Source organism: Salvelinus namaycush, chromosome 3 (genome assembly GCF_016432855.1).
Source record: "Salvelinus namaycush isolate Seneca chromosome 3, SaNama_1.0, whole genome shotgun sequence".
Classification (NCBI taxonomy): Eukaryota; Metazoa; Chordata; class Actinopteri; order Salmoniformes; family Salmonidae; genus Salvelinus; species Salvelinus namaycush.
In genome coordinates, this window is record NC_052309.1 from 33979278 (window position 1) to 34050881 (window position 71604).

Sequence of the window (71604 nt, forward strand, 5' to 3'; positions counted from 1 at the left end):
AATTCATGATTTCATTATTTGAGTTTCCACACAGTAGGTTCCAAGAACGTGAGTGAGGTGTTTAGCATGTAGGGGAGACCGGGGCACAGGGCATAAGTAACACAGGGCATGTGCATTGAACATTTTAGTCATTTAGCAGAGGCTCTTATTCAGAGTGACTTACAGTTAGTGCATTCATCTAAAGACAGCTAAGTGGGACAACCACATATCACAGTCACAGTAAGTACATTTTTACTCAATAAAGTAGCTATCAGCAAAGTCAGAGCTAGTAAGAGGTAAAAAATTAATTGCGAGTGTTAGTTCACAAAAGGCTGAACAAACACTCTGGCATGAGGACACAAAGTAACAACTAAATAACTAAAATTAGAAACCACTTAGATAGCTATTATTCAATATGCTAATGTTTGGTTAGTATATCTACTTGCATAGGAAGTTTTGCTTAAATCCATAGATATTTTTTTGTTTTATTGACCAACATTTTTTTCCCAGGCCAAATTCGAAATATTCTCTTTATTGATTATTGACCTATGAAACATTCCCCATGTATCTCAACATAAGTACCAGTGAAAAGTTTGGACACCTACTTATTCAAGGGTTTTTCATAATTTTTTACTATTTTCTACATTGTAGAATCATAGTGAAGACATAAAAACCATGAAATAACACATATGGAATCATGTAGTAACCAAAAAAGTGTTAAACAAGTAAAAAATATTTTATATTTGAGATTCTTCAAAGTAGCCACCCTTTGCCTTGATGACAGCAAAACACTAGTCTCAACGTCAACAGTGAAAAGGCAACTCCGGGATGCTGGCCTTCTAGGCAGAGTTGCAAAGAAAAAGCCATATCTCAGGCTGTCCAATAAAAAGATAAGATTAAGATCGGCAAAAGAACACAGACACTGAACAGAGGAACTCTGCCTAGAAGGCATCAATAGGCATCCCGGAGTCGCCTGTTCACTATTGATGTTGATACTGGTGTTTTGCGTGTACTATTTAATGAAGCTGCCAGTTGAGGACTTGTGAGGCTCTAATGTACTTGTCCTCTTGCTCAGTTGTGCACCGGAGCCTCCCACTCCTCTTTCTATTCTGGTTAGAGCCAGTTTGCGCTGTTCTGTGAAGGGAGTAATACACATCGTTGTATGTTATCTTCAGTTTCTTGGCAATTTCTCGCATGGAATAGCCTACATTTCTCAGAACAAGAATAGACTGTCGAGTTTCATAAGAAAGTCCTTTGTTTCTGGCCATTTTGAGCCTGTAATTGAACCCACAAACGCTGATGCTCCAGATACTCAACTAGTGTAAAGAAGGCCAGTTTTATTGCTTTTATCAGAACAATAGTTTTCAGCTGTGTTAACATAATTGCAAAAGGGTTTTCTAATGATCAATTAGCCTTTTAAAATTATAAACTTGGAATAGCTAACACAACGTGCCATTGGAACACAGGAGTGATGGTTGCTTATAATGGGCCTCTGTACGCCTATGTAGATATTCCATAACAAATCTGCAGTTTCCAGCTACAATAGTCATTTACAATATTATCAACGTCTACACTGTATTTCTGATCAATTTGATGTTATTTTAATGGACAAAAAATGTGCTTTTCTTTCTAAAACAACGACATTTCTAAGTCACCCCAAACGTTCGAGCGGTAGTGTAAATATTCAGACCCTTTGCTATGAGACTCGACATTGAGCTCAGATGCATCCTGTTTCCATTGATCATCAACTTGATTGGAGTCCACCTGTGGTAAATTCAACTGATTGGACATGATTTGGAAAGTCACACACCTGTCTATATTAGGTCCCACAGTTGACAGTGCATGTCAGAGCAAAAACCAAGCCATGAGGTCGAAGGAATTGTCCATAGAGCTCTGAGACAGGATTGTGTTGAGGCACTGATCTGGGGAAGGGTACCAAACAATTTCTGCAACATTGAAGGTCCCCAAGAACACAGTGGCCTCCATCATTCTTAAATGGATGAAATTTGGAACCATCGAGACTCTTGCTAGAGCTGGCCGCCCGGCCAAACTGAGCAATCAGGGGAGAAGGGCCTTGGTCAGAGAGGTGAACAAAAACCCGGTGGTCACTCTGACAGAGCTACAGAGTTCCTCTGTGGAGAAGGGAGAACCTTCCAGAAGGACAACCATCTCTGTAGCACTCAACCAATCAGGCCTTTATGGTTGAGTGGCCAGACGGAAGCGACTCCTCAGTTAAAGGCACATGACAGCCTGCTTGGAGATTGCCAAAAGAACTCTTAGACCATGAGAAACAAGATTCCCTGGTCTGATGAAACCAAGATTGAACTCTTCGGCCTGAAATCCAAGCTTCACGTCTGGAGGAAACAAGGCACCGCTCATCACCTGGCCAATACCATCCTTACGGTGAATCATGGTGGTGGCAGCATCATGCTGTGGCAGGGACTGGGAGACTTGTCAGGATCGAGAGAAACATAAACGGAGCAAAGTACAGAGTGATCCTTGATGAAAACCTGCTCCAGAGCGCTCAAGAACTCAGACTGGGGCAAAGGTTCACCTTCCAACAGGACAACAACCCTAAGCACACAGCCAAGACAACGCACGTCTCTGAATGTTCTTGAGTGGCCCAGCCAGAGCCCGGACTTGAGCCTGATCGAACATCTCTGGAGAGACCTGAAAATAGCTATGTAGCGACGCTCCCCATCCAACCTGACAGAGCTTGAGAGGATCTGCAGCGAAGAATGGGAGAAACTCTCCAAACAGAGCTGTGCTAAGCTTGTAGCGTCATACCCAAGAAAACTCCTGGCTGTAATTGCTGCCAAGGTTGCTTCAACAAAGTACTGAGTAAAGGGTCTGAATACTTATGTAAAAGTGATATTTCTGTTTTTTGTTTGAATAAATTTGCAAACATTTTAAAAACCTGTTTTGACTTTGTCCTTATGGGGTATTTAATCCATTTTAGAATGAGGCTGTAACACAACAAAATATGGAAAAAGTTAAGGCGTTTGAATACTTTCCGAATGCACTATGTTTGCATAAAAATATAATAAATCTAACTCAAATAATATTTTCACAAATAAGCTAAAGACTAAAAGTGGACTATTTCCTACTTTGTTCCCTGGTCTCCCCTAACTAACAATCTTTGTCTATGACAAAAGCATTTGAGGGGGACATTTTCATGGTACTGCATTTCAAGTTGTCTAGTCGAATACATGGCTTAATTTTCCTGATCCTCCTCTTCCTCCTCTCCATCGATGTCCTCTAGTATCCGGGACTGCATGGCCAGCCTCTGTGCCACTGCCGTTACCATGGCAGCTCCCTTCCCGCTGCCGTCGTCGGAGACGAGGTAAGTGATATCACACTTGGGGGCCAGGATGCGTACGGTCTCCTGGAGCTTCTCACTGAAGCTGGAGGGGAAAAGCAGGGGGGGGGGGGGGGGGGGGGGGGGGGGGCAGGGACCGTGTTGAGAGAGACAGGGGGGATAGTCAAATCAATGTATGGTTAAATACAATCTCACTTGACACTAAATAGCTTATTCCATTAAATACTTCCATCATGTGAAATTTCTGCATTTAGACAGAGTGGAAAGGTAGGGTGAAGGTTGAGAGGAATATAATTCACTTTTGGAAGGGAGGATAGTGGTAAGACAGATATTGAGATTCAGCCACTTGTGAATATACTAAGGAAAATAAGGCAGGACATCCACACAGTTATTATGGCAGCACAAGAGGATATCCTCCATTCAATCAAGTGACAAGAAAATAAAAGCAGGATTTAGTTGTATCTTTTCACTGAAATAACCCTGTGAAAAACGTCATATAATTTCTATTGGAGGTGAACATACTTGGGGTGTTTCTTGTATACTGTGCCGTCCACCCCCACTGTGGTGCTTAGATGGTCCAGTCCACGGTTGACACGGATACGGTTGGCAATGGTTGCCAAGGCAGTGGCACACAACTGGGCCGAGCGTGTGGAGAGAGAGTCGCACACCAGACGCACAATCTGACAGTCCACAGGCCCGACAGTCAGGTCCAGCTCTGACAGAATCTCCTGGGCCTTCTGCAGTCCTGTGTTCTCCCTGAGACAAGCAACACTAGTCAGTTGAGTCATCCATCAATATACTTTGGTGTGAATGCAAGCTGATATAAGTGACATAAATGGATTTCAAATAGATAGGTTGTTAAGGATTAAACTGACTGAGAAGGCCTATTGATGGTAAATGGTATAATATAGTTGTAAAGACAGCTCATTTTTCTCAATGCTACACAATGGAAGCTTCTGTATTATGTAGCCCATTCATATATAAAAATAACAGCTATATTTAGGATCTGTGTAAGTAGATATATGACACATAAGAGCATGGTGTGTCTGTCACTCACTCCTCTATCTCGGAGATGAATCTGGTCTCAAAGCTGTCCTGTGTGAGCAAGGCCACTGATAGATCTCCTCCAAACAGTAGCTTGTCCCGAGCCAGCTTCACCAACACCAGCCTGGCTATCTCTCCCAAGTACATCCCACTGATCATCTTCTCAAAGCTGGATACAGAGACAGACACACAGACATGGACAAACAACAGATAGTCAAGTATACAACAAGCATACAACAGAGAGTCGATAAATGGGCCAGGATGTAGTCAAGAGAGCCAAGCATAGAAGTCACAGTCATAGCTGTATTTGATGTATTTTAGATATGTACTTTCAACTGCTCATTAATTAAAAATACATACACATGCACGCCTGGGTTGAGTGAGTCTCCATCCACCACCAGGTCAAACTCAGTCTGGATGTCCTTTAGGGAGCCGTCGTCTCCAAATCCCCCCCACTCTGTGTTGATGCACATGCGTCCGTCTTCCCCCTCTACTCTCTTCACGTTTTTGATCTCCTCCATGTAACATGCATTCGTCCCCGTCCCTGGGGAGGCAAAGACAATGCAGTGTGAAAGTGCTAGAAACTACATGATGTGTTTCAAGATATATATATATATTATTTAACCTTTATTTAAGTAGGCAGGTCAGTTAAGAACAAATTCTTATTTACAATGGCGGCCTACCCCGGGGAAACCGTAACCCGGATGACGCTGGGCCAATTGTGCGCCGTCCTATAGGTCTCCTAATCACGGCCGGTAGTGACACAGCCTGGAATCGAAACAGGGTCTGTAGTGACGCCTCTAGCACTGAGATGCATGGTTATCCTTGACATCCCTAACTTACATGCATGTGGTTTTGTAATAACATGATACTATTACTGTTATATATGGTTACTACAGTCACCCTCTCCTTCACTTGCTAGGCTAAATGGGACACATCTCATCTTATGCTTTTATTTGTGCTATTTTCTCTAATTCAATGGTTGCAGTAGTGTGGCTGCAGGTGAGTTAGGCGCTACCTACCAATGATCATGCCAATTTCACAGCTCTGGTCCCTGTATCCACAGCTCATCATGGTCCCCACCGTGTCATTCACCATGGCAACGGAACCAATGTCATAATCCTAAGGGAGTAAGAGAAAGAGAGAGAGAGAGAGAGGAAGAGAAGTTTAAGGGTACCACTTCAAGCAAAAGTTACAAGTACCTATCTGTAAAATACACATTTGTGTGCCAATATTAACTATATAATACCGTAGTAATAACATTCAACGTTTTTCATTTAGTAAAACATTTTTAGGTGAGAAGTGGTGATAGTTGTATCTTGCAATAATGATGATAGTTGTTGTGGTTCAAAGAGGCTTATAGACTCACCCCCCTCCTGTGGATGGCTTCTCTCAGTAACCTCACAACGTCCTCTCCTACCACTCCGGAACAGTTAAAGCCTTTGGTCCAGTGGATCAGGATGCTCTGGAAGTTCAGGTCCCATTAGCTACAGTATTCTCACACAGTGTTACACAATTAAAATTGGAATTGACCACCACAACATAACTATCCTTGAATGACATTCTTGATGCTACTCGACTGTCTTTCCACTGGGGACCGGGTTGAAAAACGCCCTACTCATATTAGTCCTGACTGAATCCTCCCTCTAGTTTATGTTTTAATTGCTGTGCTGAAGCGTGCAGATGTCTCCTTTTTGAATGGATAGTTGTTGTATGTGTGTCTCTGGGGCAGTGTGACAGACCTTGTCGATATCTTTCTGCTCGCAGGGGAAGGAGAAGGTGAAGCCTAGAGGCAGAGTCTGATCCTTCAGCTCCAGAGACTCCAGGAACTCAGCCAGGCATGCAGCGATGTGGTCAAACAACTGGAGATAGAAAGAGAGAAATCCAAATGAGTCAAAATCTCACAGTGGCATTAGTGTTATTTAATAGCGTAATATTGATGGCAATATATCTTGGATGCTTGGAAAAAGGATACTGATTCATCCTGTCAAAAAGTGATGTTCCCTTTTAATTAATTAAGCAAGGTGTGCGGCTTGTCAGACGTAAGGTTCTCTCTAGAAACTGAGCATAGCTTTCATCCGTCAAAACCTGAGGAGACCTGGCAAAGTCACAACCCGTATGAGTCACCCATATGTATTCCCTTGAATATGATTTGATTTGATTTATTTTATTATAGTGTCATGCGTCTTCAGGATACCCAGCCCAGATTGGCTTATAAGACACTGTATTTGCTGTAGCCAAATAAATGATAATGTTTATATATATATACAGTTTGTACACACGTAAATACATACATACAGTACCAGTCAAAAGTTTGGACACACCTACTCATTCAAGGGTTTTCTTTATTTTTTTGCTATTTTCTACATTGTAGAATAATAGTGAAGACATCAAAACTATTAAATAACACATATGGAATCATGTAGTAAGCAAAAAAAGTTTTTATATTTGAGATTCTTCAAAGTAGCCATCCTTTGCCTTGATGACAGCTTTGCACACTTTTGGAATTCTCTAAGCCAGCTTCATGAGGTAGTCACATGAAATGTATTTAAATTAACAGGTGTGCCTTGTTAATAAAAGTTAATTTGGGGAATTTCTTTCCTTCTTAATGCATTTCCGTCAATCAGTTGTTGTGACAAGGTAGGGGTGGTATACAGAAGATAGCCCTATTTGGTTAAAGACCAGGTCCATATTATGGTAAGAACAGCTCAAATAAGCAAAGAGAAACGACAGTCCATCATTACTTTAAGACATTAAGGTCAGTCAATGCAGAACATTTCAAGAACTTTGAAATTTCCTTCAAGTGTAGTCGCAAAAACCATCAAGCGTTATGATGAAACTGGCTCTCATGAGGACCGCCACAGGAAAGGTAGACCCAAAGTTACCCCTGCTGCAGAGGATAAGTTCATTAGAGTTACCGGCCTCAGAAATTGCAGCCCAAATAAATGCAGACACATCTCAACATCAACTGTTCAGGGGAGACTGCGTGAATCAGGATTTCATGGTCGAATTGCTGCAAAGAAACCACTACTAAAGGACACCAATAATAAGAAGAGACTTGCTTCGGCCAAGAAACACGAGCAATGGACATTAGACTGATGGAAATCTGTCCTTTGGTCTGATGAGTCCAAATGTGAGATTTTTGGTTGCAACCGCCGTGTCGTTGTGAGACGCAGAGTAGCTAAAGGAGGATCTCTGAATATGTGGTTCCCACTGTGAAGCATGGAGGAGGAGGTGTGATGGTGCCTTGCTGGTGACACTGTCTGTGATTTATTTAGAATTCAAGGCACACTTAACCAGCATGGCTGCCACAGCATTCTGCAGTGATACGCCATCCCATCTGGTTTGCGCGTAGTGGGACAATCATTTGTTTTTCAACAGGGCAATGACCCAACACACCTCCAGGCTGTGTATGGGCTATTTGACCAAGAAGGAGAGTGATGCATAAGATGACCTGGCCTCCACAATCACTCGACCTCAACCCAATTGAGATGGTTTGGGATGAGTTGGACTGCAGAATGAAGGAAAAGCAGCCAACAAGTGCTCAGTATATGTGGGAACTCCTTCAAGACTGTTGGAAAAGCAATCCAGGTGAGGTTGAGAGAATTCCAAGAGTGTGCAAAGCTGTCATCAAGGCAAAGGGTGGCTACTTTGAAGAATCTCAAATATAAAATACATTTGAATTTGTTTAACACTTTTTTGTTTACTACATGATTCCGTATGTGTTATTTCATAGTTTAGATGTCTCCACTATTATTCTACAATGTAGAAATAGTAAAAATAAAGAAAAACCCTAGGTGTGTCCAAACTCTTGACTGGTACTGTACATATGTATATAAACAGTACATTTGCATTCCTAGTGATATAAAAAAACAATTGAAACACAAAACAAAAATCTCTCAATTATACAACTTCTCTTAACGCATCTTCCAAGATTTGAAAATAAAACCTGCAACCAGGAACCCTTATTAACTGAATAGCGTTCCAGTTAATCACTAATCCAGAATAGTTATGGTTTCTGTTATTGCATTTTATCAAACAAGGTTACTCTTTAAATCATCATAAAGTACAGTAAAATATAAAGTGGTTTATTCTCACATGAGTATGTCCATGTTAAATTCTCAGTTTAAGTGGGATTTTGTGGCTGACAGACAGCCGGTTTCCCAGCTAATGTTCAATATTTGTAGTTGAAGTTAGATTTAATGAACCATTGAAAGTTTATGTTTACAAAGTAAGAAAAAGTAAGAAACCCCGCCTGGGGTTAGAGAATGACCGCCCCATGGGAGGGGTGGGATGAGATCAACTGTACAAACATGTAAATCCCAAACACACACACCTGTTCTCCCGTCCCCAGCATGATCTCCTGGGGGATGGCACAGATCTTACTGTCCATCTTCAGGAGCTTCTGCATCTCCTCCACCACGCGGACACGCAGCACCCGGAAGTTAGTCCCGCCCAGGTCCAGAGCCAGGAAGTCCCCCTTCTCTGTGGGGACCAATCAATTCAAGGAAAATGTTACTGTTGGCCAATTTGCTCAGTCCAAAATCAATGATCAATAATCCATCATATCTACAGTGCAAGAGGACATTAAGAAGTGTGTTGGGGTTGTTGGGGTCTATAGATTCATTTCAGACTGGGCACCTTAGTCTGGGTGAGAGGCTGTCTGGTGAATGGTATACCTACAGTTTAATGAATTAGGTTACTAAAGTAAAGGCCTCAACAAAGGGCCATACCCTCGATCACTGGTGCATACTACGGAGAGTCTTTAAGGACTACAGATTACAGTACTGTACCTCTCCCATCAGGTATTGCCCTCACAAAGGTGGGCAGCATCTTGACGGGTGCCCGGCAGTGTGTGTGTTTGCCCAGCCCTCTGATCATGTCCTTCCTCAGGCGAGATGACACGTCCTGCAGCTTCTCCACAGAGAGACGGAAAGGCTGCAGGCACACTTCTACCTATGAGAGGGATTGATATCAGGGTTCAATTCCATTTCAATTCAGAAAGTTTAAACTAAAATTGCTTTTCAATAACGGAAATAGGAATTTGAATTTCAGTTTACTTTCTGAATTGACTAAATTGAAATGGAATTTACCCCAACCCAAATTGATATTTCAGGGGAAGGATAGCATTGTCAATGTCATCTATGGTAAAGATACTCCCCATAACCAGCGACATTATGGCGTGTAAATCAAGATGACCAATATAGACAGCACGAAGAAAGGCAGGTTTCCCCACAAGGTGGCAATGTTCATCAGCTGTCCACAACATAGCAATTCTCTGTCTGTAATATTACATTTCCAGTTGAAGAAATATATCATGTTAATGTTACTGGATGATTCACAAGATGATTTAATCCTCCTTGTATGTTCCCTTCATGAAATGTTGTACTGTAATCTTAAATAAATGTTGTAAAGCCGATTATGATGACACAGATATATTGTCTGGAGAAACCAGGGTACGACAGGTAGCCTAGCGGTTAGAGCATTGGGAGCTGACAAGGTGAACAAAAAAATCTGTCGATGTGCCCGTGAGCAAGGCACTTAAACCCAATTTGCTCCAGGAATGCCGTACTACTATGGCTGACCATGTAAAACAACACATTTCACTTTACCTATCCAGTGTATGTGACGATAAAACATAATTACTGGAAAAAGTGCACTATATTTACAATATATGTACATCTTAATTCATCCAGGTGGGCAATTTTATTTACCCATGTTAATTCAGGGCCCCCTAGCAAAAGAGATTTAATCTCAATGAGACTAACCTGGTCAAATAAAAATTATAATTGTAATGTCATTGACAACTTTCAGCACTGACTAATGTCTGATTTTATCAGTCAACAGGGGTGTAACCTGAACCAGAAAACGGGCAAAATAGGAAACGTTCCATTCCACAGGAAGAAAGCTGGTATTGTTTGGTCGAACGTAGTCTGTCATTAACACATTACAGACCTCTGAAGATATTAGACACAATTGCACGTCTACATGCTTCTCTTTTCCTCTTCCTTAAATGATTGGGGCCTTCCTCTCTTTCTCTCCCCCTGCCCCTCTCTCTCACTCCGGCTCAGTTTAAGGCTGTTGTGAAATATGCCCTGGCAGGGGTCAGCAAGGCTGAGGTAGAGATCATGCAGGTAGATCAGTGTCTCCTGTCTCTGCATGATAACAGCAGCCTCAGTTCCTCCATGACTATGACAATGTGGTTCATTTTGATTATTTGATGGGTTTAGACTTGATAGCACTATAATTGCAACCACTTTAAGAAATATGATTGAATTTTTCCCAAACACCTACTGTACAGTGGAATCATAACATCAAGAAAGATGCCATTGACTGGATAAAACACATAAACAAAGCCAGGAGAAAGACGCCAAACCAGAACAGACACACACGTCACACGTCACACGTCACATAAATTATCCTCTTGTACTTAATCAGTGTTCCCACACACCTTTTCAAAATGTGGACAAAAGCGATGAGGCATGATTATGGGTTACGCCGTGAGGGGACTAGCTACTAGAACCAGAGAGACAAAGAGGACTGTGATTATGTTCAAACTATGAGATATCAATACAAGTGCCTTGAGACATTAGACAGAGCACACTCAAATAAGTCCCCTCTACTGTGTATAAGACCTGGGTTCAAATACTGTTTAGGGTATTTCAATTACTTAGAAAAACATTCGAAAGTAAGCATTTAGATATTTTTATTTGAAAAAACACGTAGTTTAATATTGGAACGTATCTGGAAATACAAATGGAAAGTATTTGAAAATACTCAAATACACTCCCAGGTATTTGAAAATACTTTCGTTTATAAGAAACTATTCTATTCCAATAGAAGTAGTTGATTCGGGCCACATTATTAGAAAATACTAAAATACACAGAAAATGAGTATTTAAATAACAAATATTCAAATACATATATCTGAACCCAGGTCTAGTATAAGAGGAGAAAGATCAGAGGTTATGTGTGTCTCTATGGGACATCCCGTGGAGGCAGCAGGTGTACCTTACTGAGGGTGTCTGGGGGGATGGTGTCCAGGTTTGCGACGTCCCGGCTCAGTCTGGCCCCCTTGGGGACGGGGCCGTCGCTCTCGGCATTGGTATCTGTGGAACTCATCTGGACACACACATAGGGGACATGTTAGTAATCCTTAGCAGAGAAAACTATTTTCAATGTGTCACTTTTGCAATTACAGTACAGTACCATATTGACTATTCAATTAAGTATAGATACTAGGCTATAAAGGCAATAGATAATGAGTTCACAGTAATATCACAAATTCTTAATATTTAATCATTAATGATGCAAGATGATGTCAAATATAATATAGTTTTCCAGTTGACTCAAACTTTGAGATGTCTTGTCACCAGGTATCAAATGCAGATCCAATGACACCAGAGCAACATTGCAACGTCAATGTGATATATTTTATTTAACTTAAATAATGTATCTTGAGGCAACTACATGCAAAATAGACTTGGACTCAAAGTATGGCTTACATTGCCTGCAGTAAGAGTGAGTGACACATCTCTCAGTACATGTCACTTTTAAAAGGCTAAAGAAGTGCACTCTATCTCAAGACCCTATAATGTGTGTCAAATCAGTAGTCTTCACTTCTGTAGCCTTTTCAACTATTTTAGGATATGCGACAGAAAATTGTACAAAAGACCAATAATAACGACAATTAGTTTAAAGAATTAGACTAACCTTTAGTGGATTAAATCGACAAATCCGTGTCTTGACAGCAATGTTCAGACTTGCATCAACTTCCTGCAAAACAGTTGCACATGAGTTCGCCTTGTAACGGTGATGATGATACACCCACCTCCAGAACGGGTATGTAAATTACACAAAATGCCTTCACGTGATTACTGTATATAATCTTGTAGGCTACAATTAGTCAATTCATTGAGGTGGGGATAGTTGCACTTTGTGATTTACACATTCATTACACACATTGTATTTCATTCAAAAGGATATTTTGGTAATGATTTCCATTAACTTCTTCATGTAGCCGTACTTATTCATAAATTAATCACAGTGCATGTATTACACATACAGTATAAACACAAAATATGACATAAAGGCTAGAGAGCAAATTGAATACAATCCATAAAATGATGCAACTGACATGTCTCTCTAGAAAAGCCAGCATCATGTTGTGGGGGTGCTTTGCTGCAGGAGGGATTGGTGCACTTCACAAAATAGATGGCATCATGAGGCAGGAAAATTATGTGGATATATTGAAGCAACATCTCAAGACATCAGTCAGGAAGTTAAAGCTTGGTCGCAAATGGGTCTTCCAAATGGACATTGACCCCAAGCATACTTCCAAAATTGTGGCAAAATGGCTTAAGGACAACAAAGTCAAGGTATTGGAGTGGCCATCACAAAGCCATGACCTCAAGACTATAGAAAATTTGTGGACAGAACGGAAAAAGCGTGTGCGAGCAAGGAGGCCTACAAACATGACTCAGTCACACCAGCTCTGTCAGAGGAATGGGCCAAAATTCACCCAACTTATTGTGGGTAGCTTGTGGAAGGCTACCCGAAACGTTTGACCCAAGTTAAACAATTTAAAGGCAATGCTACCAAATACAGTGTATTTGAGTGAGTGTATGTAAACTTCTGACCCACTGGGAGTGTGATGAAAGAAATAAAAGCTGAAATAAATAATTCTCTAGTATTATTCTGACATTTCACATTCTTAAAATAAAGTGGTGATCCTAACTGACCTAAGACAGGGAAGTTTTATTAGGATTACATTTCAGGAATTGTGGAAGACTGAGTTTAAATGTATTTGGCAAAGGTGTATGTAAACTTCCGACTTCAAGTGTACATAAAGTGTACATAAAGCATATATATTTGCTCCATATACAGTGCATTCGGAAAGTATTCAGACCCCATGTCTTTTGCAATATTTTGTTTAAAAAATATTTTTTAAATGTCCCTCATCAATCTATACACAATACTCCATAATGACAAAGCAAAAACAGGTTTTTAGAAACTACTGCAAATGTATGTATAAATTATTTTTATTCAGACCCTTTACTCAGTATTTTGTTGAAGCACCTTTGGCAGCGATTACAGCCTCGAGTCTTGGCACATCTGTATTTGGGGAGTTTCTCCCATTCTCTGCAGATCCTCTCAAGCTCTGTCAGGTCCCTGCCACTGAAAAACATCTACACAGCATGATGCTGCCAACCCCGTGCTTCACGGTTGGGATGGTTTTCTTCGGATTGCAAGCCTCCCCCTTTTTCCTCCAAACATAACGATGGTCATTATGTCCAAACAGTTCTATTTTTGTTTCATTAGACCAGAGAACATTTCTGCAAAAAGTATGATCTTTGTCCCCATGTGCAGTTGCAAACCCTAGTCTGGCTTTTTTATGGCAATTTTGGAGCAGTGGCTTCTTCCTTGCTGAGCGGCCTTTCAGGTTATGTCGATATAGGACTTGTTTTACTGTGGATATAGATACTTTTGTACCTGTTTCCTCCAGCATCTCCACAAGGTCCTTTGCTGTTGTTCTGGGATTGATTTGCACTTTTCGCACCAAAGTACGTTCATCTCTAGGAGACAGAATGCGTCTCCTTCCTGAGTGGTATGACGGCTGCGTGGTCCCATGGTGTTTATACTTGCATATTATTGTTTGTACAGATGAACGTGGTACCTTTAGGCGTTTGGAAATTGCTCCCAAGGATGAACCAGACTTGTGGAGGTCTACAGTTTTTTTTCTGAGGTCTTGGCTGATTTCTTTTGATTTTCCCATGATGTCAAGCAAAGAGGCATGGAGTTTGAAGGTAGGCCTTGAAATACATCCACAGGTACACCTCCAATTGACTCAAATGACGTCAATTAGCCTATCAGAATCATCTAAAGCCTTGACATCATTTTCTGGAATTTTCCAAGTTAAAAGGCACAGTCAACTTAGTGTATGTAAACTTCTGACCCACTGGAATTGTGATACAGTGAATTATAAGTGAAATAATCTGTCTGTAAACAATTGTTGGAAAAAGGACTTGTGTCATGCACAAAGTATATGTCCTCACCGACTTGCCAAAACTATAGTTTGTTAACAAGACATTTGTGGAGTGGTTGAAAAACTAGTTTTAATGACTCCAACCTAAGTGTATGTACCTATCTAAATCATGTCCAATCAATTGAATTTACCATAGGTGGACTCCAATCAAATTGTAGATGTTTCTCAAGGATGAAACAGGATGCACCTGAGATACATTTAGAGTCTCATAGCAAAGGGTCTGAATACTTATGTAAATAAGGTATTTCTGTTTCTGCTTTTTATACATTTGCTCAAATTTCACAAAACCTGTTTTTTACTTTGCCATTACGAAGTATTGTGTGTAGATTGATGAAGAAAAACATTAATTTAATACATTTTAGAATAAGGCTGTAACGTAATAAAATGTGGAAAAAATCAAGGGGTCAGAATACCTTCTGAATGCATTGTATATACTGCCTTCAGAAAGCAGTCTGTTCATACTTCTTGATTTATTCCACATTTTGCTGAAAGGTGAATTCATCTGTCAGTGTCTGGTGGAAAGCAGACTGAACCAGGTTTTTCTCTAGGATTTCACCTGTGCTTAGCTTCATTCCGTTTCTTTTTTATCCTGAAAAACTCCCCAGTCCTTAATGATTACAAGCATACCCATAACATGATGCAGCCACCACTATGCTTGAAAATATGGTGAGAGGTTCTCAGTAATGTGTTGTATTGGATTTACCGCAAACATGACACTTTGTATTCAGGACAAAAAGTTAATTGCTCTGCCACATTTCTTGCAGTATTACTTTAGTGCCTTGTTGCAAACAGGATGCATGTTTTTGAATATTTTTATTTTGTACAGGCCTCCTTCTTTTCACTCTGTCAATTAGGTTAGTATTGTGGAGTAACTACAATGTTGATTAATCCTCAGTTTTCTCCTATCACAGCCATTAAACTCTGTAACTGTTTTAAAGTCACCATTGGGCTCATTGTGAAATATCTGAGCGGTTTCCTTCCTCTCCAGGAACTGTTAGAAAGGACGTCTGTATCTTTGTAGTTACTAGGTTTATTGACACACCATGCAAAGTGTAATTAATAAACACACTATGCTCAAAGGGATATTCAATGTCTTCTTTTTTTACCCATCTACCAATAGGTGCCCTCCTTTGTGAGGCATTGGTAAACCACCTCGGTCTGGTTGAATCTGTGTTTGAAATTCCCTGCTCAACTGATGGACTTTACAGATAATTGTATGTGGGGTACAGAGATGAGGTAGTCATTCAAAAATCATGTTAAACATGATTAGTGCACACAGAGTGAGTCCATGCAACTCATTATGTGACTTGTTATTTCTAACGTTTACTCCTGAACTTATTTAGGCTTGCCATAACAAAGGGGCTGAGTACTTATTTACTCAAGACATTTCAGCTTTTTATTTTTAATACATTTGTAAAAATGTATAAAAACATAATTCCACTTGGACATTGTTGGGTATTGTGTGTAGGCCAGTGACAAACATCTCAATTGAATCAATTTTAAATTCAGACTAACACAACAAAATGTGTAAAAAGTAAAGTGGTCAAATACTTTCTGAAGGCTCTATAATATACTGTATATAAATATACATAAAGCATTATAACGCTCTATAAGCTGACTGTTATTCTACCATATTCATCTTGTCCTTCTAATATGCATTCTGAATGTTAGATCTTTACCAGATATTTATCTAACATCCACTAACAATGCCTCACTCAACAGACCCAGTCTTTGGCAGAAACGTACAAAATAACAACATGCACAAAAGTTCAGAGAGCATTGCATCCAGTTCACATTGCATCCAGTTGCTTCAAATCACAGGAAAAGGAAACCTCAAAAGGGTACCAATCTTGTGGTCACCTCAGCGGCTGTTGGAGAGATTGCTACACTGTTTTACTACACAACCAATTGACCACCAGAATCCTATCTCAGATCTGTTTCCTTTAGAGCAGTGGTTCCCAAACTTTTTATAGTCTCGTACCCCTTCAAACATTCAACCTCCAGTTGCGTACCCCCTCTAGCACCAGGGTCAGCGCACTCTCAAATGTTTTTTGCCATCATTGTAAGCGTGCCACACACACACACACACACACACACACACACACACACACACAATATGATAAATTTGTTAAACATAAGAATGAGTGAGTGTTTTTGTCACAACCCGGCTCGTGGGAAATTATAAAGAGCTCTTATAGGACCAGGGCACAAATAATAATATAATAATCAATAATTTGGCTTTTTATTTCGCCATCTTACATGTAAAGCCTTATTTGTTCATCAAAAATAATTGTGAATAACTCACCACAGGTTAATGAGAAGGGTGTGCTTGAAAGGATGCACATAACTCTGCAATGTTGGATTGTATTGGAGAGAGTCTCAGTCTGTCACGATCGTTTAAGGTGGAAACAGTAGACCAAGGTGCAGCGTGGTGAGCGTACATACTTCTTTATTATAAGATGTCGCCAACAAAACAATAAACATCAAAATGAAAACGTGAAGCCAACGTAGTGCTCACAGGCAACTATACATGGACAACTACCCACAAATACAGGTGGGAAAAAGGCTACCTAAGTATGGTTCTCAATCAAAGACAGTGATAGAGAACCACACCCGGCCAAACACCAAGAAATACAAATCATAGAAAAAGGAACATAGAATGCCCACCCAAATCACACCCTGACCAAACCAAAATAGAGACTTAAAAAGCTCTCTACGGTCAGGGCGTGACACAGTCTTAAATCATTTTCCACACAGTCTGTGCCTATATTTAGTTTTCATGCTAGTGAGGGCTGAGAATCCACACTCACATAGGTAGTGGTTGCAAAGGGCATCAGTCTCTTTACAGCGCGATTTGCCAAGGCAGGATACTCTGAGCGCAGCCAAATCCAGAAATCAATGGCTTCTGATTAAATTCAAATTACGATGAGGCTCTCTTGTTCAGATATTGGTAAGTGGACTGGAGGCAGGGCATGAAAGGGATAACGAATCCAGTTTTTTGTGTCATCCGTTTCGGGAATGTACCTGCGTAATTGCGCACCCATCTCACTCAGGTGCGTCGCTATATCACATTTGACATTGTCCGTAAGCTTGAGTTAATTTGCACACCAAAAAATCATACAATGATGGAAAGACCTGTGTGTTGTCCTTCTTAATGCAGAGAGAAGAGCTTCTTCTTAATCATAGCCTCAATTTTGTCCCGCAGATTGAATATAGTTGCGAATAGTCCATGTAATCCTATATTCAGATCATTCAGGTGAGAAAAAACATCAACCAGATAGGTCTGTCGTGTGAGAAACAGGTCATCATGCAAGCGTTCAGACAAGTGAAAATTATAGTCAGTAAAGAAAATTTAAGCTCGTCTCTCAATTTTAAAAAACGTGTCAATACTTTGCCCCTTGATAACCAGCGCACTTCTGTATGTTGTAAAAGCGTTACATGGTCGCTACTCATATCATTGCATAGTGCAGAAAATACACGAGAGTTAAGGGGCCTTGCATTAACAAAGTTAACCATTTTCACTGTAGTGTCCAAAACGTCTTTCAAGCTGTCAGGCATTCCCTTGGCAACAAGAGCCTCTCGGTGGATGCCACAGTGTACCCAAGTGGCGTCGGGAGCAACTGCTTGCACGCGTGTTACCACTCCACTATGTCTCTCTGTCATGGCTTTTGCGCCATTCAGTACAGATACCAACCCATCTTGACCACAAGTCCATTTGATGTCACAAAGCTGTCCAGTACTTTAAAAATGTCCTCTCCTGTTGTCCGGGTAACCAGTGGTTTGCAGAAGAGGATGTCTTCCTTAATTTGCCCCCCATAAATGTAACGGACATATACCAGGAGCTGTGCCAGGCCCGCCACGTCTGTTGACTCATCCAGCTGTAACGCATAAAATTCACTGGCTTGTATGCGAAGCAGTAGTTGTTTCAAAACATCTCCTGCCATGCCACTGGTGCGTCGTGAAACAGTGTTGTTTAATGGAGGCATTGTCTGTATAGTTTTTTTGGTCTTTTCCCCCAGCATTGACCTAGCCATATCCGTCATCTTCATTCTCGCTCAAAAAAATTCTGTGGCTTATTTTTCAAATTGGCATGTTTTGTTTCTAAATGTATGCGCAAGAGTGACGGTTTCATCGAGTTGTGAGATAGTACTTTTGCACATATAACACAATGTGGCTGAGGAAAGCTATGAGGGCACAAGGCGAGACCCAAATGCAGACACAGGAGGCAGATGGTAGAGCTCCTATATTTATTATAACAAAGGGAGTAGGCAAAGGCAGGTCGGGGACAGGCGAGAGTTCATAAACCATGTCAGAGTCCAAACAGTACCAGAAATTGGGTCATTAGTAAAGACTGAAAAAAGTAAGGGGCCTAGACAGCTGCCATGGGGAATGCCTGATTCTACCTGGATTATGTTCGAGGATACCATTAAAGAACACCCTTATTAAATAACTCTCAATCCGCAGTGTACCAGGGAGTGTAAAACCATAACATATGTGTTTTTCCAACAGCATACTATGATTGATATGTCAAAAGACGCACTGAAGTCTAATAAAACAGCTCCTACAATCTTTTTATTATCAATTTCTCTCAGCCAATCATGAATTTGTGTAAGTGCCGTGCATGTTGAATGCCCTTCCCTATAAGCGTGCTGAAAGTCTGTTAATTTATTTACTGTGAAATAGCATTGTGTCTGGTCAAACATATTTTTTTCCAAAAGTTTACTAAGGGTTGGTAACAGGCTGATTGGTCAGTTATTTGAGCCAGTAAAGGGTGCTTTACTCTTCTTGGGTTAGCTTCCCTACAGGCCACTATCACGTTGGTATGAAGAGATTTGGGAGACAGATGCAGGAATCCATAATAGTTTTTTTTATTGTACCCAAATTACGGCGTGCCATGTAAAGGCACGGGGATGAAGACCAACCAAACACTAAACAAAACACAGGGTTGAAACCCAAACAAATAAGCGAGGAGTACCTCGAATAAATAACACGCACACAATGATTAACACCCGGGTTGAGACCCGTAATCATCTGCAATCCACAATGGCACGAAAGCAAAAACACACAGCACAGGTACTCACACGCACCAACGGAGATTGTAACAGTAATCGACCGCCCAATGGAAACCACAGGGCACATATATACAAATACAATCAGTGGGAATAGGGGCCAGGTGTGCGTAATGAAAGTTCTGGAGGGATCCGTGACAGCCTGAGGGCACACACGTTTTGGTAAGCTTAGATTGAAAAGATGGCAAATGGGAGTGGCAATATCGTCCGCTGTCATCCTCAGAAATGTTCCATCCAAGTTGGCAGACCCAGGTGGCTTGTCATTGTTGATAGACAACAATAATTTTTTCACCTCTTCCACACTCACTTTACGGAATTCAAAATTACAATGCTTGTATTTCATAATTTGATCAGTTATACTTGGATGTGTAGGTTCAGCATTTGTTGCTGGCATGTCATGCCAAAGTTTTCTCATCTTGGCAATAAAAAATTGGCAATTATCTTTGTTTCATACTGTAGTTTCTTCTTCTTTTTGTCTGTTTAGTCACATGATTTCTCAATTTGCAGTAGGTTTGTCAATTGGTTATGCAACCAGACTTATTTGCAATTCCTTTTGCCTCATCCCTCTCAACCATAACATTTTTCAATTCCTCATCAATCCACAGAAATTCAACAGTTTTTACAGTCATTTTACAGTCAAATCAAATAAAACTTTATTTGCCACATGCGCCGAATACAACAAGTGTAGACCTTAGCGTGAAATGCTTACTTACAAGCCCTTAACCAACAATGCAGTTAAAGAACAGTTAAGAAAATATTTCCAACAGTGATGAATGTTATCTGTCCAACTTTTTATAATTTTTTTATTCGATTTTATTTGGTAAATATTTTCTTAACTCTTTCTTGAACTGCATTGTTGGTTAAGGGCTTGTAAGTAAGCATTTCACAGTAAGGTCTACACATTTTGTATTTGGCACATGATTTGATTTGATTTGATTTCACACATAATATCCAGATACTGATTGTTAGCACTTGGTGGTCTATAGCAACTTCTTACAAGAATGGGCTTTAGGTGAGGCATGTAGCCATATGTAGCCATATTACTTCAACAGTTTAGACATGAGATCCCCTCTAAGCTTTACTGGAATGTGGCTTTGAATATAGACCACAACACCACCCCCGTTGGCATTTCTGTTTTTTCTGTAGATGTTCGAACAATGTATTGCTGCCACTATATCATCTAAGGTATTATCTAAGTGAGTTTCAGAAATAGTCCGTATATGAATGTTATCTGTTACTAGCAAGTTATCGATTTCATGAACCTTGTTTCTTAGGCTACACATGTTAATGTGGGCTATTTTTAGCACATTTCTGGGATGCTTGATAGTTTTGACTGTTTTTTAGATCAGTTTTAATATTGCAGATAGATTGTGGATTCCATCAACGTAATTGTCCACATCATTTCCAATCATTTCCAATCCCCCATAGGAAAAGCAGCCAACAAGTGCTCAGCATATGTGGGAACTCCTTCAAGACTGTTGGGAAATCATTCCAGGTGAAGCTGGTTGAGAGAATGCCAAACATGTGCAAAGGGTGGCTACTTTGAAGAATCTCAAATATAAAATATATTTTGATTTGTTTAATACTTTTTTGGTTACTACATGTGTTATTTCATAGTTTTGATGTCTTCATTATTATTCTACAATGTAGAAAATAGTAAAAATAAAGAAAAACCCTTGAATGAGTAGGTGTGTCCAAACTTTTGACTGGTACTGTATATGTAAATATATATATTGAAAAAATATTTTCCTTCATTATTTTCCCCTGTTTTGATTCTTTTACATTAAAAGCAGTTCATACATAATTATGACAAGTCTGTATGCATTATGACCACATAATAATACATTGTACATGTACGCATATAAAGTGCATATGACGTGTTAAAAAAAGTATATGCTGTATTATAGTGTAGTGTTACATAAAGTGCATATAAAGGGTTAGCATATTTTTCATTATAACAATAAAGTGTTGCAATACATAGATTAATTTCCCCCTGTGTGTTCCCTTCATCCTCCTCTCCATCACATGAGGGCTTGCTTAGGTTGATCGGCCCGTCCCTGAGTCATGGCTGCCAATATGGCTGCCCCTCTCCTGCTGCCATCCTCAGAGACATGGAAAGTGAGTTTACATTTTGGGGCCAGGATGGCCACAGTCTCCTTCAGCCGCTCACTAAACCTGGAGGAGACAGAATGTAGAGAGTCAAGGATAGTCGAGAGAAGGTGTAATATATTATTGGGACACAGGAATGGCGTTTAGATACGAAAAGCAATAGAGAAAGTGATTAACAGAAATGATTAACAGTTTTGTAGACATGGTGTTGAGACAGGGTTAGCTTTGGTATGGGAGTAGTCTCTCCAGACATTTGCCTAGGTCTGGGTTTCCGAGTCTTGTACGGGAGTACAGTGATAATTCAGGGAAAGTTTTGGTCAATTGGGTTGACAAAAGTGAATACAAAATGCAAAATAGAGTTCAGGTAAATTTGAGGTATCCTTACTTGGGGTGTTCTGTATAGACAGAGCCATCCACCCCCACATTGATGCATAGCTTGTCCAGTCCACGGCTGCCACGGATACAGTTGCCAATGGTTGCCAGGCCAGCAGCGCACAACTTGGCAGCACGTTTAGACACCGCTTTGCACACCAAATACACTATCTCACAATCCACAAGACTGAATGGCAGCTTCAGACAAGTCAGAATCTCCTGGTCTTTCCTGGACACAGAAGGCACCAGACAGAGGGAATCAGTGGTCCAAAAAACATAACGCTATAAATAAATATTCTATAGACCAAGCAGTTTGTTTATGGTAACTGGAGCTGTACTATAGTTGGGTAACCACTCCCTGACTGAAATGTGAGTATGGTAGCTTTTTCCAAGACCATGATGTAGTACACTAGCCAGGGTACCAGTGTGTTTAGCTAACATTCCTCTCCTTGTACCCTATGTCATATGCCAAAGATTAGCAGATTAGATTGTTTAGTATGGCAAGGAGTAGAAGGATAGATAAAAACAGACTGGTACCAGAATAGTGGTGCACAGTATGTCCCTGAAAATCTGAAGTAATCAACATCATTTAAAAGAGAGCTAGGGGGTGCCAGCAAAAGTTTTGCCTAACAAAATCGAATTTGGTGGCAACTGTTGCACCCCAATTTGTTAGTCAATTAAGTAGCCAGCCACATGAGAGTTAGTAGTCAGCTATTTAGCTGGCAGCAGGCAATTATGGAACTGTCACGCCCTGGCCTTAGTATTCTTTGTTTTCTTTATGTTTTTTAGTTAGGTCAGGGTGTGACATGGGGAATGTATGTGTTTTTGTAGTGTCTAGTGTAGTTGTCTAGTTATGTCTATGGCTGCCTAGATTGGTTCTCAATTAGAGGCAGCTGTGGTTCATTGTCTCTGATTGAGAGCCATATTTAAGGCAGTCATAGGCATTGGGGTTTTGGTGGGTAATTGTCTGTGTCTATGTGTAGTGGTTGTGTCAGCACTATCTGGATTTATAGCTTCACGGTCGTCTGTTTGTTGTTTTGTTTCAATTTTCTTCTTAAAATAAAGAGAAGATGTATTTTTCACGCGCTGCGCCTTGGTCCAATCTCTCACCCTTAGACAGCCGTGACAGAATTACCCACCTAAATCGGACCAAGCGGCGTGTCAAGCGGCAACAGGACCCACCTACACAGGATTTCTGGACATGGGAGGACGAATTGGATGGTAAGGGACCTTGGGCTCAACCAGGAGAATATCGCCGCCCCAAAGCTGAGCTGGAGGCAGCGAAAGCCGAGAGGAGGCGATATGAGGAGGCAGCACGGAGGCAAGGCTGGAAGCCCGTGAGTACTACCCAAAAATTTCTTGGGGGGAGGCTTAAAGGGAGTGTGGCGAAGTCAGGTAGGAGACCTGCGCATACTCCCTGTACTTACCGTGGAGAGCGAGAGTACGGGCAGACACCGTGTTACGCAGTAGAGCGTCTCCTGTACGTGTGCATAGCCCGGTTCGGTACATTCCAGCTCCACGTATCGGCCGGGCTAGATTGAGCGTTGAGCCGGATGTCATGAAGCCGGCCCAACGCATCTGGCCACCAGTGCGTCTCCTCGGGCCGGCTTACATGGCACCAGCCTTACGCATGGTGTCCCCGGTTCGCCTACATAGCCCGGTGCGGGTTATTCCACCTCCCCGCACTGGTCAGGCGACGGGGAGCATACAACCAGGTAAGGTTGGGCAGGCTCAGTGCTCAAGGGAGCCAGTACGCCTGCACGGTCCGGTATTTCCGGCGCCACCTCCCCGCTCCAGCCCAGTACCACCAGTGCCTACACCACGCACCAGGCTTCCAGTGTGTCTCCAGAGCCCTGTTCCTCCTCCACGCACTCGCCCTATGGTGCGTGTCTCCAGCCCGGTACCACCAGTTCCGGCACCACGCACCAAGCCTCCTGTGTGTCCCCAGAGTCCTGTGCGTCCTGTTGTTGTTCCCCGCACTAGCCTGAACGTGCGTGTCCTTAACCCGGTACCTCCAGTTCCGGCACCACGCACCAGGCCTACAGTGCGTCTCAGCCGGCCAGAGTCTGCCGTCTGCCCAGCGGCGCCTGAACTGCCCGTCTGCCCAGCGGCGCCTGAACTGCCCGTCTGCCCAGCGGCGCCTGAACTGCCCGTCTGCCCAACGGCGCCTGAACTGCCCGTCTGCCCAACGCCGTCTGAACTGTCCGTCTGCCAAGCGCCGCATGAACTGCCCGTCTGGACTGAGCCTTCAAAGCCGCCCGTCTGCCATGAGCCTGCAAAGCCGCCCGTCTGCCATGAGCCTTCAGAGCCGTCCGCCAGACAGGAGCCGCTAGAGCCTTCCGCCAGACAGGAGCCGCTAGAGCCTTCCGCCAGACAGGAGCAGCCAGAGCCTTCCGCCAGACAGGAGCAGCCAGAGCCTTCCGCCAGACAGGATCAGCCCGAGCCTTCCGCCAGACAGGATCAGCCCGAGCCTTCCGCCAGACAGGATCAGCCCGAGCCTTCCGCCAGACAGGATCAGCCCGAGCCTTCCGCCAGACAGGATCAGCCCGAGCCTTCCGCCAGACAGGATCAGCCCGAGCCTTCCGCCAGCCATGACCAGCCAGAGCCGTCAGCCAGCCATGACCAGCCAGAGCCGTCAGCCAGCCATGACCAGCCAGAGCCGTCAGCCAGCCATGACCAGCCAGAGCCGTCAGCCAGCCATGACCAGCCAGAGCCGTCAGCCAGTCCGGAGCTGCCGCCCCTCAGTCCGGAGCTGCCGCCCCTCAGTCCGGAGCTGCCCCTCATTCCGGTGTTGCCCCTCAGTCCGGTGCTGCCCCCTAATCCAGTGGGGTTAATTTGGAGGGTGGCCATTTGGAGGAGGCTACCAAAGCGGGTATTGACAATGGTGGAGTGGGGGCCACGTCCCGCACCTGAGCCGCCGCCATGATGGGGCCCACCCCGGACCCTCCCCTTTCTATGTCAGTTTGTGCGGTCGGAGTCCGCACCTTTGGGGGGGGGGTACTGTCACGCCCTGGCCTTAGTATTCTTTGTTTTCTTTATGTTTTTTAGTTAGGTCAGGGTGTGACATGGGGAATGTATGTGTTTTTGTAGTGTCTAGTGTAGTTGTCTAGTTATGTCTATGGCTGCCTAGATTGGTTCTCAATTAGAGGCAGCTGTGGTTCATTGTCTCTGATTGAGAGCCATATTTAAGGCAGTCATAGGCATTGGGGTTTTGGTGGGTAATTGTCTGTGTCTATGTGTAGTGGTTGTGTCAGCACTATCTGGATTTATAGCTTCACGGTCGTCTGTTTGTTGTTTTGTTTCAATTTTCTTCTTAAAATAAAGAGAAGATGTATTTTTCACGCGCTGCGCCTTGGTCCAATCTCTCTCCCTTTGACGATCGTGACAGGAACACACTGAGTACAGTACGTCTGTGCAGAGCTCACCTCTGTTTCCTCTGTCTCTGGGCCTTAAAACTGGCACTAGCATTGATCTGTGTCAATGACTGACCCCAGGCCCTGTCATGGCACAAAAAAATACATATTCTTCAGTTACTCATAGAGACTGGCTCTAAAAGGATGCAAACAAATAACAAAGGCTGTTGACAATGTCTAATGTGTGACATCTCATATCAATATCAATATACCCTCTCGTATCACCATCAATTATAGTAAACTGAGTCTCAAGGAGAAAATAATTTTAAAAGCATCACTTACTTTTCTATGTCTGAGATGTATTTGGTTTCAAATACAAATCCTTTGTCCACAGACAGCCTCTCAAAAAGCTTTAGCTGGTTCAGTTTCATCAAGACCAGTCTGGCTATCTCTCCCAGGTATTTCCCACCAATCATCTTCTCAAACCTGTGTAAAGTCACACATGCAGTGTCACAGATTCCTCCAATGTTCATAAGAGACAGGGCTGTTATTAATGAATATACATTTTGAATACAGACGTTTGCTGAGCTTCACTATTCAGAGTCTTATCAAACTCAGTCCGGGTGAACTCTAAGGAGCCGTCGTCTCCAAATCCCCCGCATTCTGTGTTGATGCACATGCATCTGTCCTCCCCCTCCACTCTCTCAATATTCCTCATCTCCTCCATGTAGCACAGGTTGGCCCCGGTACCTAGGTAGAACCTTAGGAGAATCACTTTGAAGCGGACTTCCTAGGTCCCATATCCAATGGCTGCCAGCCCAACAGCAACCATTCCTCCATATAGAATATTTCCAGATCCTTGATATTCTTCTTCTGCGCTTATGGACTGCCCTCTTAAATTCAAACCACAGGTTTTCAATTGGGTTCAAGTCCGGAGACTGAGATGGCCATTGCAACATGTAGATTTAACCATTTATTTGTGGAATTTGATGTGTGCTTGGGGTTATTGTCTCGCTAGAAGATTTACTCGAGGCCAAGTTTCAGACTCCTGAAGAGGGCAGTCCATAAGTACAAAAGAAGGATATCAAGGATCTGGAAAGATTCTATATGGAGGAATGGTTTAACTAAGATCCTTCCTAATGTGTTCTCCAATCTCATGAAACATTTTAGAAAAAGGCTCAGTGTCATTATCCTCACAAGGGGAGGGCGCTGGTATATTGAAAACATGGGATCCAATCATTTTTTTAAACTTGTTAAACAAAATCTATTTCTCTGAGCAATTGTATTAGTATAAAATAATATAATTGTTGAAACAATTTGAGCACACAATACAGCTCAGTATTTGTATTACTTATTTGAGACAGTCTTTTTTGCTCATCTTTATCAAGGGATCAAATAATTCCAGACCCCACTGTAAGTTCGTTACATAAGAGAACTCACCAACTCCTTACTGTTGATGATATTCTGTAGCAGACAGACAACATTTTTGCCCTCTGTGTCCTTACCCTCAAACCCCTTGGTCCATTTTTTCAACACAAACTGGAATTGAGAATCATATAAAAAAAATAACACCTGTCTATCTAAAGTAAGTGACCTTTTTAGTCCCTTAATACAACTTCTATATCAGATACGTTAACCCTTTAACCCTATTCTCAACCGTCTGGAAGAGCATGTTTTGACAATGGATTTAGAAGTGGACATGAAAAAAATCGTCACTTAAATGTGATTGGTCAACTTCCCCAGCCTTCCTGCATCAATTGACATAATTGGTATACTTTGGGTTGCGGCAGTTCAGGGTTGTGGCACTCTAACTTCCCTACTCAGAGGGCTGTCAGAAAACCAAAAATCAATCTCAGAAAACTTCAAATCGGTCACCAAAGATATGGGATAAAAGGCAGGAATTCAGTTGGTGGGGGATTAATATTTCACCACTCCTGTTAGTGGAGACCTTGAAGATTATGAAAATATATAGTTAAAATGTAAAAAAGCTCAAAAGCAAGAACTTTGTAAAAAATGTACTCAACCAGTTGGTTGATATGTCAGTAAAAAGTACTGTGGACTAAGAATAGGTACATTAATTTTTTTATGAAAAACAATTATAGTTTTAGGTCAGTTAGGATCACCACTTTATTTTAAGAATGTGAAATGTCATTATAATAGTAGAGAGAATGATTTATTTCAGCTTTCATTTCTTTCATCACATTCTCAGTGGGTCAGAAGTTTACATACACTCAATTAGTAGCATTGCCTTTAAATTGTTTAACTTGGGTCAAACGTTTCGGGGTAGCCTTCCACAAGCTTCCCAGAATAAGTTGGGTGAATTTTGGCCCATTCCTCCTGACAGAGCTCCTCTAACTGAGTCAGGTTTGTAGGCCTCCTTGCTCGCACACGCTTTTTCAGTTCTGCCCACAAATGTTCTATATGATTGAGGTTAGGGCTTTGTGATGGCCACTCCAATACCTTGACTTTGTTGTCCTTAAGCCATTTTGCCACAGCTTTGGAAGAATGCTTGGGGTCATTGTCCATTTGGAAGAGACATTTGTGACCAAGCTTTAACATCCTGACTGATGTCTTGAGATGTTGCTTCAATATATCCACATAATTTTCCTGCCTCATGATGCCATCTATTTTGTGAAGTGCACCAGTCCCTCCTGCAGCAAAGCACCCCCACAACATAATGCTGCCACCCCTGTGCTTCACGGTTGGGATGGTGTTCTTCGGCTTGCAAGCCTCCCCCTTTTTCCTCCAAACATAACGATGGTCATTATGACCAAACAGTTCTATTTTTGTTTCATCAGACCAGTGGACAAGTGGACAAGTACGATCTTTGTCCCCATGTGCAGTTGCAAACCCTAGTCTTTTTATGGCGGTTTTGGAGCAGTGGCTTCTTCCTTGCTGAGCGGCCTTTCAGGTTATGTCGATATAGGACTCGTTTTACTGTGGATATAGATGCTTTTGTACCTGTTTCCTCCAGCATCTTCACAAGGTCCTTTGCTGTTGTTCTGGGATTGATTTGCACTATTCGCACCAAAGTACGTTCATCTCTAGGAGACAGAACGCGTCTCCTTCCTGAGTGGTATGACGGCTGTGTGGTCCTATGGTGTTTATACTTGCGTACTATTGTTTGTACAGATGATCGTGGTACCTTTTGGCATTAGGAAATTGCTCCCAAGGATGAACCAGATTTGTGGAGGTCTACAATTGTTTTTCTGAGGTCTTGGCTGATTTCTTTTGATTTTCCCATGATGTCAAGCAAAGAGGCACTGAGTTTGAAGGTAGGCCTTGAAATACATCCAATACCTCCAATTGACTCAGATTATGTAAATTAGCCTATCAGAAGCTTCTAAAGCCATGACATAATCTTCTGGAATTTTCCAAGCTGTTTAAAGGCACAGTCAACTTAGTGTATGTAAACTTCTGACCCACTGGAATTGTGATACAATGAGTTATAAGTAAAATAATCTATCTGTAAACAATTGTTGGGAAAATGACTTGTGTCATGCACAAAGTAGATGTCCTATCCGACTTGCCAAAACTATAGTTTGATAACAAGACATTGTGGAGTGTTTGAAAAACGAGTTTTAATGACTCCAACCTAAGTGTATGTAAACTTCCGACTTACACATTGGTTAAACCACATTTCAATTCATCAATATTCAGACTACAGGTTGCCTGTAAAAGAATGCATATAATAGCAATAAAAAATGTAGTTTGACCAGAAAACCATTTTGAAGGACATTGCACTATACACCACCTTAAAATGCATTAATTTCAATGTAATTAAATACTTGTGTTTGGACATACAAAAGTACCATAATTTGTCCAAATTTGATGTCAGTCCTCATTTAACAATGCTTGCCTACCTATAAAAGCCATTGAAGCAGACCTAAATTAATGCTTGTTATATTGTTGAGATTAGTAAAATTGCTATGCATATTTCCTTTCTAATATGGCTACCTGCACTATTTGCATTGACCCCCCCCCATTTTCACACTGCTGCTGCTCTCTTTTTATTATCTATGCAGTCACTTTACCTCTATCTACATGTACATATTCATATCAAATCAAATGTTATTTGTCAAATGCACCGAATAAAACAGGTGTAGACCTTACTGTGAAATGCTTACAATCCCCTAACCAACAATGCAGTTCAAGCAATAGAGTTAAGTTAATTTTGTAAATATTTTCTTAAGTAAAAATTAAATAAAAAGTAACACAATAAAATTACATAACGAGGCTATATACAAGGGGTACCGGTACTGAGTCAATGAGCGGGGGTACAGGTTAGTTGAGGTAACAGTCTATGACTTGGGTGACTGGAGTCTTTGACAATTTTTTGGGCCTTCCTCTGACACCGCCTAGTATATAGGTCCTGGAAGGCAGGAAGCTTCCCCCCAGTGATGTATTGGGCCGTACGCACTACCCTCTGTAGCACCTTATGGTCGGATGCCGAGCAGTTGCCATACCAGGCGGCGATGCAACCGGTCAGGATGCTCTCGATGGTGCAGCTGTAGAACTTTTTGAGGATCTGGGGACCCATGCCATATCTTTTGTCTCCTGGGGGGGGGGGGGTGGGGGGGGTGTTGTCGTGCCCATTTCACAACTGTCTTGGTGTGTTTGGACCATGATAATTTGATGGTGATGTGGACACCAAGGAACTTGAAGCTCTCGGCCCACTCCACTACAGTCTCTTCAATGGGGGCCTGTTCAGCACTCCTTTTCCTGTAGTCCACGATCATCTCCTTTGTCTTGCTCAAATTGAGGGAGAAGTTGCTGTCTCTGACCTCCCTATAGGCTGTCTCATCATTGTCAGTGATCAGGCCTACCACTGTTGTGTCGTCAGTAGACTTTTTGAAAGCTGTTCTTTGGGGGAGCCACACACCCATTTCACTTCAGATTTCAGAAGATGGCGTGGGGGCCAGAAAAGAGGCCAGGCAGACACCGACCGTAATAGTTTAACAAGATAAATCTCAACTGAGTTTATTTCCGCTTTTACAACATTGAGTCTCTGCTGTTCACATTGGCTTCCACAACTAGAACAGTCCACAGTCTAGAATGTCACCTTTTATTTTAGGCTACCTTTCATACATACACTATGTATTTACTTGGACAGTGAAGCTAAAATGTGGGATTTGAGAAATATTTTCACAGTAGAGAATATCACCTTTTATTTAAGGGTATTTTCATGAATATCGGTTTTACTGTTTAGAAATGAAAGCACTTTATGGATCTAGTCGCCCCATTTGAAGGGGTCATACGTATTTGGACAAATTCACTTGAGTATTTAGTAAAAAATGTACTATCGAGTCCCATATTCCTAGCACGCAATGACTACATCAAGCTTGTGACAAACTTTTGGATGCATTTGCAGTTTGTTTTGGTTGCGTTTCAGATTATGTTGTGCCCAATAGGTACTGCAGGAAATGTATTACTTGTGTATTTGAGGTTTAAAAATGCTTCTGAAGTTTGTAATTTCGACTTAGAAATTTGAAACTTGATTTTACCTTACAAAAAAAGGATAATTCACATTATTATTATCCTGCTGTAGCAAACTGACTCAATTAAGATCCAACATCTGCAATGTATCGTGTCATTTTGGAGTCACTTATTTAAATAAGAATGTAATGTGAGCCCATAGTTTGGATCACTGTGTGCATTTTTTCCTAGTGTGTAAAGATGAATCGAATCTAACAGATTTGTAAGAAAGTACACAAAAGAAACATTTAGATGTATTATTTAATCCCACATTAACACACATTTGTATCACTTGATTCAGTGTAACAAACAATACAAAGAAAAGATATTTAACGACCCAGGGTCGTTACAATATGCAGTGGTATAAAAAAAAAAAAAAGTTGACAGTATTTTCTATTTTTTAGTAAATTTGAATTTCCTATTGAATTTCCTCCCTCTTTGTCTGGGCCTGGAGGAGGAAGAGGAGGAAGTACAGGAAGAGTACTGGCGCTTGAAGTCAATAAGGCAGTCTGTGGCTTCTGAGATGGAGGTGAAGGATCGGATGGGCGAGGTGCTCACTCTGAAACCTGGGACGGCGATGTCTCCACTTCCCCCAGACTCTCCCAGAGCCTCAATAAGGCCACTGAAAGCAACAATCACATAGTTATAAATGGCAGGGTCATGATCATTAGAGCACACCGTAGTAAAACTTTATGCAACGAAAAAGGAAAAGTGTTTATTGGACATGTCCAGGTAGTTCCTCCCTCTTTCAGTCCATTTTGTGCCTACTGAACATGATCCAGGTGTGAGCTAGAGGTAGTACACTGATATTGTTACAGTGACACTGTCGATAGTCACCAAACAATCAGGCAAGCACTAAACTTTGCGGTCTGCTTACCATCTCATATTCACAAAATATGTTAATATTCATTCATAAACTATTAAACCAGAAGACAATACACCACTTCAAACAAATAACTACTTACATAGGGGTACACAACAGTCTTCGTCAACAATGGACAAATATGAAGGCAAAAGCTTATAATGGAGTTGCTATGATGCTTTAGAGAGCTATTCATCAGGGTGTATCCTTGACAGACAAACCCAACCAGGGTCTGCTTATCAGACTTCCCTACCTATCACACACATGGTACAGCCTATGTCACCAGGGGTGGGTGCTACAGTAGCATTAGTCAAATGGAGTTTCCCAAAAATATCCATCAGTGCATTTCCTGTTTTGCTTACCTGTGTTGGCTCCTGAAGGCAGTATCACATGGTCCGGCCTCAGCAGTCCCTAAAAGGAGACCAAGTAGAGTGAAAACATTGGCTCTCTTTTTCACCCTTTCAAACAAGGTGGAACGAGGCATTTTGAACATGTAAAACAACATCACAGTTTGAGAGAGTGAGTGTACCTGAATCTCTGTGCTCTGTCTGGTCCAAAGCACTCAGCAAGTCTCCACTCTGGAAGATCATCCATCACACAGAGGGAAGAAAGAGCAGAAGACCCACGGTGAGTGCTACACGACAGCTAGGGAAACCACACTGTCTGCAATTAACTACCAATGGTCTACAACAGCTGGCTTGGTTTTGATAACTACATATACAGTGTGTAATGCTGTGCAATAGTGCTAACTAGGAGTACCTGTCCAGCCCTGGATATAGCCTTGGACACATCTTGGTTTCTGATGCAGTCCTCTACGTGCTTCTCATAGTCCCGTAGATGAAACAGCTGCTGACACAGGAAGCACTTCTCTCCCTGCACTGCCCTGCTCGGAAGACAACACAACACAGACAGGTTAAAAGGTATGATCAGGTTACTCTATAGTAGGGATGTCAAAATAATTTAGCCTAAAGTGACGTTCCCTGTGAATGTAAACTAGGTATGGGAGACTAGCTGTTAGACCAAGGTCAATCCGCTCATACCTACTTACTTGCCAGAGCCAGAAGAACAGGGCTGCTCCTCTCCAATTTTCTCTCCCCTTCTGGTCCTCTTCCTATGAGACTTCACTGTAACTACATATTAAGCAAGGGATTGGTTTACGCTCTGGGGTCAAACATAATATTTCACTACACATCCTTGACTTGCATTGTTCCTTTGTCAACATCCTTGCATAAACAACAGAGATTACTTTAGATGGAGCTGAATAAACGAGTGTCTGTTGTATGCGTGTCTAACTGCGTGTTCTCACCTTGCGATTGGCTCTGAGCCATCATCTCCTCTTCCTCCATGTTAGCGGTACTACCGTCACAGTAGGCAGCGTGCAGCTCAATCTCCGTCAGGGGGAAGGGGCGCATGCACATAGGACAGTCCATGCTGGGGCTCTGAGGGGGTGCAGGTTCTGAGACCCCACCCTGTACCTCCCCCGTCTCCTCCATTTCCACCCTCACATCCTCTCCTCTAGCAGGACTCCTAACAGGGCCACTCCTCCTCTCCTCTTCCACCTCCATCCCCTCTACACGCTGCTCCAGAGGATGGGGTGATGAGAGAAAAGTCTGGATCTGAGGCAGGGACTGCCTCTCTGGTTGGGGCTAGGGGTAACCAAATCAAACCACAGACATAAAAAAACACAACCATGATAGACATCTACAACACAACCTCACAATGCGATGAACACAGCCAATATTTCTAGGTGTTGGATGAAAGAAGGAGAATCCGTCAGAACTGTAATCAGAATGCTCTGTTTAGGTGTGTCATTTGTAGTGCAGAAGTTACTGACCTGTGCAGGGCTGGTGACCATCAGGTCTTGGGTGCCATCGTCACCGAGTTGGGTCTCTGCCATCAGAATCACCAAGGAAAAATAAAGGCATGCCAATTAAAAGCTACATATTCTGAAGTGAAGCTCACCACATTTAGTATTTAGTTCTAAATGCAACCATATACACAAAGTATAGCAAACAGACATTAGGCACACCTTCCTAATATTTTTTATTTCACCTGTATTTAACCAGGTAGGCTAGTTTAGAACAAGTTCTCATTTACAACTGCGACCTGGCCAAGATAAAGCACAGCAGTTCGACACATACAACAACACAGAGTTACACATGGAATAAACAAACATAGTCAATAATACAGTCTATATATAGTGAGTGCAAATGAGGTAAGATAAGGGAGGTAAGGCAATAAATAGGCCATGGTGGCGAAGTAATTACAATATAGCAATTAAACACGGCAATGGTAGATGTTCAGAAGATGAATGTGCAAGTAGAGATACTGGGGTGCAACGGAGCAAGATAAATAAATAAATACAGTATGGGGATGAGGTAGTTGGATGGGCTATTTACAGATGGGCTATGTACAGGTGCAGTGATCTGAGTCTCCAGCTTCAGTGATTTTTGCAGTTCGTTTCAGTCATTGGCAGCAGAGAACTGGAAGGAAAGGCGGCCAAAGCAGGAGTTGGCTTTGGGGGTGACCAGTGAGATATACCTGCTGGAGCGCGTGCTATGGGTGGGTGCTGCTATGGTGACCAGTGAGCTGAGATAAGGCAGGGCTTTACCTAGCAGAGACTTGTAGATGACCTGGAGCCAGTGGGTTTGGCGACGAGTATGAAGCGATGGCCAGCCAACGAGAGCGTACAGGTCGCAGTGGGGCTCTGGTGACAAAACGGATGGCACCGTGATAGACTGCATCCAATTTGTTGAGTAGAGTGTTGGAGGCTAGTTTAGAAATGACATCGCCAAAGTCGAGGATCGGTAAAATGGTCAGTTTTACGAGGGTATGTTTGGCAGCATGAGTGAAGGATGCTTTGTTGCGAAATAGGAAGTCGATTCTAAATTTAATTTTGGATTGGAGATTAATGTAAGTCTGGAAGGAGAGTTTACAGTCTAGCCAGACACCTAGGTATTTGTAGTTGTCCACATATTCTAAGTCAGAACCGTCCAGAGTAGTGATGCTGGACGGGCGGGCAGGTGTGGGCAGTGATCGGTTGAAGAGCATGCATTTAGTTTTACTTGCATTTAAGAGCAGTTGGAAGCCACGGAAGGAGAGTTGTATGGCATTGAAGCTCGCCTGGAGGTTAGTTAACACAGTGTCCAAAGAGGGGCCAGAAGTATACAGAATGGTGTTGTCTGCGTAGAGGTGGATCAGAGAATCACCAGCAGCAAGAGCGACATCATTGATGTATGCAGAGAAGAGTCGGCCCGAGAATTGAACCCTGTGGCACCCCCATAGAGACTGTCAGAGGTCCAGATAACAGGCCCTCCGATTTGACACACTGAACTCTATCAGAGAAGTAGTTGGTGAACCAGGCGAGGCAATCATTTGAGAAACCAAGGCTGTTGAGTCTGAATGTGGTGATTGACAGAGTCGAAAGCCTTGGCCAGGTCGACAAATACGGCTGCACAGTAATGTCTCTTATCGATGGCAGTTATGGTATCATTTAGGACCTTGAGCGTGGCTGAGGTGCACCCATGACCAGCTCTGAAACCAGATTGCAAAGCGGAGAAGGTACAGTGGGATTCGAAATGGTCAGAAATCTGTTAACTTGGCTTTCAAAGACCTTAGAAAGGCAGGGTAGCAGTTTGGGTCTAGAGTGTCTCCCCCTTTGAAGAGGGGGATGACCGCAGCAACTTTCCAATCTTTGGGAATCTCAGACGACACGAAAGAGGTTGAACAGGTTAGTAATAGGGTTTGCAACAATTTCGGCAGATAATTTAAAAAAGAGAGGGTCCAGATTGTCTAGCCCGGCTGATTTGTAGGGGTCCAGATTGTGCAGCTCTTTAAGAACATCAGCTATCTTGATTTGGGTGAAGGAGAAATGGGGGGAGGTTTGGGCGAGTTGCTGTGGGGAGTGCAGGGCTGTTGACCGGGGTAGGGTAGCCAGGTGGAAAGCATGGCCAGCCGTAGAAAACTGCTTACTGAAATTCTCAATTATAGTGGATTTATAGGTGGTGACAGTGTTTCCTAGCCTCAGTGCAGTGGGCAGCTGGGAGGAGGTACTCTTATTCTCTATGGACTTTACAGTGTCCCAGAACTTTTTTGAATTTGTGCTACAGGATGCAAATTTCTGCTTGAAAAAGCTAGCCTTAGCTTTTCTAACTGCCTGTGTATATTGGTTCCTAACTTCCCTTGAAAAGTTGCATATCACGGGGGCTATTCGATGCTAATGCAGAACGCCACAGGATGTTTTTGTGCTGGTCAAGGGCAGTCAGGTCTGGAGAGAACCAAGGGCTATATCTGTTCCTGGTTCAATTTTTTTTGAAAGGGGCATGCTTATTTAAGATGGTGAGGAAGGCACTTTTAAAGAATGACCAGGCATCCTCTACTGACGGGATGAGGTCAATATCCTTCCAGGATACCCGGGCCAGGTCGATTAGAAAGGCCTGTTCGCTGAAGTGTTTTAGGGAGCGTTTGACAGTGATGAGGGGTGGTTACGGATGCAGGCAATGAGGCAGGGATTGCTGAGATCTTGGTTGAAAACAGAAGAGGTATGTTTGGAGGGCAAGTTGGTTAGGATGATATCTACGAGGGTGCCCGCGTTTACAGATTTGGGGTTGTACCTGGTGGGTTCATTGATAATTTGTGAGAGATTGAGGGCATCAAGCTTAGATTGTAGGATGGCCGGGGTGTTAAGCATGTCCCAGTTTAGGTCACCTAGCAGCACGAGATCTGAAGATAGATGGGGGGCAATCAGTTCACATATGGTGTCCAGGGCACAGCTGGGGGCAGAGGGTGGTCTATAGCAAGCAAGCTTGCCGCTGAGAGACTTGTTTCTGGAAAGTTGGATTTTTAAAAGTAGGAGCTCGAATTTTTTGGGTACAGACGTGGATAGTAAGACAGAACTCTGCAGGCTATCACTGCAGTAGATTGCAACACCGCCCCCTTTGGCAGTTCTATCTTGTCGGAAAATGTTATCGTTAGGGATGGAAATTTCAGGGGTTTTGGTGGTCTTCCTGAGCCAGGATTCAGACACGGCTAGAGATATTGTCTCTAGAATTATCATTTAAACCAGGTGATGTCACCACATGTGTGGTAGGTGGAACTTTAGTGTTAACTTCTTATGGCTGCATCCCGCTACCGGGCTCGATGACAGCAGCCAGTGAAAGTGCAGGGCGCCAAATTCAAACAGAAATCTCATAATTAAAATTCCTCAAACATACATGTGTCTTATATCATTTTAAAGGTAATCTTGTTGTTAATCCCACCAAAGTGTCCAATTTCAAATATGCTTTTCAGCGAAAGCACTACAAACGATTATGTTTGGTCACCACCAAACCACAATAAGCACAGCCATTTTTCTAGCGAAAGATAGCTTTCACAAAAAGTAGAAATAGAGATAAAATTAAATCACTAACCTTTGATTATCTTCATCAGATGACACTCATAGGACTTCATGTTACACAATACATGCATGTTTTGTTTGATAAAGTTCATATTTATAACAAAAAATCTGAGTTTACATTGGCGCGTTACATTCACTAGTTCCAAAAACATCCAAGTGATTTTGCATAGCCACATCGTTTCAACAGAAATACTGATCATAAATGTAGATGATAATACAAGTTATACACATGGAATTATAGATATACCTCTCCTTAATGCAACCGCTGTGTCAGATTTCAAAAAAACTTTATGGAAAAAGCTAATCATGCAATAATCTGAGACGGAGCTCAGAACAATAGCCAAATTAGCCACCATGTTGGGGTCAACAGAAACCAGAAAATACATGATAAATATTTCCATACCTTTGATGAACTTCATCAGAATGCAGTCCTAGGAATCCCAGGTCCACAATAAATGCTTGATTTGTTCGATAATGTCCGTTATTTATGTCCAATTAGCTACTTTGGTTAGCGCGTTAGCGGTAAACAATTCCAAAGTCACAAAGCGCATCCACTATAACGTGACGAAATGTCCAAAAGTTCCGTAACAGTCAGTAGAAACATGTCAAACGATGTACTGAATCAATCTTTAGAATGTTGTTAACATACATCTTGAATAACGTTCCAACCGGAGAATTAGATTGACTTCAGAAGAGCGGTGGAACGGAGGTCCTCTTCATGTGAAGGCGCGGTGCGTGGTCACCTCATGGCAGTGATTACTAATTCCTGTCTCCTTCGGCCCCCCTTCACATTAGTCATCAGACAAAGTTCTATTGACTGTTGACATCTAGTGGAAGCCGTAGGAAGTGAAAACTCATCAATATCTCGCTGTAATTTCAATGAGAGCTTGGTTGAAAATCGGCCACCTCAGAAAAAATCCAAACAGGAAGTGGAACTTCTCAGGTTTTTGCCTGCCATATGAGTTCTGTTATACTCACAGACATAATTCAAACAGTTTTAGAAACTTCAGAGTGTTTTATATCCAATACTAATAATAATAATATGCATATATTAGCAACTGGGACTGAGGAGCAGGCAGTTTACTATGGGCACCTCTGTGCACCTTTCATCCAAGCTACTCAATACTGCCCCTGCAGCCATAAGTTTTACTAACCAAAACAGCAATGGACAAGGCATATTGACGTTAGTGAGAGGCATGCGTCGCCGAGTGATCAAAGGAGTCCAGTGAGTGGCTTCAGGCAGCTAGCGGGCCGGGGCTAGCAAGCTAACAGAAGGGCCTTGGAGGGACGTCGCGACGGAAGAAAGTCTGTTGTGGCCCCCCTCGTGCTATTACGTTGGCAGACGGATCAGCAGGGCTCCATGTGGTAAACCAGGCAATTTGGCAAAATAGGTATAGTGGCCAAAGAATTTGTCCGGTGGGCCTCTTAAACTAACAGTCCGATGTGCTCTGGACAGCTAGCGGGCCGAGGCTAGCATGCTAGCGGATGGGCATTTAGGGGATGACGCGACGGCGGAGCCAATTGAGAAAACCCCATTGGGCGAATCACGTCGGTGTCCAGTCGTGATGGGTCGGCGGGGGTCCAGGCCAGTTGACAAAATCGGTATTGTAGCCCAAGGAGTGGCTGATGGACCTCTTTGGCTAGCCGGGAGATGGGCCTGGCAGATGGGCCTAGCAAGGCTAGCTCCAGGCTAATTGGTTCTTGCTTCGGGACAGTGACGGTAGCCAGGAGTGGCCACTCGAATAGCAGCTAGCTAGCTGCGATGATCCGGGTGAAAAAAAAAAGGTTCAGAGCTTGCGGTAGGAATCCGGAGATATGGAGAAAAAGAAATCTGATTTGCTCTGATTTGAGTCGCGCTGTGCAGACTGGCGAGAGTTGTCCGTGCTACACTATACATTGCTGTTTTTTTCTCAAACTGAAATTAGGCGAACTATTCGAATATTTGCAACCAGGAAATGGTGTGGAGTGATTTCTGCATATACATGCACCTTTAATGACAGTCATTTATAATCTGTGAAATCAATTGTAATTTCGGTGACACTTTACTTGACACCCAGTGTTATAACACGTTATAACAGTCATAACCATGTAATAATGTCATAACAGCTGACAACTCGTCATAACTGTCATGACCCATATATTTACACCTGTTGTGACACATACTGCATTATTTTATGGTACCTACATAAGTGTCAACACACGTTTATTAAAATTGTTGTTTTTCCCTGCCAAGAAGTTTCCTTATGTTTGAAAGATTTTTTCTTAAATCCTTTGTTATGAATTCTTTACAGATGTTTTTTTTCATCATATTTTAAATAACTTGGATCAGTTTGCACTTCCTACGGCTTCCACTAGATGCCAACAGTCTGTAGAACCTTGTCTGATGCTTCTACTGTGAAGTGGGGCCGAAGGAGACAGGAATGAGTCAGGTCTACCATGAGCTGACCATGCTCTGACCATGCGCGTTCACATGAGGGAGCTCTGTTCCATGGCACATCTGAAATCAATGGAATTCTCCGGTTGGAATGTTATTGAAGATTTATGTTAAAAACATCCTAAAGATTGATTCAATACATCGTTTGACATGTTTCTACTGACTGTTACGGAACTATTTGACATTTCGTCTGCTTTTAGTGAACGCGCTTCCCGACTTTGGATTTGTTTACCAAACACGCTAACAAAAATAGCTATTTGGACATAAATGATGGACATTACCGAACATTTCTTGTGGAAGTGGGAGTCCTGGGAGTGCATTCCGACGAAGATCAGCAAAGGTAAGTGAAGATTTATAATGCTATTTATGAGTTGTGTTGACTGCACAATTTGGCGGGTAACTGTATGGCTTCCTTTTGTGGCTGAACGCTGTTCTCAGATTATTGAATATTGTGCTTTTGCCGTAAAGCTTTTTGAAATCTGACACAGCGGTTGCATTAAGAACAAGTGTATCTTTAATTCTATGTAAAACATGTATCTTTCATCAAAGTTTATGATGAGTATTTATGTTATTTGATGTGGCTCTCTGCAATTTCTCTGGATATTTTGGAGGCATTTCTGAACATGGCACCAATGTAAACTGAGGTTTATGGATATAAATATGAGCTTTATCGAACAAAACATATATGTATTGTGTAACATGAAGTCCTATGAGTGTCATCTGATGATGATCATCAAAGGTTAGTGATGAATTTTATCTCTATTTCTGCTTTTTGTGACTACTGTCTTTGGCTGGAAAAATGGCTGTGTTTTTCTGTGATTTTGCGGTGACCTAACATAATCGTTTGTGGTGCTTTCGCTGTAAAGCCTTTTTGAAATCGGACACTGTGGTGGGATTAACAAGAAGTGTATCTTTAAAATGGTGTGAAATACTTATATGCTTGAGGAATTTTAATTATGAGATTTGTTTGAATTTGGCGCCTTGCACTTTCACTGGCTGTTGTCATATCAATCCCGTTAAGCCATAAGAAGTTAACTGACTTGCCTAGTTAAATAAAGGTTACACTAAGAGCATAACATTTCTACACCCTAATTTTGTAATTCTAGTCTAACCAATACCCAAACGGAGATTCAGTGAAAATAAAAATCTCATTGATTTATCAAGACCAGTCCCCATGCTTGTCTCAGAGCAGCGCGAAACGGTGCTAAAATAGTTGTAGGCTATTGCTTCAAATCCTATTTCTTCTAACTTCAATATGCTCTAGAAATAAATAGGACCTACACCAATTAACAGAACATTACTCAACACTATTGAGACTCATGTCGCCTACGGTAGGCCTACAGTATATCGAAAAATAAGACGTGACTCTCCGCCAATAATTACATAGAGGATTGGAGGATTCTAAATTAAAACCAAAAGCCACCTCATAAGTCTCCCGGTGGAGGCCGGCACGGGTATCGACCCTGCATCTGTAGCAACGCATTTTGCACTGCGGGAGCTCCCATCCACAAAGTATCAAAATACAGAGAGGTGTTGGTAAAGGTATATTGTCCTGCTAATAGCCCATAATGGGCTATTATAATACAGTACATGGTGTCCAGGTCAGGATAACCAAAACATTTTTTTATTTAAGACTATCAGAAAGAATGTTGGTACTTACTTATTTTGATCCAAAGCCATGAATGAGTGAGTCACTCAGCTTTATGTAGGTGCCGGGCTATATGACTGTGTCATCAACTTGATAATATATAACGATATTTTGGAGGTTATTTTGTTTTCAAAAAAACGAAAGAGAGCGATTGTAATCTGAATAGAGGCCAAAATAATGTTTGTAAAGGCAAAAACATTTATTTCTGTTTTTAGAGGGAGACAAACACTGGGCCAATTGTGCGCCGCTCATAAAAGGCCAAAATATAGCCCTGCTAATAGCTATAATGGCACTGTACAATGTGACCGTGTGTGTTTGAAAGAGTATTTTCCAGTAAGCAACAATTTGTTTACCTTCATTAGACAACTTTGTGCCAATATTTCTGTAATTCAGTGATATTTATTCCCATAGTAATTTGTTATGGATCCATAACTAAATAAACATCAGCATTTTGAAAGAGTATTTTTATAATTATTTTATTAACAAAAGCATAAAGATGCCATTATTAGTTACAATGTTTTAGTTTGAATGTGCAGACTGGCACTAAGAACAGAACAGCGAGAACATTTCCCTAGTCAGCTCCATTATTAGTGCAATGCCCCTTAAAGTGTTGCCAGTGTGGCGGTCCACCCTCCCTTCCTTCCTTCCCCATGGGCTAGGTCGGTATTCTGTGCACAGCACTGCGGCCCATCCAGTGCCCCCGTGCCTTGAACATTGCGCGCTTTCAGTGGATATAGTTGAAGAAGTGCAAGGCAATCCCATTGTGCGCCACTCGGGAGCCATGACCAATATATATTGTCCTGCTAATAACAGGGTTAATTATATCTGTGAGAATATCCAACGGGCTTTTATATAATTCTAAATTAATAATAATCACTTTGTTTAAATATATATATATATTTTGGAGATGATTTTGTTTTCAAATAACGTAAATAGAGCGAGAAAAAGGCCATTCTTGAACATGGGGCGAGACATTGTTACTAATTTGTAAATAAAGCCAGTTTGTTATTTAGAATTATTTATTTCTGTTTTTAGAGGGAGAGAAACCAAAACACTAGTCATCTCATGGGTATCCCAGTCGAGGACGGCACAGGTATTGGACCAGCATCTGAAGCAACACAGCTTGCACAGCTATGCAGTGTTTTAGACCGTTGCACCACTCAGGCGCTGTACAACGTGACCGGTCGGGAGTGGCCTACACTACGAGCAAAATAATCCTAATAAAATAAATTTATAAAAACTTAGTGTAACAATAGTTTAGTAAGTAATACTGAAGTTGTGCACAATTATCAGTTTCTATTTAGGTTTATGTCACCCATTCATTGTCAGTTAGAGACACAGTAGGACCCAAAAGCATAATCAGTGCTCTAACTCCCCCTTGCGCTGGTCTGGAGCAATGAAGTGGTGACGTCCTAAAACACAAACTACCTCTAAGTCCTGAAGCATAATCGCACAACTTTTAGTGGAGCAAGCACTGTAGGTATCATAACCAGCCATAAAATAACACAATATATGTCACAACAGGTCTAAAAATGTGTCATGACAGTGTCACAACATGTTATGACGCTGGGTGTCAAGTAAAGTCTTACCATCATTTCTTATACCTGGAACTTCTAAGCCACCGACATCCACCACTTCCTCCCCCATCCTTTCTTCCTCCTCCCTCTTCTCTCCCTCATTTTCATCTTCTTCCTTTTCCTTCTCCAGCGGGTCAGGCAGTGGCAGTGGTCTTCTCTCTTCCTTTCTAAGGCCAAGACTCCTGGAAATTGGAAATCAACACGTTTTCATTCCTGTGCACATTTAAAGGACTTGTATCATTGAGATTAGAGACAAGCTAGGTCCATACTGTATAATGTAGCAGTTTAGGCCTCCCTTTCTTACCTTCGAGGTAGAATTTGTTGTTGATTGGATTCTACATGAAATACAGGTGAGGGCGATTTCTTTGGGAAGACAAAACAAAGAGATACTTTTCTGGGGGAAAGCATCAAGTGGATTGACCTTTCCACAAACTGACAAGGAACTTTCATAAAATGAGAGGCCCTGTTTTTAGCCTGTATTATAATAACACATTTGGATTGTAAATAGTTGATAGCACTATCTGGTGGTAATATAGTGTGACAAGGAACTTTCAGTAAGTAGTGTAGTATCATTAGAGCCTTTGGTATGATTCATGCTTTTAAATTAATAATATTTATATTGTTAACACAGCCTTTAGAAATACATAAATGTATTGCTCCAAGCTCCCTATAAGTATTGACAAAAGTTAAGCAATACTCACTTCGTCTTGTTCAGGAGTGGACACAAACAGTGACTGATAGTCCTTCCACTCCAGTCTTCCTCTCCTCCCTCCCTCTTTCGTCCCTCCCTGTGACTGCCGCCACTCCCTTTCCTCACCATCATCCTCTACCACCTCCACTACCTCTTCCTGTTGGTTCCTCACTCCCTGCAATTCTTCCTCCTCTTCCTCCAGAAGTTCTGGGGCCCTGTGTCTCTTGGGGCGTCCCCTCCTGGAAAAAGGTCTCTCTGGGGGCCCAGGAAGGACAGGCTCCCCCCAGCCTGCCTTCCTCAGTAGACCCCTCTGGGCTTCCTTCAGGCTCTTCTCATACACCTCCAGCTGGGACATGATCACCTGTAAGGAAAAATCTGTTAATTCCTATCAGTTACATACTCAGTTAAAAGTCATGACATCTGACATCAGGTCAATGATGGATGGAGTGCCGACAATACAGTAGCACACAGAATTTATACAACGCATTCGGGAAGTATTCAGACCCCTTGACTTTTTCTACACTATTACATTACAGGCTGATTCTAAAAAATAATTAAATAAAATGTTTTCCACACTATAAATGCAATACCCCATAAGGACAAAGCAACAAACAGGTTTTTATAAAATGTTAGCAAATTTATTTAAAAAAAATACCTTATGCACATTAGTACTCAGACCCTTTGCTATGAGACTCAAAATTGAGCTCAGGTGCATCCTGGTTCCATTGATCATCCTTGAGATGTTTCTACATCCACCTGTGGTAAATTCAATTGGACATGATTGGACATGATTTGGAAAGGCGCATACCTGTTTATATAAAGTCCCACAGTTGACAGTGCATGTAAGAGCAAAAAGCAAGCCATGAAGCAAGCTGTTCCTAGGCCGTCATTGAAAATAAGAATTTGTTCTTAACTGACTTTCCTGGTTAAACAAAAGGTAATTTTTTTTAATGAAGTTTAAGGAATTGTCTGTAGATCTCCGAGACAGGATTGTGTTCGAGGCACAGATCTGGGGAAGGGTACCACAACATTTCTTCAGCATTGAAAGTCCCCAAGAACACAGTGGCCTCCATCATTCTTAAATGGAAGAAGTTTGGAACCACCAAGACTCTTCCTAAAGCTGGCCGCCCGACCAAACTGAGCAATTGGAGGACAATGGCCTTGGTCAGGGAGGTGACCAAGAACCTGATGGTCACTGACAGAGCTCTGTGGAGATGGGAGAACCTTCCAGAAAGACAACCATCTCTGCAGCACTCCACCAATCAGGCCTTATGGTAGAGTGGCCAGACGGAAGCCACTCCTCAGTAAAAGGTACATAACATCCCGCTTGGAGTTTGCCAAAAGGCACCTAAAAGACTCTCAGACCAAGAGAAACAAGATTCTCTGGTCTGATGAAACCAAGAATTTAACTCTTTGGCCTGAATGCCAAGCGTCACGTCTGGAAGAAACCTGGCACCATCCCTACGGTGAAGGATGGTGGTGGCAGCATCATGCTGTGGGGATGTTTTTCAGCGGCAGGGACTGGGAGACTAGCCAGGATCGAAGGAAAGACGAACTGAGCAAAGAACAGAGATCCTTGATGAAAACCTGCTCCAGAGAGCTCAGGACCTCAGACTGGGGCAAAGGTTCACCTTCCAACAGGACAACGACCCTAAGCACACAGCCAAGACAACACAGGAGGGGTTTTGGGACAAGTCTCAATGTCCTTGAGTGGCCCAGCTAGAGCCTGGACTTTAACCCGATTGAACATCTCTGGAGAGACCTAAAAATAGCTATGCAGCGACGTCCCCATCCGACCTGACAGAGCTTGAGAGGATCTGCAGAGAAGAACGGGAGAAACTCCCTAAATACAGGTGTGCCAAGCTTGTAGCGTCAGACCCAAGAAGACTCAAGGCTGTAATTGCTGCCAAAGGTGCTTCAACAAAGTACTGAGTAAAGGGTGTGAAACTGTTTTTGCTTTGTCATTATGGGTTATTGTGTGTAGATGGATGAGGGGGAAAAAACTATTTAATCAATTTTAGAATAAGGCTGTAAGATAACAAAATGCAGAAAAAGTCAAGGGGTCTGAATAGTTTTCAAATGCACTGTATGCCCCTTTTTTGTGTTCCCAGATGTTCCCACATTGACTCCTAATCCAGAGAATGTCTGTGATAGAGAATAATAAATGAAGACTACATCAGAGGAAAGATAAAGAATAACCTGCGTGTAGGCATCTGGGTCCTGCCCTCGCGGACAGAAAGGCACGCCCCAATAGTAGCACACCACTCCCCCATCCCCCTGGCCGCCTGTGGGGGGAGAGAGGTGGCTGGAAGAGGCCTGGGGCTGGTGGGAAGAGGGGTATCTGGCTTGTGCCTCATCCTGGCTCCCTCTACCTGCAGCCTGTCTGGTGAGAAAGGGGGAGGGAGATCCATACATGCCCTTGAAGGTGAACTTCTTCCGGATGCGCTTGGACCGGCTCTCTCCGTCCTCGCACGCGGAGTCTTCGGAGATGTGAGTGCGTTTCTTGGGGACGAGGCAGGGGCTGTGTATGTGTGGAGGGGAACAGTGGTGGTTGGTGTTTGTGGAGAGACACTGGTTGCTTGGTTGTGGGAGGTCATTCTCTTGTGGGAAGACTGGGCTGGGCAACTGAGCCGACTGCAAGAGAGAGAAGTTCCCACAATACACTGTAAATTAGGTTTCAGGTGAAGTCAAAGGCTAAATAACAGTACTGGTAATATACAATCTCTTGTAGTTCCTTGGCATCACCTTTGCAGGACCGTCTTCCTCTTCGTCATCATCTGACCAGCGTAGCGCCATATTACTGGTTAACTCCTGCATTGGCTGAGTCTCCAAAGCCAATGTAAGTTCCTCTGAATTAAGGTCTTCTTCTGCAGCTAAAGAGAACAATCATGCCAATACATACATAGGATCAGAACATAGAAAGCCAAAGGGCAGGAAGAGGCCATATGAACCTGCCCTACCGCTATTACTTGCTCTCATTAAAACAATGTGTTGGTGTAACATTATTCTGTATGTATGATAGTTGTTAAAACAATAGAAAGCGTACCAAACTTTGCAGGCGTACTAATCCTGTTTACAGCGCTCTGCGAGGATTCACCCTGACGTTCCTCTTGGTCAACAACTTTGTCTGCAACTCCAGCTGTCTTCCTTATAGGCATGAGTCTCTTGTTCAGGGACAGGGTTGTTCTGAGGCGTGGTGGAAGGCACTTTGAGGATTCGCTGCTCTTCACATCCTCTCTGTCTCTATCCTCATGGTCTTCTGATGTAGATACACTTTCAATAAAGTCCTGTGGACCCTGGTCCCTTATCTGATCAGTTCTGGGGAAGACTGGGCTTCTGGGAAAGGTGGGACTTGCCGCTTTCTCTTCTTCTCCTGTATCACTACTGGAGAACATGGCGCTTTTAGGAAAAGTTGGACTTGCCTCTTTTTCTTCCTTTCCTGAATCAGTCTCAGAGAACATAGGGGGACTCCCTTGGCCTGGTTCCCCGCCTGCAGTTCTCGCTGTCCTGGAGAACACAGGGCTTTTGGAGAATGTAGGGCTCTTTGGCTGAAAAGACTGAGACATCTGGGACTTTGTGGAAAGAGTTAAGCTTGGAGGACCCTCTTGAGAACATAGTAGGAACCCAGAGGCCTGACAGTCTACTAGGAGGTCCTGGCTGAGCTTATGCAGGCACAGGATGAGTTTGCTGGCTGAGGGGACTGTAGTAGCGAGAGGTAATACAGGGGACTTCTTCCTGAGTTGGGAGTCATTCTCTGTGGACTTGCATTCCTGAGATTCGACGTGGGCTGAGAGGTTTCCGAAAGGGTTCTTTAGAGAAGACCCCTCCTTAAAATGGCATAGAAAATGTGATTAAAAAAAACGTTTATTTTACCATTATTTAACTAAGCAAGTCAGTTAAGAACAAATTCTTATTTTCAATGACGGCCTAAGAACAGTGGGTTAACTGCCTTGTTCAGGGGCAGAACGACAGATTTTTACCTTGTCAGCTCGGGGATTCGATCTTGCAACCTTTCGGTTACTAGTCCAACGCTCTAACCACTAGGCTACCTGCCGCCCCGGTAACATCACTAGAACTAAATTGATTTGGAATGCAATCTAGACTGGTGATGATTGAAAGATGTGGCATTTAGATATAAGTAAGTAATTGGTTCTTCTAGACCTACATTAATGCTTATTAACACAAGTCTTCAGGTTAAAGTATCGATCAGACTCATAGAAGTTAGATCTAGGCCCATAGTAGCCCCTGAAGAAAGACATAACTACATGATTGCCATGACAGACAAATAATGAGGCACCACTGACCTGTGAAGAGAGAGGCATGGAGGTGGAAGCTTGGCTGAGGGGAGAAGACTGGGAGTAGACCTTCTGGGTCTGAGACAGGTCAGGCATATCTAGTAATGGACTACCCTCTTTTTTCCCCCTCCTGCTGGTTTCTGGATTAGCAACCCCTACACTAACACCTACACCGTGGGCTCCCTCCCTGTCAGCCACACCATGGTTGGGGTAAGAGAGCTTCCGCCTGGGGGGCTGTATGCTGCTCTCTGCCTCTGGAGGGGAACGTTGACATTTCTGGGTATGGCTCCCGTCCACCAGCAGAGATTCTGAGTGGGGATGAGTGGGTCTGTCCGCCTGGAGGGATAGAACAACACTCATGTATCACAGGAATAGATACAATGGGAGAAACATTTGTGGTTTTATCTGAAATAATGGCGAGGACTGTGACTGTACTAGAGGAAATGTCCAGGCGACCTTTTATTTCTGTCAGTATTCTCTACACTTACGTAGAGGCTTTCAGCGATGGCCTTCCTTATGGTCTCCTCCTCCTGTCGTTGCCTGAGAGCAGTGTTGCTGGCCTCCTGCTCACTCAGCCTCATGGCCAGGTCCAGCATCTCTTCCTCAGTCATCTCTGAGAAGAGAGGGGACAGCTTCAGTACAGTAGATGACAAAGCACCAACTAGCAGTGCTTCAGTGGTTACATTTTGGTGATTGATCATGACTCAGTTCCATTACAATATGTACAGGGGAGTTTTGTAAGGAGCCCCGGCGCTCAGTCTGAACATTAACACGCATCACTTGTCTAACGGTTTTGGGCGGCAGGTAGCCTAGCGGTTAAGAGCGTTGGGACAGTAACCGAAAGGTTGCTGGTTTAAATCCCTGAGCCGATTAGGTGAAAAATCTGTTGATGTGCCCTAAAATGTAAACGCATAACAATCTTATCTTTCATATCAGCTAGAAATAATAATAATTAAAAAAAAAGTTCAATTGATACACACCTTTATAGGGTTAGTGTTCTCACGCGGCCATATATCCATGTTACAGCCTGTGTTTATTGGAAAACAGACAGTAGACCTGTGCTAATTAGCTACCTGCATCTAACACCTCTGTGTAAACGGGAGACAAACGTGTTGTCACAAAATACTGTCGACTGCAACTGTGTTAACACCGGTTAAAACAGTGTAGAGTAAGTGTGTATTTTGCATTTGTGAAATTATTTTGATGTGATATGAAATTAGAGAGATTTATGTTTCTATAACATACGGCAATTGAGAATTGACTCACGTTTGAGTATTTGGCCGTTTAACAGAACATGTAAGGTCCTTGGACTAAAACAAGTTAAGTTAACGCTAGGCTCCTTTAGTCCATTATTGGGCTAATGTGCTACATGAGAATGATACGTCTAATTCGCTACGTTACAAATAAAGAGACGTATGTTGGACAGTATACCGTTAGATCTTATTTTACTCTCCTCCCGTTTGTGCTCCTCCAATGATGTTGGTCTGAAATCTTCATCCTGGGTTAAAAGAGAGATGAGTTGTCAATTACAGATTATTTTATATCTTGGGTCAGGTGCCTTTCTTTAAGAGACATAAAAGTGGTCTGAAGCAGAAATACTACTTGGCCGACAATTATCAATATAGAGTTATTCTTTTATAGTTAACATTTAATGATAGGTCACTACACATATAGATAACCAGTAGTTAGGTAGTTCTGTATCCGTGTAGCTAGCTAGCCAGTGTGTAACCAACTAGCTAGCTAGCTAACGAGTTAGTCAGTTCAGCTGGTTAACGTTACCTCGTCGCTGTCTGAGATGACGACTCTGTCCTCTTCATGATCAACTGCTCGTCGTCGTTTCCTGGGACCATCATCAGTGTATCTGTTCTCTCGCTTTTTCCGAGGAGGCATGTTGTTGGGTTGAATTTGGTGCTTGATAACAAATATAGACGGTAAGTTAGCTTAGCTAGCTACCGTTAGCTATCCTTACGACTGGTGTCGAGGATGTCTGCACACCCATCTTCCTGAGAATTATGAAAAACCGAAAGTATAACAGTTACTTAGCTAGTTATGTATATAACGATACATGGAATTTAAGTTACAAATCATTCAGTTAGACTGATAATCACATCCAGTATTAGTAGGTAGAATTCCTACGTTTACCAAACGTTGACAAATCTCCATTCAAGAAGCCATGTTTTCTTCGATCACGTGACTCAATAAAAGGGAGGGCAAACTTTGAAGGGGACTGAAACTAATATTTTTTGTAACTAAAACGTCTCATTGTTCTGTCTTTGGCTGAAATGTACGGTGCACTACAATTGCACATTTCAAACAGGAAGAGCATGCTTTTTTAACGGGACCAGTTAAAAACTGTTCACAAATTAAACTACAGCAAGGTGTATTAAACGTCCCTGTGAAAATAATGTCCAAACGTGTGAGCAGAGGCCAGCAAAGTACTTTATGGCACTCTCAACCCCCCCCCTTTGTGGCTTTCTCGACCAAACCAAATATGATCAAAACACTCTTATACTCATTGACCATTTCTAGCTCACAAACACATAATATTTGTTATTTCAAACAAACATTGATCTGTAGAAAAAAATACCAAGCCAGGATTAAACCCTACTGTCAAAGAGGATGGGCCCTGCTAACGTTACCACAACCACACCATCTTTGCTGCAACTGTCTTTGGTGTAGTCTGAGAGCAAGAGGTGAAGTGAGCACCTGACGTAAGAGGCTCCTGTCAATCTGTCTTCTTCGATGAGGTTTAAGGGAGGTTGGTATCCAATAAATGTTGCATTACTGCTATCAACTAGACTGGATTATAACTCCCTTATATTTTGCTTGGGACTTTAAAAAAAACTACCATCTAACCCTACACTCATTAAAAACCCACAACCCTACTCCACTAAATCTATCTAGTCGTACCTCAGGCCAACAGCCTGAAATGACAGGACACCCTGTAACTCTTCTGACGTCAAATCTCGTACACCCAAATACTTCTCTGCAGCTGCCACCACAACCTCAATTTTCTGTGACTTACGTTCTATCCCTGCTGTACAGTTGATAACCATACTCTGTTTCACATAATCATGGCTCTCCGGATATACTGTCCCCGTCCATACAGCCAGTTGGGTTCTCAGTATATTGCGTAGACAGGAATAAAAAACTATTCGGTAAGAAGAAAGGCATGGTGTATGTTTCATGATTAACTACTCATGGTGTGATTGTGATAACGTACAGGAACAAGGTATTTTATTCAACCGACCTAGAATACCTCACAATCAAATGCCGACCGTATTACCTCCCAAGAGAATTCTCTTCGGTTATAGTCACAGCCGTGTATATTCCCCTTCAAGCCAAAGCCACGACAGCTTTTCAAGTAACTACACTGGACTTTGTGCAAACTGGAAACCACACATCCTGAGGCTGGATTTTTGTTGCTGGGGATTTTAACAAAGCAAATTTGAGGCAAATGCTACCGAAGTTCTAACAACACATTGCCTGTGGTACTCGTGCTTCAAAAACTCTCGACCATTGTTACTCCCCCTTCTGTGATGAAAACAAGGCCCTCCCCCGCCCTCCCTTCGGCAAATCAGATCACGACTCCATCCTGCTCCTCCCTTCCTATAGGCAGAAACTCAAACAGTAAGTGCCTGTGCGAAGATCTATTCAATGCTGGTCTGACCAATCGGAATCCATGTTTCAAGATTGTTTTGATCACGTGGACTGGGATATGTTCCAGGTTGCCTTTGAGAATAACATTGATGTATACACGGACACTGTGACTGAGTTCATCAGGATGTTGTTTCCACTGTGACTATTAAAACTTACCCAAACCAAAAAATGTGGATAGATGTCAGCATTTGCGCATATCTGAAAGCGCAAACCACCGCATTTAACCACAGCAAGGTGACTGGGAACATGGTCGAATACAAACAGTGTAGTTATTCCTTCCATTTTTTAAATTTCATTTAACCTTCATTTAAATAGGCAAGTCAGTTAAGATTCAATTCTTATTTACAATGGCGGCCTACCCCGGCCAAACCCTAACCCGGACGATGCTGGGTCAATTGTGCACCGCCCTATAGAGCTCCCAATCACAGCCGGTTGTGATACAGCCTGGAATCTAACCAGGGTCTGTAGTGACGCATTGAAACAGGCAAAACGTCAGTACAGAGACAAAGTGGAGTTGCAATTCAATAGCTCAGACACGAGACATATGTGGCAGGGTCTTCAGAGAATCACGGATTACAAAGGGTAAACCAGCCATGTCACGGACACCGATGTCTTGTTCCCGGACAAGCTAAACACCTTCTTTGCCCGCTTTGAGGATAACACAGTACCACCGACACATCCTGCTCCCAAGGACTGTGGGCTCTCGTTCTCCGTGGCCAACGTGAGTAAGACATTTAAGCGCGTTAACCCTCGCAAGGCTGCCGGCCCAGACGGCATCCCTAGCCGCGTCCTCAGAGCATGTGCAGACCAGCTGGCTGGTGTGTTTACGGACATATTCAATCTCTCCCTATCCCATCTGCTGTCCCCACTTGCTTCAAAATGTCCACCATTGTTCCTATACCCAAGAAAGCTAAGGTAACTGAACTAAATGACTATCGCACGTAGCACTCACTTCTGTCATCATGAAGTGCTTTGATCATATCACCTCCACCTTACCTGACAGCATAGACCCACTTCAATTTGCACACCGTCCCAATAGAGCCACAGACGATGCAATCGCCATCGCAGTGCACACGGTCCTATCCCATCTGGACAAGAGGAATACCTATGTAAGAATGCTGTTCATTGACTATAGCTCAGCCTTCAACACCATAGTATCCTCCAAGCTCATCATTAAACTTGGTGCCCTGGGTCTGAACCCCACCCTGTGCAACTGGGTCTTGGACTTCCTGACGGGCCACCCCCAGGTGGTGAAGGTAGGAAACAACACTTCCACTATGGTGATCCTCAACACAGGGGCCCCACAAGGGTGCGTGCTCAGCCCCCTGCTGTACTCCCTGTTGACTGCGTGGCCACGCACGCCACCAACTCAATCATCAAGTTTGCAGACGACACAACAGTAGTAGGCCTGATTACCAACAATGACGAGACAGCCTACAGGGAGGTGAGGGCCCTAGCGGAGTGGTGCCAGGAAAATAACCTCTCCCTTAACGTCAACAAAATAAAATGCTGATCGTGGACTTCAGGAGTCAGCAGAGGGTGCACGCCACCATCCACATCGACAAGACCGCAGTGCAGAAGGTGAAAAGCTTCAAGTTCCTCGGTGTACACATTACTGACCATCTTCAATGTTCCACCCACACAGACAGTGTGGTGAAAAAGGCGCAACAGTGCCTCTTCAACCTCAGGAGGCTGAAGAAATTAGGCTTGGCCCCTAAGACCCTCACAAACTTTTACAGATTTTTACAATTCAGAGCATCCTGTCGGGCAGTATCGCCGCCTGGTACGGCAACTGCACCAGCCGCAACCGCAGGGCTCTCCAGAGGGTGGTGCGGTCTGCCCAACGCATCACCGGGGTCACACTGCCTGTCCTCCACGACACCTACAGCACCCAATGTCACAGGAAGGCCAAAAAGATCATCAAGGACATCAACCACCCAAGCCACGGCCTGTTCACCCCGCTATCATCCAGAAGGTGAGGTCAGTACAGGTGCATCAAATCTGGGACCGAGAGACTGAAAAACAGCTTCTATCGCAAGGCCATCAGACTGTTAAATAGCCATCAATAGCCGGCTACCACCCGGTTACTCAACCCTGCACCTTAGAGGCTGCTGCCCTATGTACATAGACATGGAATCACTGGTCACTTTTTTAAAAAATGGGACACTAGTCACTTTAATAATGTTTACATACTGCTTTACAGATTTCATATGTATATACTGTTTTCTACTGTATTTTATTCAATACCACTCCGACATTGCTCTTCCTAATATTTATATATTTCTTAATTCCATTATTTGACTTTTAGATGTGTGTATTGTTGTGAAATGTTAGATACTAGATACTACTGTTAGATACTACCACTGTCGGCGCTTGGAACACAAGCATTTCACTACACCCGCAATAACATCTGCTAAATATGTGTAAGTGACCAATAAAATTATTTGATGGGCACCCCTACAATTTACACATACCGCTTCTTTCCCCAATTCTACACATTCCTTTGTCTCAGGCCCTTTTGCACACTTCTCACACCTAGGAACCTCCCTCCTACACACTGCTGTCACATGCCCATAAGCTTGACACTGGTAACAAGGTAATGTATTCGGTACAAAGCTTGTACGGGTTAACTGATATATCCTAACATCACTTTGTCGGGCAAAGCCTCAACATCCAAACTCAAAAGAACAAACTGACTTGTTTCTCCACTCACGCCACCCTGTCTGCGTCACATCAAACGATGAGCATCACAAACACCAAGAATCTTCCCCTTCAGTTGGTCCACTTTCACATTTACCGCTACCCCAGTATTCACTCTTTTCCATGGCGCCCTTTTCTTGAGAGCAAAACAATTCACATCTCTTATCCTCAGTTTGATGTGGAGCACAGAAACACAAACAATTTTCACAAGACCACTCCGAGTTACCGTCACCGATTCCACAGCACCTAACTCCATTTTCACTACCCTGAAACCATGGATCAGCCAAAATCAGGGGTCCACTTTTTCCCAAAATGTCAGACTCTTCATTACTGTCAGATTCATCTTTATCCTGACCCTCGGTGCAAGCCTCGGGCTCCGAGAACTTCACCACACCTACCACTTTAATAACTCTACATATATGTACATATTACCTCAATTACCTCGACTAACCGGTGCCCCATATATTGACTCTGTACTGGTACCCCCTGTATATAGCTTCGCTATGGTTATTTTACTGCTGCTCTTTAATTATTTGTAACTTTTATTTTTTAGGTATTTTTCTAAACTGCATTGTTGGTTAAGGGCTTGTAAGTAAGCGTTTCACTGTAATGTCTACACCTGTTGTATTCGGCGCATGTGACAAATAAAATTTGATTTGACCTCTGATACTTCGCCCTCACTCACTTCCATTTCTCCTCCTGTCTTCGATCCGTTGTACAGTTCACTCTGTTTACATTTTCTACCATTTTTCAACAAACCATCTCCCATTTTCCTAAGTTCTTAAACAATTCAAGCACACCCTCTTCCTCCCTCTCTCTTCAACCTCCTCTGCCTCTCCTCCCTAATCCAAGTTTGTCTCCTTATGATAATACTGCACTTGTCCTGACATCTTGTTCTTGCATGTCAGCAACTTTGAGAAAAATATTTTATATCGGAGTTGTGTATGTTGTTCACACGTACAGTGCATTCAGAAAGTATTCAGACCCCTTCACTTTTTCCACATTGTTACGTTACAGCCTTATTCTAAAATGGATTAAATACAGGTTTTTCCTCATCTACACACAATTCCCCATAATGACATAGTGAAAACAGTTTTTTAGAAATTTTTGCAAAGGTATTAAAAATAAAAAACTGATACCTTATGCTCATAATTATTTAGACTCTTTGCTATGAGACAAGAAATTGAGCTCAGGTGCATCCTGTTTCTATTGATAATCCTTGATGTTTCTCAAACTTGATTGGAGTCCACCTGTGATAAAATCAATCTATTGGACATGATTTGGAAAGGCACACACCTGTCTATATAAAGTCCCACAGTTGACAGTGCATGTCAGAGCAAAAACCAAGTCATGAGGTCGAAGGAATTGTCCGTAGAGCTTCGAGACAGGATTGTGTCGCTGCATAGATCCGGGGAAATGTACCAAAACATTTCTGCAGCATTGAAGGTCCCCAAGAACACGGTGGCCTCCATCATTCTTAAATGGAAGAAGTTTGGAACCACCAAGAGTCTTTCTAGAGCTGGCCGCCCAGCCAAACTGAGCAGTCAGGGGAGAAGTGGCTTGGTCAGGGAGGTGACCAAGAACCCAATGGTCACCCTGACAGAGCTCTTGGTTTCATCAGACCAGATAATCTTGTTTATAATGCTCTGAGAGTCCTTTAGGTGCCTTTTGGCAAACTCCAAGCGGGCTGTTATGTAACTTTTACTGAGGTGTAGCTTCCGTCTAGCCACTCTACCATAAAGGACTGATTGGTGGAGTGCTGCAGAGATGGTTGTCTTTCTGGAAGGTTCTCACATCTCCACAGAGGAGCTCTGTCAGTGACCATCAGGTTCTTGGTCACCTCCGTGACCTAGGCCATTGTCCCCCGATTGCTCAGTTTGGCCGGGTGGCCAGCTCTAGGAAGAGTCTTGGTCTGAAGGAAACCAGACACCACACATGGCTCCTCATCCTTGCAGCCCCTGGAATTGTGCCATGGCAGAAAGACGTGGTTAGGAGAGGACAACTCAACTCAAGGCCAGCCAATCATGCCGAATAGTCCTTTGTTTTGACCTCTCACACCTCCCTAGATGGACGCAGACTCGGTTCTTTGTGTGCACTGTGAACCAAAGTACTTTGTACTAAAATTTTGTTTTAATCTTGTTAATAAAATGAAACCTGATTCTGATGACACTGTTCAGTAATTTAGATTAGATTGAAGTACACCACAAATAGAAGAAAGCCTGTAAAATCTGTGGCACACAGCTCTTCTGTACATTGTCAGCACTTGATGTTCAAAGAATGCCATCGGGATGCCACCGGGCCTCAAGCAAAGTCAGGAGAAGAGGAATGAGGTGGAAGGTGTGGTGAAGAGCTCGGAACCCGAGCCATGCTAGGATATATCAGTTATCCTTTTAGAGCTTTTGTGCTGAATCCACTGTGCTGTTTCATGTGCAACGTTTATGGTCAAGTCACAGAAGTTTGTAGGAGGGAGATTACAAGATGTGGGAAATGTGCAAGAAGGCATGGGATAGAGGATTGTGTAGTTTCAGTGGATAAAGTTGTGTGTGTTAACTGTAGGGGTGCCCATGTTGCTGGGGATCGGAAGTGTCCGGTGCGAGAGAGAAAGCTTGAGGTGGGTAGACTCAGAGTATTGCAGAAGCTGTCGTATGCTAAAGCAGTGAAGAAAGTAAAGGATGAAAGGTCAAGGGTGAGAGGATCCCTGTGACTAGTAGATCTGTGCCAGCACAGAGGGATAGGCCAATGAGTGATATATGCTTCAGTAAGGTTAGCTGGCTTCTAAGCAATGGTTATCAACTGTACCGCAGAAGTGGAACTTAAATCACAGAAAATAGATGTAGTGGTAGCTGCAGGGAAGTATTTGTGTGTACGAGATTTGACTTCAGAAGAGTTACAGGGTGTAATGAGTGGTGGTGTCCTGTCCTCCCATGCTGTTGGCATGGTGCAGGAGCAGATAGGGTCAAAGTAGTGGAATGGGGTAGTGAGTTTTTAATGAGTGTAAGGTTAGTTGGTAGGGTAATTAAAAATATATTTATTTTCAGTGGCGATCCGTCAATTAGGGCAGGTGGGGCAGAGCCACCTGTTTTGAGTCTCACATTTTTAGCAAAAAAAAAAGAACATGTCTGTTTTGCATGTTATTTTGGCATTAATACTTGTCACATATCAGTTTGCAAACAATGTAAAAAATAAAATAAATCATTGAGTTGATAAAGTCACATACAAACATGGTCTCTTTTTCTGTGGTGGTGGTGGTGGTGGTGGTGGTGGTGGTGGAGCCAGTGGAAAATACGGAGTGTATGGGGTTGGGAATGTTCTCTAGTTGCACCGTGATTGGCTCAGTGTTCTGTCACTCACGGGGACACTATGTCACCAGCAAATCTAAGGGTAGAGCTAGAAAATTCAAGCCACTTGGGTGCTGCTATAGATTTACATTAGAAGTGCCCATCCAATAAGGCTCAAGGTAGCTTTGATTGGACTGATCATATTTTCAACATCTTAGCAAGCAGTCATCATCATGAATCAAGTCAACAATATACTGGCAAATCCTTTTAAATCCTTGTCATATGAAGAGAAATAATGAAGAGAAATTATAGATAAAACGTATCGGTGCTCATTGGCCATTGGACATAAACATTACACAACAAGTTGGAAATGGCAAATTCAACAATGAGTGGTTTGGAAGGAATCAGTGGCCAACTGCAAGCATTGCAAAGCAATCACTAACCTGCAATTAAGTGGAGTGGCTGTGTGGTCTCAAGTCTGGGTTTAAGGGTCTCTTTTCCAAGCTTAAAATGATAAACATTCAACATTGGCCATGCTGTCAATTCAGCATGATTTCTTCCACGCTCAAAACAACTGTTAACTCGGAACTGGGAAATCTGATTTCAGTTAGTTCAAGACAAGCATTTCGCTACACCCGCAATAACATCTGCTAATCACGTGTATTTTTTTTCTTCACTTTTATTTAACCAGGTAAGCCAGTTGAGAACAAGTTCTCATTTACAACTGCGACCTGGCCAAGATAAAGCAAAGTAGTGCGACACAAACAACAACACAGAGTTACACATGGAATTAACAAACGTACAGTCAATAACACAATAGAAAAGTCTATATACAGTGTGTGCAAATTAAGTAAGATAAGGGAGGTAAGGCAATAAATAGGCCAGTGTGGCAAAATAATTACAATTTAGCAAATAAACACTGGAGTGATAGATGTGCAGAGGATCAATGTGCAAGTATAGATACTGGGGTGCAAAGGAGCAATAAAAAAAATTAAAAAAATAAAAATATGGGGATGAGGTAGTTGGATGGGCTATTTACAGATGGGCTATGTACAGGTGCAATGATCTGTAAGCTGCTCTGACAGCTGATGCTTAAAGTTAGTGAGGGAGATATGAGTCTCCAGCTTCAGTGATTTTTGCAATTTGTTCCAGTCATCGTTCCAGTATGTGACCAATACATTTGTATTTTAATTTGAACTGGGAACTCAGGGAAAAAACGAGTTCCGACTGGGAAAATACATTTTGAACGGTGATCCAACTCAGAATTGTAGGTCAGGAACTCTGGCCTCTTTCTAGAGCTACAACCTGAAGATCACTGACGTCATCATGATTCGACCTTGTTTTTTTCAGAGTTCCCAGTTGTCTTGAAAGCACCATAAATCCAGAGAATGCCAGACTTTGATGACAAAGTTTGATGACATAATTTGCCTAAGAAGGACCGCCGCACCACCTTCCTGTTCAAGTGAGCACAGCACAAGAAGGTGAGTCAAAAAATGTATTGTATGCTGCTGCATAAATTATGTAATATGCCAGGGAGATATGCATACTGTAGCTAATAACGTGTACTAGGTGTATGTTGTGTAGTAAGCTGTTAGTAGCCCATGTGCCTAATAATTTGGTCTATTTTCCCTTCTTAATTTTGCCTACTGTTCTGATTTGGTGGTGCACATGTAGCCTATAACCTGTTTTAGAGAAATGTAATCATTGAATATTGTAAGAGCTTTCATTGTCTGCTTATTTGCCCCCTTTATTTATCATACGGTTCTGACTTGGTGTACAGGGAGAACACTGTAAGAACGGCCCATGTTCTGAATTCTGTCGCTGTACATTTCAAAAGTGCTGAACAAATTGTTATATTGACTACGTTCGTCCTAGCTTGCTCATTAATGTCTTAATCGAAATTACGGATTGCCTTTTATCCGCTTGTTGTCCCCTTATGCCATAGTTTGTACATATCAATTGTCAGTAGAAACTACATTTGTTTAAGCAAGTCAGCCATAACAGCTATGTTTTTTTTAAGGCAGTAAATGAGGCGGAATGAACTGTTTCGCTGCCAGACAAGACTCCGCTGATAGAAAGATGTAGCAGTGGTAAGGTGTTGGGACTGGTACTGGGACAGATGTAGCAGTGGTAAGGTGTTGGGACTGGTATTGTGACAGATGTAGCAGTGGTAAGGTGTTGGGACTGGTATTGGGACAGATGTAGCAGTGGTAAGGTGTTGGGACTGGTATTGGGACAGCTTTATGTAGGCCCTAACAGATTGTGGGCACCGTTTGTCACTGTTATAGTGCAATTAATGTATTAATGTAGTGTTGTGTAGTGGCTTTGCTGGCATGCATCCCAAATGTTTTTGTTTCTTTGCCCCACCAAGATTTAAAATGCAAAAATCGCCACTGTTTGTATTTTTTACGTTTCCCCTTTTGTATCACAACGCGAAATGGATTTATACTATAGTTCAGTTGGGGGCGGTAATGCAACATATTGGATGCCAACTGCCGTTAAACTTCACCAAAGAAGAAGAACAATTACGCATGTACTCGCTGCTGCCGAAAGAAAACATGGCGCTCGAGGAACCTAATGGAGATTTTCCATATTTACCTTCAGGGGCGGTGGAGGGTAAACTCGCGTTATCCTATGCTCAATATCATTGACATCCACTTTGGTCTAGTATGGTTTATTTATTATTGCTGTGAGCAGAACATAAACAATCAACGCTAGCTTTCAAGTAATACAATACCACTATGCTTGCTAACTGTAGCTATTTAGCCATTTGAGATTCAAGCTCCAAGGTCGATGCAAGGCATTAGTGAAGGAGTAATGTTTGTTAGTAGATGGCTTGCTATTTTCAAAGCCACCTTGGCCTTCTGAAGACTGCCTTTTATATGTGTGTACTTTTCGTCTTCTGTGTCTTAAGTAAATTTGCTAAATCAGTAGCTAGCTAGTGGCCGAGTTGTTCTCGCGCAGCTAGCAGACACGAGATCCACATAGCACGTTGGGAGTGATGAAACATCTGAAGTCCATTCATTGTCAGTGAAGCGGGTGGGAGGGCCTTTGGGCGATGTGAGCATGGGCAAGGGACGTGAACAGGGCGGACCAAAGTTGGGGAAAGCTGAACTTAATGCAAATACTCCGCGACATCGCGTTATTGACCAATCGAAGCTCACTATAGTTTACAGACCCTATTGGATTGGCTGTTGATACCTTCCACTTCCTAGCCTGTATCCGAATGTACAAGTTAAAGGATCTCGGCCATAAGTGTTAAAAGCCAAGTCTACTAGCTAGCTACAACTACGCATAAACCAATACTATACCGTAGCTGTGAGCTCATCATCACAGGCCATAGAGCATCATAGATAATGATATACCACAGATGGATAGATCTATATGAGTCTTTGGTGATTCTGTGTTTTCTGTTTAATTAACACTGCCATCCATTATTTTTCAGTAAACAGGATGATAAAGGAGAATGGTGACCTGTTTTCTGATGCCCTGTGCAAAGTCTGCAGTGCTGTCCTGAATTCTGACTCACAGAAACTTGCACATTATCAGGTCAGTGATCCCACTTGATTTGGACTCTTATATGGTTGTTTTCTCAACCAGTATACAGAGCAGCAGCTGATGTTTTCATTATTTCGTTCTGTTTTCGCATTCTTTTCAGAGCAAAAAGCATGCCAACAAAGTGAGACGCTACATGAGCATCCACAAAGAAGAGGAGCCCACCATCAAAAGGTTCAAGTTGCCTTCGGGAGACAGCGTAAGTTACTTCTCAGCTAGAAAATGTTTTATCCAGCACTTCTCTTCTCAGTAGAGACAGTGTTCATGGATAGAGCTCCCTTAACCTTTTTGTCTTCTTCACGGTTGCTGCCCCCCCATATTCAGGCCAACAGTAATGAAGAGACGGATCGCTCCAAAGCCTGTCTTATATGTAATATGACATTTTCCTCTCCGGTGGTGGCTGAGTCCCACTACCAGGGCAAGGTGCACACCAAGAACCTGAGACTGAAGACTTTTGGCCACCAGCCCCCAGGTAAGAGGCTGCCTACATGGATTGTATTGCCATATGAGATAAGCCTGTTTTAAATGTTCCACTCCATCTGCACACATTTTCTTTTTCTCCTACTGTGTTATTCCTTCATCTCACATGCCTGTATTTTCCAAATGTGCAAAAAAATTACGTAAACTCCTTCCTGTCTGATTAATGTGTCATATCCTGCCTTCTATATCTGCCTTCTACCTCTCCAGTAGCACTACCTCAGGCCTTGGCCCCAGTAGTGAAGAAGAAAAAGACTCAGTCAGAGGAGGCGAGCAGCGTGGCATCGTCAGGCCCGGCCGAGGACGACCAGGACCACTTCTGTTCCATCTGCCACGCCTCATTCAACAACCCCCTCATGGCCAAGCAGCACTACGAAGGCAAGAAGCATAAAAAACAGCTGACCCAGCAGAAGCTGATGGAGACCTATGGGCCGTCCACAGCACCAGGTAGGACCTGGCCTCTAAAGCTTCTCACGTTCTGTTCAAAAGCCTGGGGAAGTTCTCCTCAGGAAGACGATCAAAAGGGTTGGAGTTATTTGTATATATTTCACATGGGTATAGAGCTCCAAATAGAGGTGGTATTTGAGAAAACATTTCTGACTTGCAACAAGCTACTAAAACTTTGTCCGACACAGTAAGAAAATAGGCACGCATAAAACAAGGAAACGCTCTCCCTTGGGCAGGGTTTCCCAAACTCTGTACACGTTTTGGTTTTAGCCCTAGCACTACACAGTTGATTCAAATAATCAACATGCTTTGATCATTTGAATCAGCTGTGTAATGTTTGGGCAAAAACCAAAACATGTGCCCGTTGGGGTCCCGAGGACCGATTTTGGGAAATGCTGCCCTAAGGGAAACCTAATTTATAAGAGCCAATCAAATGTGAGCACTAACAGCCAGCACTCTCATTGAAAAGCAAAATAAATCCAATACTGAAGTTCTCCAGACTTCTAATAGACAAGATGAGATTTGGAAGGAGGCCCCGCAAAACTAAGACCAGACAGCCATTGACACCCATGTGGAAAGAAAAACACTTGATTTAGAACTTTGTGAATACATATGATTATGTAAATTTGAGTTTCTATCAAGTGTAAATAATTGTCTCTGGAGGGTCCTATACAGTAGCAGCAAGACAGTACAGGACCTTGTGTACCAATGCCGTATTGGGTCATTGCATGTTAGTGTAATGTCTAAAACGGCATTCCTTGCTAACTAGTCTCTCCTATATGTGTCTCCAGCTTCCACAGTAAAGGGCTATCCATGCACTGTGTGCAACATTGAACTCAACTCTGTGGAACAGTATCAAGCTCACATCAGCGGCTCCAAACATAAGAACCAGTATGTGTCCCTCTTGCTCATTCCCACTCTCCCATGCCCCGTGAGCCAGAAGAAACAACAACCACTGCATGCACACACACCAACTGGAGTATACCACTCCGCACGCCCAGATAACTTCTGTTTGGACTCCAAACAGAAGTTATCGTATTCAGAAAATACCAGTTTTTTTTCTTCATATTTTAGTCTTTAACATGACTTTGTTGTAACACGTGTTTATATATTTCCAGTGTCAGAGGGAAGAAAGGGAGCAACCCAACATTTGTCAGCCCCTCTGAAAACCAGTACACAGCAGAAAACCAGCAGTCTGAGTACCGTTATAAGCCTGAAGCCGAACCAGTCCAGGAGGACTGGGGCGCTTTCAACCAGGACTACGAGTGAAGAGACTCCCAGTACCCCCCACCTCTCCAACTACCACAGTTCACCAGCTACTGGTGTCCCTCAGTTAGGGCCAGGAGGATTTCCTGACCACATCACCCGACCAGGAAAAACTCTCTTTGTTACAGGCTACAACTAGGCCACAGAGTTTTCCCTGTTCATGTCACATGGTCATGTAAAATCCCTGGAAAGAGAGTGTGTCCTCCCTGCTTCTCTCTGTGGTGTCGTATCTGCCTCATAGGTGAATCCTATCTATCTACTCCAGTTCTACTTCATTCTATCTGTACTCAGAGACGGTCAGTCTCCCAGTACATGTGTTGGTTGTGTTCTCAGTCGGTCAGACCAGAGAGGTATAGAGACACCTGGACATGTTGTCTATCATTCCTGTTCAAAATGTCATATTTCAAATTCCGACATAATACAGTACAATGATATGACGTTGGTGTGATGGACTTGCAGTAGTGTTCTGGTTCTATGTGTTATGGTTCTATTTTTATTTGGGCTCATAATCCTTGTTTTACCCCTCCTCCCTTCTAGAGTTTTATCCAACACCTACATCTTTTGATCCATCTCTTTACATAATGTTTCACATAATGTTTCTCTGTGACTGGCTGAGAGGAAAAACTCTCAATAACATATCCTGTACGAAAAGTTATTTTTCTCTTGAACTTTTACTCATTCTAGTTATTTCAGTTTGCAGATAGCAACATGGAGAGTAACTTGGACTTACTAAAAAAAATATTATATACATGTAATTTTCTGCATCCTCCAACTTCAGTGTTTGTGAGAACCTTCTAGTTTGATGTCTATTGTAAGTAAAAACTGCCAGATGATAAGTACGTCCTATAATAGTTTTATTATATGTACATGCGTTCGTATCAATTTAAAAACAGAGCTGTCACAAACTAACAATACGTTGCAGCAGATAAGCAATGTCATACTCTAACCTTACTCTGTATTAGGAATGCGCTGTCAGTACCAGGGCTTAAAAAGCAATGTCATTTTGTTGTTTTTATTCCTGTTTATTTCTGTTTTCAGTCACATGAAAAATTATATGAAGCACCTTACAATGTGAAATATGCCTCTACTAGACATCTGCTGTGGTATGTTGTAGAAATCATAATGTTTTGCTCCATAGTTGTCCATCTGTGCTGGTAGGGTCATGAAGGATTGTCTGAATATTGGTCAACATTCTGTCTGAGGGAGTGGCTTTTGGAATGGGATTTGTCTGTGAATGTAAAGATAATCTGAGAGTGTTTCAGTGGTGATGGTGAGACTAAAATAAGCTATTTTAAAAGCTCAATGTTTGGTGTAGTAAGTGCTAATACTTTTTATGTTTTTGCTGCATTTATTGAATGGACAAAAAATATCTACTTGGATATGGGTCGGATTAGTGAGGGATTGGATGTGCAGAATCGTCGTAGCAGTCCCGGGTGCGTTACTGACAGACAGTAAAGGATCCTAGATTTGTACTTTTATTGTTTCAAGTGAAATACTATGTTGATCTTTAAAAGCATAAATAGATTTTGATTGATCTTAAGATCCCATTCCCATTATTTCATTTTGTGACGAGTTTTGGCTATGTGAAAGTTTGTCATGTCCTAAGATTGTTTTTTTTTTCATCAGACATGACAAGTTGAATATCTATTACTGAATGTGTCGCCCTGCCTTTTGGCTGAAGAAACGTTACATTAATTTTGGATGTAATTCATTAGAGGAGGGCTTCTAAATACATTGTAAAACAAGCAAAAATATGGCCTTTTATTTCAGACCTCATTCTTGTTGTATTAGTTATTGTGTTGTAAATTATCAGATTTATTTTCAATACAAACTATGTATGCCTAAAGAAGTGCTAGGGAAATGTGTATCTAGTAAAACAATGTTTTAACTAAAGTCAGATTTCCTGTATTTTTATTCATTTTACAAAATGTATTCCTCACACCCAAACATTTTGTCCGCTCTTCAAGCCCATTACTGTACATTGTCACTGGATGGCGCACTTACTCCTTTCTAGCCTGAGCAATAGATACGCTGGCTCAAAATCAACGTTTATTGGTAGCATACACACATTTTCAGAGGTTATCCCAGGTGCAGCGAAATGCTTGTTTCTAGCTCATAAAGCACAGTAATACCTAGGAATAATAAATACACCCCCCCTTTCTAGTTATGACTAGAATACAGTATATACACACAAAGTGGGTGAAGCAGTATGTAAACATTAAAGTGACCAGTTTTCAATGACTACATAGGCCAGCAGTCTCTAAGGTCCAGGGTAGAGTACAGGGTAGAGAACAGTGATTAATGTTCTGGGCAGAGGTCGCCTAGTGGTGACTAACAGTCTGATAAGCCTGGAGATAGAAGCTGTCTCTCGGTCCCAGCTTTGATGCACCTGTACTGTCTCCACCTTCTAGATGGTAGCGGGGTGAACAGGCTGTGGCTCGGGTGGCTGAGGTCCGTTGATGATCTTGGCCTTCCTGTGACATTGGGTGCTGTAGATGTCCTGGAGAGCAGGCAGTGTGCCCCCGGTGATGCGTTGGGCTGACCGCATCACCCTCTGGAGAGCCGTGCGGTTGTGGATGGTGTAATTGCCATACCAGACGATGATACAGCCCGACAGGATGCTCACATTGGGGCATCTGTAGAAGTTTGTAAGGGTCTTGGGGGGCCAAGACACATTTCTTCAGCCTCCTGAGGTTGACGAGGTGCTGTTGCGCTTTCACCACGCTGTCTGTGTGAAGGGACCCTTTCAGGTTGTCAGTGACATGTACGCAGAAGGACTTGAAACTTTAGACCCACTCCACTTCGGCCCCGTCGATGTAGATGGGGACGTGCTCTCTGCTGTCTCCTATAGTCCACGATCAGCTCCTTCGTTTTTAGTTGACGTTAATGGTGAGGTTATTTTCCTGTCACCACTTAGCCTACAGGGAGGTGAGCCCTGGCGGTCTCATCGTTGTTGGTAATCAGGCCTACCACTGTTGTACTTCATGAAGTGAGTGCTACGGGGTGATAGTCATTTAGTTCTGTTACCTTCGCTTACTTGGATACTAGTACAATGGTGGGCCGAGGCTTGCTCGGCCTCGGAAGCCTCTTGCCAGGGTTGTGCACCATACAGACAAGCAAACATCCATCGAACACAGACTCAAATTATTTCTCAAGAACAGTTAAGCTTTTCAACATGTTCTGTATTGTTATCACTATTTTATTTGTAATCACTATAATTATACACATCTGTTTGTTCATTTTATGTGGTTCTCAACTAAGATTTAACCACAAACGTCTCTATTTGGATGATGTTTTCATTTTTTAGTTCACATTTAATTTGAGAACATCTGTGTTTTCTTATGATTGAATGTTGAGGTGTGTGTGTAGAGCTTATTCTAAAATTGGTCATTTTATTTGAGTGAAGTACACATTGATCAAACGGGGAGGAAAGTTATTAGCTGACACACAAAGGCTGCTTTTGACACGTTTCTCTCCCTGTGTCTATTCAGGACATTGCTCCTGCACCACTGCACCATAGAGGTCAATGAGCTTGATTTGGCATAGGTACAAGTTCCATTCATAAAGTGTGTGTGTGTGTGTGTGTGTGAGCGCAGGAGGTAGAGGGTTCAGTCTTTTCATTGATAGCATCTATTTACTCGAATGGGGAGGTGTCTGGGTCCTCCATTCATAGAGCCAGGCCCTACTAGGCATCCGTTGGAGGCGCCAAGGTTTATAAACACTACAGCCACACGTAGGCCAGCTCACGTCTGGAGCAGGCCAAGCACACAGCCCCCTGTTGTGGAGCAGAAGATAGGATAGCAATGCTGTATCGTGAAACTTTTTCCATAAACATTCACAGGCTGCCTAGTGTGTTTACCCTCGTGCTGTCATTGTGTGTAACTGTGCAGGCTGCCTGATGTTGTCAGGAGGGGAAACGGCCATAACACAACCAGACAGGAGGATTCATCTTGGTTAGGATGAATGGGCTGCTCTTTGTTTGGAACGAGAGATTCAAGCCAGCACTAACACGATAGCATCCCAAAATATACCGTTGAAATGAACAATAATCCAAATAAACCATGGTACCTTGTCATATACTTTAGAGATACTGAATTGTGAAGTTTGGAGGTTGCCAAAATGTATTTTTCAGTGTCACATACTATATATTGTAGTCTGAGCAACTGTGCCGCTATCCTTATATCGTTCTGGGCCCATATTCATAAGAGTAGGACTGCTGATCTAGGTGTTGTGTTGAAAGAAAAATACTTTGTTCTTTATAAACTGTTTGGGTTTATTAGCTACAACTCTAACATCTTCACGTTTGTGAGCTAGCATAACAACAAGGTTTAGCCAAAGTACGGTGGCCCTTCAGGATAACAATACAGTGAGTCAAAAGGAACACACAACAAACTCACAGGGTAGGCTATATAGCGGACACAACATTTACCCCCATCTTCCCAAAGTCTATACATGAAAGATAGTGTCCTGAAAACGCCCAGGGTGTGCACGGGCCCTGACGGGTCTGGGGTCAGAAGCAAGAGCTGGCAGTAGCTCAGGATACAAGATGGCGCAGACAGAGATGGTCGACTCGCTTCGTGTACTTAGGAAACTATGCAGTATTTTGTTTTTTTATGTGTTATTTCTTACATTGTTACCCCAGGAAATCGTAAGTCTTATTACATACAGCCGGGAAAAACTATTGAATATAAGAGCGACGTCAACTTACCAACATTACGAACAGGAATACGACTTTCCCGAAGCGGATCCTCTGTTTGGACCACCATCCAGGACAATGGATTATATCCCAGAAGCCGACCCAAAACAACGCGCCGCAGAAGGAACAGACGGAGCTGCCTCCTGGTCAGGCTCCGTAGACGTGCACATCACCCACCACTCCCAAGAATACTACTCGCCAATGCCCAGTCTCTTGACGACAAGATAGAGGAAATTCGTACAAGGGTTGCCTTCCAGAGAGACATCAGAGACTGTAACATTCTCTGTTTCACGGAAACATGGCTCTCTCGGGATATGTTGTCGGAATCAGTTCAGCCACCGGGCTTCTCCATGCATAGTGCCGACAGAGATAAACACCTCTGGGAAGTGGTCTAGGGCACTGCATCGCAGTGCTAGCTGCGCCACCAGAGTCTCTGGGTTCGCGCCCAGGCTCTGTCGCAGCCGGCCGCGACCGGGAGGTCCGTGGGGCGACGCACAATTGGCATAGCGTCGTCCGGGTTAGGGAGGGTTTGGCCGGTAGGGATATCCTTGTCTCATCGCGCTCCAGCGACTCCGGTGGCGGGCCGGGCGCAGTGCGCGCTAACCGAGGGGGCCAGGTGCACGGTGTTTCCTCCGACACATTGGTGCGGCTGGCTTCCGGGTTGGAGGCGCGCTGTGTTAAGAAGCAGTGCGGCTTGGTTGGGTTGTGCTTCGGAGGACGCATGGCTTTCGACCTTCGTCTCTCCCGAGCCCGTACGGGAGTTGTAGCGATGAGACAAGATAGTAATTACTAGCGATTGGATACCACGAAAATTGGGGGAGAAAAGGGGATAAAATAAAAAAATATAAAAATAAAAAAAACACCTCTGGGAAAAGGAAGTGTATGCATCCTGATTAACGACTTATGGTGTAATCATAACAACATACAGGAACTCAAGTCCTGCTCACCAGAACAGGAATTCCTTACTATCAAATGCCGGCCACATTACCTCCCAAGAGAATTCTCGTCAGTTATTGTCACAGCTGTGTACATTTCCCCTCAAGCAGACACCAAGACGGCCCTCAAGGAACTTTTCTGGACTCTATGTAAACTGGAAACCATATATCTTAAGGCTATAATTTTAACAAAGCAAATTTGAGAACAAGGCTACCTAAATTCTATCAGCATATTGATTGCACTACGAGCGGGGGTAATACACTTGATCACTGCTACTCTAACTTCCTCGATGCATACAAAGCCCTCTCTTCGGCAAATCCAACCATCTTGTTCCTACCGTCTTATAGGCAGAAACTTAAACAGGATGTACCAGTGACCAGAACCATTCAACGCTGGGTCAAGATTGTTTTGATCACGCGGACTGGGATATGTTCCGGCCAGCCTCAGAGAACAACATTAATCTATTCCCTGACTCAGTGAGTGACTTTATAAAGAGGTGTCACGCCCTGACCGTAGAGAGCGTTTTATGTCTCTATTTTGGTTTGGTCAGGGTGTGATTTGGGTGGGCATTCTATGTTAATTTTCTATGTTTTGTATTTCTTTGTGTTTGGCCGGGTGTGGTTCTCAATCAGAGGCAGCTGTCTATCGTTGTCTCTGATTGAGAACCATACTTAGGTAACCTTTTTCCCACATGGTTTTTGTGGGTAGTTGTTTTGTGTTTAGTTTGGTTACCTTACAGAACTGTTCGTTTGTCTCTTTGTTATTTTTGTTCGTAGTGTTCTGCGTTAAATAAAAATCATGAACATGTACCACGCTGCGCTTTGGTCCACTCCTCATCTTTCATCAGATGAGCGTTACAGAACTACCCACCACCAAAGGACCAAGCAGCGTGGAAGAGAGGACTGGGACTACAGGAAATCACGGACTCCAAAAAGAAAACCAGCCCTGTCACGGACGCCGACGTCGCGCTTCCAGACAAATTAAACACCTTCTTTGCCCACTTTGAGGATAATACAGTGCCACCGTTGCTGCCCGCTAAGAAGGACTGCGCCCCCTCCCTCTCCTTCTCCGTGGCCGACGTGATTAAAACATTTAAACGTGTAAACCCTCGCAAGGCTGCTGGCACAGACGACATCCCTAGCCGCGTCCTCAGAGCATGCGCAGACCAGCTGCCTGGTGTGTTTAAGGACATATTCAATCGCTCCCTATCCCAGTCTGCTGTCCTCACATGTTTCAAGATGGCCATCATTGTTCCTGTACCCAAGAAGGAAAAGATAACTGAACTAAATGACTACCGCCCCGTAGCACTCACTTCTGTCATCATGAAGTGCTATGAGAGACTAATCAAGGATCATATCACCACCTTTACCGGCCACCCTAGACCCACTTCAGTTTGCATACCGCCCCAACAGGTCCACAGACGATGCAATAGACTTTCGGACGGGTCGCCCCAGGAGGTGAAGGTAGGAAACAACATCTCCACTTCGCTGACCCTCAACAATGGGGCCCCACAAGGGTGTGTGCTCAGCCCCCTCCTGTACTCCCTGTTCACCCACGACTACGTGGCCATGCACGCCTCCAACTCAATCATCAAGTTTGCAGACGACACAACAGTAGTTGGCTTGATTACCAACAACGACGAGACAGCCTACAGGGAAGAGGGGAGGGCACTTGGATTGTGGTGTCAGGAAAACAACCTCTTACTCAACATCAACAAACCAAAGGAGATGATCGTGGACTTCAGGAAACAGCAGAGGGAGCACCCCCCTATCCACATCGAAGGGGCAGCAGTGGAGAAGGTGGAAAGTTTTAAGTTCCTCGGCGTACACATCACAGACAACTGAAATGGTCCCCCCACACAGACAGTGTGGTGAAGAAGGCACAACATCGCCTCTTTAACCTCAGGAGGCTGAAGAAATTTGGCTTGTCACCCAAAACCCTGACAAACTTTTACAGATGCACAATCGAGAGCATCCTGTTGGGCTGTATCACAGCCTGGTACAGCAACTGCACCGCCCTCAACCGCAAGGCTTTCCAGAGGGTGCTGCGGTCTGCACAACACATCACCGGGGGGAAAACTACCTGTCCTCCATGACACCTACAGCACCTGATGTCACAGGAAGGCCAAAAAGATCATCAAGGACAACAACCACCCGAGCCACTGCCTGTTCACACCGGTACCATCCAGAAGGTGAGGTCAGTACAGGTACATCAAAGCTGGGGCCGAGAAACTGAAAATCAGCTTCTATCTCAAGGCCATCAGACTGCCAAACAGCAATTACTAACTCGGAGAGGCTGCTGCCTACATTGAGACCCAGTCACTGGCCACTTTAATAAATGGATCACTAGTCACTTTAAACAATGCCACTTTAAACAATGGCACTTTGATAATGTTTACATATCTTACATTACTCATATCATATGTATATACTATATTTTATACTATCTATTGCACCTTGACTATGGCGCTTGGCCATCACTCATCCACATATTTTTATGTACATATTGTCATTCACCCCTTTAGATTTGTGTGTATTAGGTAGTTGTTGAGAACTGTTAGATTACTTGTTAGATATTACTGCACTGTCAGAACTAGAAGCACAAGCATTTCGCTACACTCACATTAACATCTGCTAACCATGTGTGTGTGACCAATACGATTTGATTTGATTTGACGAGGCTAAGCAAATGGAATGGCAACAGGAATGTCCTGCCTGACCACTGGAGCAGTGGCCACATTCGCTGTGTTCACGGGAGCAGGAATCCTGTGTTGACAACTGGCGTGCCAACGAGATCCAGCTAAAATGTCACTGGGTCCAGTTGATGACTGAACTGACTTGGAGAGGACCAGAACGTGCTGAGTTAGTTGGCCCAACGGGGTCGACGGGCTCTGACCCAGTCACACACCTTGATGTTTGGCGT

The 71604-nt window shown here is 42.9% G+C and overlaps 3 protein-coding genes across 6 annotated transcripts; 1 reads left to right on the plus strand and 2 right to left on the minus strand.

Annotated features, from left to right (window-relative positions):
* Positions 1-3191: 3191 nt before the first annotated feature.
* On the minus strand, positions 3192-26017 carry LOC120043849 (hexokinase-2-like). Its single transcript, XM_038988449.1, has 14 exons — positions 25869-26017; positions 25633-25776; positions 25363-25434; positions 21951-22166; positions 21490-21631; positions 9136-9298; positions 8679-8827; positions 6085-6204; positions 5712-5807; positions 5365-5464; positions 4703-4886; positions 4356-4511; positions 3821-4054; positions 3192-3383 (listed from the first exon to the last, which is right to left on the minus strand). Exons 1-14 carry the CDS (start codon positions 26015-26017, stop codon positions 3194-3196), a joined length of 2115 nt encoding a protein of 704 aa, XP_038844377.1. The 3' UTR covers positions 3192-3193.
* A 4989-nt stretch (positions 26018-31006) lies between these two features.
* Positions 31007-49859, minus strand: LOC120030562 (BRCA1-A complex subunit RAP80-like). 3 transcript variants are annotated; one of them, XM_038975983.1, is made up of 18 exons: positions 49804-49859; positions 49447-49670; positions 49099-49165; positions 48156-48280; positions 47677-48003; positions 46419-47199; positions 46118-46245; positions 45572-46006; positions 43383-43733; positions 42986-43044; positions 42694-42863; positions 33462-33517; positions 32934-33273; positions 32676-32757; positions 32387-32510; positions 32157-32205; positions 31990-32038; positions 31007-31387 (listed from the first exon to the last, which is right to left on the minus strand). In XM_038975983.1, the coding sequence occupies exons 2-18, from the start codon at positions 49555-49557 to the stop codon at positions 31159-31161; spliced, it is 3483 nt and encodes a 1160-aa protein (XP_038831911.1). In that variant the 5' UTR covers positions 49558-49670; positions 49804-49859; the 3' UTR covers positions 31007-31158. The 3 variants fall into 3 exon arrangements, with proteins under 3 accessions (XP_038831911.1, XP_038831918.1, XP_038831926.1); XM_038975990.1 differs by having other exon boundaries at positions 42709-42863; positions 49447-49852; XM_038975998.1 differs by lacking the exons at positions 31007-31387; positions 31990-32038; positions 32157-32205 and having other exon boundaries at positions 32394-32510; positions 32668-32757; positions 49447-49852.
* Positions 49860-59840: 9981 nt separating this feature from the next.
* On the plus strand, positions 59841-63575 carry LOC120030584 (zinc finger protein 346-like). Of its 2 annotated transcripts, none has more exons than XM_038976010.1 (7): positions 59841-59921; positions 60751-60854; positions 60964-61059; positions 61185-61332; positions 61548-61784; positions 62576-62675; positions 62903-63575. In XM_038976010.1, exons 1-7 carry the CDS (start codon positions 59864-59866, stop codon positions 63051-63053), a joined length of 894 nt encoding a protein of 297 aa, XP_038831938.1. In that variant the 5' UTR covers positions 59841-59863; the 3' UTR covers positions 63054-63575. The 2 variants fall into 2 exon arrangements, with proteins under 2 accessions (XP_038831938.1, XP_038831945.1); XM_038976017.1 differs by having other exon boundaries at positions 61551-61784.
* The last annotated feature ends 8029 nt before the right edge of the window (positions 63576-71604 follow it).

Bases quoted from the DNA above. Each gene is read 5' to 3' on its own strand.
- LOC120030584 (XM_038976010.1), top strand. From the start codon at position 59,864: ATGGCGCTCGAGGAACCTAATGGAGATTTTCCATATTTACCTTCAGGG. The intron at 60,855-60,963 runs GTCAGTGATCCC...CATTCTTTTCAG, and splicing joins AGAAACTTGCACATTATCAG to AGCAAAAAGCATGCCAACAA. The intron at 61,060-61,184 runs GTAAGTTACTTC...CCCCATATTCAG, and splicing joins AGTTGCCTTCGGGAGACAGC to GCCAACAGTAATGAAGAGAC.
- LOC120043849 (XM_038988449.1), bottom strand. From the start codon at position 26,017: ATGGAGGAGATGAGGAATATTGAGAGAGTGGAGGGGGAGGACAGATGC. The intron at 25,777-25,868 runs GTCTGTATTCAA...GACTTTACACAG, and splicing joins AATAGTGAAGCTCAGCAAAC to GTTTGAGAAGATGATTGGTG. The intron at 9,299-21,489 runs GCCCTCATGTGA...TCCCTCTCATAG, and splicing joins GGGCCGATCAACCTAAGCAA to GTAGAAGTGTGCCTGCAGCC.
- LOC120030562 (XM_038975983.1), bottom strand. From the start codon at position 49,557: ATGCCTCCTCGGAAAAAGCGAGAGAACAGATACACTGATGATGGTCCC. The intron at 46,246-46,418 runs GTACGCTTTCTA...TGTTCTCTTTAG, and splicing joins TAGTACGCCTGCAAAGTTTG to CTGCAGAAGAAGACCTTAAT. The intron at 43,734-45,571 runs GTTATTCTTTAT...TTTTCCTTACAG, and splicing joins ACCCAGATGCCTACACGCAG to GTGATCATGTCCCAGCTGGA.